The sequence below is a fragment of the Protomyctophum parallelum genome (genome assembly GCF_964188405.1).
Source record: "Protomyctophum parallelum genome assembly, chromosome: 7".
In the NCBI taxonomy this organism is placed as follows: domain Eukaryota; kingdom Metazoa; phylum Chordata; class Actinopteri; order Myctophiformes; family Myctophidae; genus Protomyctophum; species Protomyctophum parallelum.
In genome coordinates, this window is record NC_139705.1 from 3,356,193 (window position 1) to 3,428,281 (window position 72,089).

At 43.6% G+C, this 72,089-nt stretch overlaps 2 protein-coding genes and 1 long non-coding RNA gene across 3 annotated transcripts; all 3 read left to right on the top strand.

Moving 5' to 3' along the window:
* Nucleotides 1-5,525: 5,525 nt before the first annotated feature.
* Nucleotides 5,526-35,044, top strand: LOC310861381 (protein NLRC3-like). The gene is made up of 9 exons (XM_083768801.1): nucleotides 5,526-5,577; nucleotides 5,863-7,705; nucleotides 9,542-9,718; nucleotides 11,839-11,926; nucleotides 12,557-12,637; nucleotides 18,145-18,284; nucleotides 26,423-26,551; nucleotides 27,512-27,561; nucleotides 32,589-35,044. The coding sequence occupies exons 2-9, from the start codon at nucleotides 5,925-5,927 to the stop codon at nucleotides 33,146-33,148; spliced, it is 3,006 nt and encodes a 1,001-aa protein (XP_083624927.1). The 5' UTR covers nucleotides 5,526-5,577; nucleotides 5,863-5,924; the 3' UTR covers nucleotides 33,149-35,044.
* A 228-nt stretch (nucleotides 35,045-35,272) lies between these two features.
* Nucleotides 35,273-36,195, top strand: LOC310862223. Its single transcript, XR_014569542.1, has 2 exons — nucleotides 35,273-35,415; nucleotides 35,496-36,195. It is a non-coding gene; the product is annotated as an uncharacterized lncRNA (long non-coding RNA).
* A 12,811-nt stretch (nucleotides 36,196-49,006) lies between these two features.
* On the top strand, nucleotides 49,007-56,981 carry LOC310862220 (solute carrier family 52, riboflavin transporter, member 3-A-like). The gene is made up of 6 exons (XM_083769995.1): nucleotides 49,007-49,238; nucleotides 50,830-51,139; nucleotides 51,889-52,080; nucleotides 52,985-53,253; nucleotides 56,044-56,167; nucleotides 56,747-56,981. Exons 1-6 carry the CDS (start codon nucleotides 49,009-49,011, stop codon nucleotides 56,957-56,959), a joined length of 1,338 nt encoding a protein of 445 aa, XP_083626121.1. The 5' UTR covers nucleotides 49,007-49,008; the 3' UTR covers nucleotides 56,960-56,981.
* Nucleotides 56,982-72,089: the final 15,108 nt, after the last annotated feature.

Below are 72,089 nucleotides of genomic sequence, written 5' to 3' on the forward strand. Positions count from 1 at the left end.
GGTACCCTCACATGTTCTCCCCGTGTCCCCTGGGGTAGGTACCCTCACATGTTCTCCCCATGTCCCCTAGGGTACGTACCCTCACATGTTCTCCCCGGTTCCATCATTCCATTGCACCGTTTGTACTACATGGAATACAAGCTACTGTTATGCTAATTACTGTCTGTTATTTACTTAGTATTATTTCTTGTAGCATTATTCGCTGTCTCTGTTGTTTATGTATTGTTATTTATGTTTGTATGATTCCAGAAGTGTCCACCACAGAGCAGAGTCTCCAACTCCCAGCCTTCTGTCTGTGAAGAGTGACAGGTCTAGAGGAAATCCTCCTGACTTCAGTAACGAACCTGGACCTCCTGATTCACAGTATGTCAACCCTCCTATAAATATAATATATACAACACTATAACACTGTAACACTATACAATATACACTATAACATAAAGGGAGTCTACCAACGCGCCTCAAGCCTGAAACGGCTGATCCGGTGCTTCACAGGTGCAAGGACATCATGAGTTGCATAAGGAGAAGAGACTGGAGCAGCACGGACATTTAGAGCCTTTTATTTAGGTGCTGAGTATACAAACGACTAACGTTTCGACCTTGCGGTCTTCATCAGAGTCATGACTCTGATGAAGACCGCAACATTAGTCGTTTGTATACTCAGCACCTAAATGAAAGGCTCTAAATGTCCGTGCTACTCCAGTCTCTTCTCCTTATGCAATACACTATAACATATTTTATACTGACGGTGAGATGGCGGGCAGCTGTGTTCTGCACTAGCTGTAAATGCCTGGTCGATGCCAATATACAAAGAGTTGCAATAATCTATTCTTGATGAAATCAAAGCATGGGTAACCATCTCCAGCTGTTTTTAGGGGGAGGTAGGATTTGACCGTGGCGATGATTGGAATTTGGAAGAAGAGAGTTTTAACGACGGAGCTGATTTGTTTATTAAGTTTAAAATCTTTATCAAAAATAAAACCAAGAGGGAGGACAGTGGCACAGTCGGTAGTGTTGTCGCCTCACAGCTAGAAGATCCTAGGTTCGATTCCCGCTGTGGGCGCTGAGGGCGTGTTCTCTCCTCTGCGTCATCAATGCCCATACCCGAGGCGGGGTTGGCGAAGGGGCCTTTCTGTGTGGAGTTTGTATGTTCTCCCCGTTTCCCCTAGGGTATAGTACTCTCACATGTTCTCCCCGTGTCCCCTGGGGTTGGTACTTTCACATGTTCTCCCCGTGTCCCTTAGGGTATAGTACCCTCACATGTTCTCCCCGTTTCCCCTATAGTACCCTCATATGTTCTCCCCGTGTCCCCTAGGGTATAGTACCCTTACATGTTCTCCCGGTATCCCCTAGGGTAGGTACCCTCACATGTTATCCCTGTGTCCCCTAGGGTAGGTACCCTCACATGTTCTCCCCGTGTCCCCTAGGGTAGGTACCCTCACATGTTCTCCCCGTGTCCCCTAGGGTAGGTACCCTCAGATGTTCTCCCTGTGTCCCCTAGGGTAGGTACCCTCACATGTTCTCCCCATGTCCCCTAGGGTACGTACCCTCACATGTTCTCCCCGTGTCCCCTAGGGTAGGTACCCTCACGTGTTCTCCCCGTGTCCCCTAGGGTAGGTACCCTCATGTGTTCTCCCCGTGTCCCCTAGGGCAGGTACCCTCACAAAAACATGCAGTAATCCTGGTCGGAATGTGTTAAGGAGATAACTGTTACAATTGTTTAATTCAACATACCCATTCAGGATTCTAAAAACGCCTTCTCAATCCTGACCTAAATTTTAAGTGTTTAGAGAGGCACTTGTCTTTATCTCCTTGGGCGAATCATTCCATTGCACCGTTTGTACTACATGGAATACAAGCTACTGTTATGCTAATTACTGTCTGTTATTTACTTAGTATTATTTCTAGTAGCATTATTCACTGTCTCTGTTGTTTATGTATTGTTATTTCTGTATGATTCCAGAAGTGTCCACCACAGAGCAGAGTCTCCAACTCCCAGCCTTCTGTCTGTGAAGAGTGACAGGTCTAGAGGAAATCCTCCTGACTTCAGTAACGAACCTGGACCTCCTGATTCACAGTATGTCAACCCTCCTATAAATATATACAACACTATAACACTGTAACACTATACGATATACACTATAACATAAAGGGAGTCTACCAACTCGCCTCAAGCCTGAAACGGCTGATCCGGTGCTTCACAGGTGCAAGGACATCATGAGTTGCATAAGGAGAAGAGACTGGAGCAAACGACTAACGTTGCGGTCTTCATCAGAGTCATGACTCTGATGAAGACCGCAACGTTAGTCGTTTGTATACTCAGCACCTAAATAAAAGGATCTAAATGTCCGTGCTGCTCCAGTCTCTTCTCCTTATGCAATACACTATAACATATTTTATACTGACGGTGAGATGGCGGGCAGCTGTGTTCTGCACTAGCTGTAAACGCCTGAGTGATGCCTGGTCGATGCCAATATACAAAGAGTTGCAATAATCTATTCTTGATGAAATCAAAGCATGGATAACCATCTCCAGCTGTTTTTAGGGGGAGGTAGGATTTGACCGTGGCGATGATTGGAATTTGGAAGAAGAGAGTTTTAACGACGGAGCTGATTTGTTTATTAAGTTTAAAATCTTTATCAAAAATAAAACCAAGAGGGGGGACAGTGGCACAGTCGGTAGTGTTGTCGCCTCACAGCTAGAAGATCCTGGGTTCGATTCCCGCTGTGGGCGCTGGGGGCGTGTTCTCTCCTCTGTGTCATCAATGCCCATACCCGAGTCGGGGTTGGCGAAGGGGCCTTTCTGTGTGGAGTTTGTATGTTCTCCCCGTTTCCCCTAGGGTATAGTACCCTCACATGTTCTCCCCGTGTCCCCTAGGGTATAATACCCTCACATGTTCTCCCCGTTTCCCCTATAGTACCCTCACATGTTCTCCACGTGTCCCCTAGGGTTGGTACCCTCACATGTTCTCTCCGTTTCCCCTATAGTACCCTCACATGTTCTCCCAGTGTCCCCTAAGGTATAGTACCCTTACATGTTCTCCCGAAGTCCCCTAGGGTAGGTACCCTCACATGTTCTCCCCGTGTCCTCTAGGGTAGGTACCCTCACATGTTATCCCAGTGTCCCTAGGGTAGGTACCCTCACATGTTCTCCCCGTGTCCCCTAGGGTAGGTACCCTCACATGTTCTCCCCGTGTCCCCTAGGGTAGGTACCCTCACATGTTCTCCCCGTGTCCCCTAGGGTAGGTACCCTCACATGTTCTCCCCGTGTCCCCTAGGGTAGGTACCCTCACATGTTCTCCCTGTGTCCCCTAGGGTAGGTACCCTCACATGGTCTCCCGTGTCCCCTAGGGTAGGTACCCTCACAAAAACATGCAGTAATCCTGGTCGGAATGTGCTAAAGGTCCAATGACACGCCCCGAAATTAATATGGGTGGTACAGTACATCACGTGGTCTGACTGAAAACAGTTTGAAAGCGTTCGCGATGGGCTACGGCGCTAGCAACAAGTGGCTACTACGTCAGGCTAGCGTTTTTGACGGTACATTTAGCGTCATATTGGCTATAAATGTAATTGAAAAAAACTGTTAGTTAGAATGCAATTGAGGTTGGCGTGGGTTTTTTTAGGGGAACTGCAGCACAAGCGCAAATTTCGGACTCGAGTCCCACGTTCCCCCGGCCACCAACAACCCTGTCTGCCCGCTCTGAGTAGAGCCCTGAGCCCCGCAGCGCGACTACTGTTCTCTTCCCTTTCTTTCTTCCCCTCTCAGCCGCAGGCTGACTGTACACCCACTGTAATACCGTAGTTAGTTACCACAACATTGTTCAAGTGAACTATAGTGTGTTTGTTTGTATTCATTGTAATAATCAATATATCGCTATGATGAATTATCGGCCTGGTTGTCCGAGCCGAGTGGGGAGGGGGGCTCTCTCTCTCTCTCTCTCTCTCTCTCTCTCTCTCTCTCTCTCTCTCACACACACAGCCCAGTTCACTGCGTGCTGTGTGTGTGCTGTGAACAGCCTGCACTGCAGCCTGCATGACCAGAAGACTAGGCTCAGTGCCCCGGCGGTGAGAGGGGGCATCTGAGATGGGCTAGACTACATGCGCGGCGAAAAATCATCATAGCGATATTGATTATTACAATGAATAAGCATAAACACACGTACTTGAACAATGTTGTGGTACATAGGATATTTGAAGACTGATATGCATTTTAGCCCGGTGCAGTGCCGCTACTCAACCTGTGAGCAGGGCTCCGCAGCAGGCTGAACTTAGCCGTGGTTGATGGCATGTCAGCGGGCGAGAGAGATTTTCGAGCAAAAAAAAAAGAGAGACTTTCACCCAGTATGAAGCTAAATGTGACACCAAAATAGTAGCATAAGTTGCTATGCTACTACTGCCACCAAGCCCGGCGAGCCCGCATAGAAGTCGATGGGGAAAGTTAATCGGCACTATGACGTCATCATCATGATAGCATTGTTTGATAGCCGTTCTTATCTCCCGAGGGGCGTGACATTGGGCCTTTAAGGAGATAACTGTTACAATCAGGGCTCCAGACTAACTTTTTCACAGGTAGCACTGGTGCCACCTACGTTTTCAGTTGGTAGCGCCACCACAAATTAGGTAGCACCAACTTTTTCTTTGTATGACCTTATCACCAAGGCTAGCAAAGGTTTTCTTTGCTGAAGCATAAATGCCTTAAATTAAGCACATAACATGGAATATTTCTCACTCACACACATTCTATAGGAAATTATTATAATTAATTAACCTATAGTGCATTTTTCCATATCGTCATTATCATTTGGCTATATGAAACAGAAATGATGAGACACACCCCTTACCTTCTGCATGGGCATGTTCAACCTAATGGCCAAAAAGGATATTTAACACGGAGGTGCCCCTGTGCCCACTCTTCTGCATGGGCAATGGGCATGTTCAACCTAATGGCCAATAAGGATATTTAACACTGAGGTGCCCCTGTGCCCACTCTTCTGCATGGGCAATGGGCATGTTCAACCTAATGGCCAATAAGGATATTTAACACTGAGGTGCCCACGTGCCCACTCTTCTGCATGGGCAATGGGCATGTTCAACCTAATGGCCAATAAGGATATTTAACACTGAGGTACCCACGTGCCCACTTTTCCTGCACCCTTTTGCAATGTGAAATGCCACCGAATTCATAATCCTTGCCCACTTTGCTCGTCTTTTCTTTATATGGAATGAACATGTGAAAGCTGATGTGCTTTTATTGTGAAGGGGAAAGTTTCTAAACGGCATATTTCCATGTGCTGAAACTAGCTGCTCACAACGTGTGGTGGACGTGACACGTTGTGAGCTTGTAAATATGCTATTTTCAGCATGCAACACCACGTAGTACGACGAAGAATATACCAGGTCTCACGTGGAATATGTTGACATATGTGTGTGTGTGTGTGTGTGTGCGTGTGTGCGTGTGTGCGTGCGTGCGTGCGTGCGTGTCTCTGACACTGCAGTCAAACCACACCTGGACTCACCACACCCAGTCAAACAACACCTGGACTGAAGACACCCAGTCAAAACACAGGTGGACAAAGTAAGAATGTGCACTCATTGAAAATTCATGCTAATAAATTTAAATCATAGACTAAATGTTCAAATAATTATTGTCTGTATCAATTATATCCAAGTGCATATAATGAAGCTAAACAACTATCAACTCAACAGCTGGACAAAAACAACCGATCTTGTGTTACTTTTGCCTGTTTTTCTGAACAAATTGCATAGTTTCTGGAGGTATTTCATATTAATGTGTGCTGTATACATGTAAAGTTATAAATTAACCTCAATGTTTAAAACATAAATGTTCTTCTCATTTCAGATGTCAGTATTTTGAACGATTATAAGGACAGTCTGAACAGTTTTGATGAAGCGAAAGACGACATGACGGAAGAGTCTGGAACCTCCGTCACCGGCACCTACTCAGAGCTCTACATCTCAGTGGGAGAGAGTGAAGGGGTTAATCACCAACATGAGGTGATACAGCTTGAAACAGCTTCCAACATGAAGACCTTCCATGAACCAATCAACTGCTGTAAAATCTTTAAGATCCTCCTCCCTGGCAGAAAGACACCCAGCACAAGTGTTCTGACCGAAGGCATCGCTGGCATTGGAAAAACATTCTCTGTGCGCAAGTTTCTTCTGGACTGGGCAAGAGGTTTGGAGAATCAAGATATAGATCTCGTGGTTCCCTTTTCATTCCGGGAGCTGAACTTGGTCAGAGATAAGCAGTACAGCCTTCTCAACCTGATCCATGATTTCCACCCAACATTAAAGAAGGTCACAGCAGAGCAGCTCGCTGCCTGGAAAGTTTGCTTCATCTTCGATGGCCTCGATGAAAGCAGGTCTCCGTTGCACTTCGACAAAAATGAAATCATCTCTGATGTCACAGTGACATCATCGGTGGATGCTCTGGTGACAAACCTCATCAAGAGGAATCTGCTCCCCTCGGCCCTCCTCTGGATAACCTCCAGACCTGCAGCAGCCAATCAGATCCCTCCTGCATATGTTGACATGGTGACAGAAGTGCGAGGGTTCACAGACCCCCAGAAGGAGAAGTACTTCAGGAAGAGATTCAGTGAAGAGAAGCTGGCCGACAGAGTTCTCTCACACTTGAAGACATCGAGGAGCCTCTACATCATGTGTTACATCCCACTCTTCTGTTGGATCATTGCTACCGTTCTGCTGGACATGTTGAGGACACACACCACCATTGGACAGCTGCCCAAGACCCTGACTGAGATGTGCTGCCACTTCCTGTTGGTTCTGACAAACAGGAAGAAGCAGAAGTATGATGAGACTCATGATGTCAAAAAGAAAGCAAAAAAAAAGGGGACTCAACAGCAGCTCACTAAGACTGACAGGAAAGTTCTTCTGGACCTGGGCATGCTGGCGTTTCAACACCTGGATAAAAGTAGCATCATGTTCTACCAAGAAGACCTGGAAGAGTGTGGTCTTGATGTGAAAGACGCCTCGCTGTACTCAGGAGTGTGCACGCAGATCTTCAAGAGAGAGGATGTGCTGTTTCAGAAAACGGTCTACAGCTTTGTTCATCTGAGCATCCAGGAGTTTATGGCTGCAGTCTACCTGTACCACTGTTTCACACAGAAGAACATGAAGGTACTGAAGACATTCCTGGAAGATGAAAAATACAGAAGTAAGAGCTCCCTCTCCGACTTCCTGAAAGCTGCTATGGAAAAATCCCTGAAGAGTAAAAATGGCCACCTGGACCTACTTGTTCGGTTCCTTCATGGCCTCTCACTGGAGTCCAACCAAAGTCTGTTTGGAGGCCTGCTGGGTCAGACAAAGAAAAGTCTGTTAGGAGGTCTGCTGGGAAAAAAGGAGGAGATCCAGAAGGAGATCCAGAAAGCCATCCAGAACCTGAAGGAGATGTTAACTCGTGATGATGTCTCTCCTGACAGATGTATCAACATCTTTCACTGTCTGATGGAGATGAACGACCAATCATTACATCAGGAGATCCAACAGTTCCTGAAGTCAGAGAACAGAACAGAGAAACTTTCTGAGACCCAGTGTTCAGCTCTGGCCGTCATGCTGCAGATGTCAGAGGAGGTTCTGGAAGAGTTGGACCTGGACAAATACAACACATCAGAGGAGGGGCGAAGGAGACTGATCCCAGCTGTGAGGAACTGCAGAAAGGCTCGGTTAGTAGTCGAGTGAATAGAAACATCCTAGAGTCAATCTGCCATTACAGTTAACACTATAATTATAAATGAAGGTTGGCATAAAAGGTGTCTGCATTTCAAATAGTGATTAGTGGTATTGTCTGTATTGTCTGCATTGTTCTGCATTGTTCCACGCCCCTTTTAACACCATAAAAGACAGCCAAAATACCCAACGTTAAATCCGCTTCACTGTGGTGAAAGCACTCAGTAGAACAAGTTGAAAGGTGTCACTCACAGATCTATAAGCGTACATTGCTTTGCATCGCAACACATTGACAGCTTGTAGGTCTGATTAATTATCAAAGCGAGTCCCTCGATGCGATGTAATATAAAAAGCAAAAAAGCAGCCAAAGCTTTTGAAAGTGGTACAAAGTTGACCTAGAGGGAAAGGCCATGGAGTCACTTAATCCTCCATTCTCCAGGGACCGTGTGTGTGATATGATCTGTAGGGTCCATCCTCCAGGGACCATGTGTGTGATATGATCTGTAGGGTCCATCCTCCAGGGACCATGTGTGTGATATGATCTGTAGGGTCCATCCTCCAGGGACCATGTGTGTGATATGATCTGTAGGGTCCATCCTCCAGGGTCCATGTGTGTGATATGATCTGTAGGGTCCATCCTCCAGGGACCATGTGTGTGATATGATCTGTAGGGTCTATCCTCCAGGGACCATGTGTGTGATATGATCTGTAGGGTCCATCCTCCAGGGACCATGTGTGTGATATGATCTGTAGGGTCCATCCTCCAGGGACCATGTGTGTATCATCATCTCTCTAGCATGAAGGTGCACAACACACGTCCTGGCAATAATTTAAAGATAATGTTGTCCTAAGTGTAGTAGCTGGCGAATGCAATTATCAATGCTGTATAATGGCTGAATATCCATGGACAACTTAAGTTATAAGCAACATAGTTTGTCTAAGCTCCAGATTCAATAATGATATTTGAACTGCCACGGTTCTTTTAATTACTCCGTTAAAGGAGCATAAGTTAACAGTTGTTGCTTGTGAAAAGGATCAATATTAATAATATAAAACACTTCTTATATCTGTGCATATGTTTGATGCAACGTTTGGAGCTGCTCATTTCCTTTTCTTGGGTTAGCAAAAAAGCAAAGAAAAATGTACCACATTGGATAATTCTTTCATAATAATAACAAGCTCACAATGCTGCGACCTGTTGTGAGCTTGTAGATCGACTATTTTCAGCCAAAATCAGTCATTATGATGACATCAAGGCCCGCCACAATACATTTTAGTCGACTAAATCAACTGTAGATTTAGTCGACTAAAACTTATGACTAAAACTAGACTAAACACTAGAACATTCCAGGTGACTAAAATGTGACTAAAACTAAATGAAAGCTATTCAAGAGACTATGACTAAAACTAAAATCAAAATGTGCTGCCAAAAACAACACTGGACTTATAACATTGTGTATGTTATGAAATGTTATAATATTGTAGGTTATGAAATGTTATAATATTGTAGGTTATGACATGTTATAATATTGTAGGTTATGCAATATTATAATATTGGGGTAAATTCAAACTAACAGTAAAGCCTACAGCTGTGGCCCAGCTTGAGGAGACAGGGAACAGAAATAGAGACTAAATGCTGGTCTCCAGCAGCTTGTTTGTAAAGCTTTTACACCGTTTAGGAGATAAATATGCAATGTTGTTGTTCAGTCTTCATTTCACTCACTTCAACTATATCTCTGGATAACTAGATAGGAGATGTTTTAGTTAACCTCAATGACAGTGAACTAGGTATCATTTGTTTTTATAATCTCTTATTTAATCTGCATTCACAGACTTGTTGGCTGTGAACTCAGAAAGACAGACGTTGAAGTTGTGTCTTCAGCTCTCAGCTCTAATCCTTCCCATTTGAGAGAATTGGACCTCAGTGAAAACGACCTGCAGGATTCAGGACTAGTGGAGCTGCTCTGTGCTTCACTGAAGAGCCCACACTGTAGACTGGAAGTTCTAAAGTAAGATACATTTACCACATTAATTTTAATCACTTCTGCTTATTATGCACTGTATTATGTGAATATAATATGATTGCTGTGGTGAGAATATGAATAAGCTTGATATCATGCAGGTAACCCAAGCTTATGGGCCACTTTCAAAATATGTTTGAAAGTGTAGTCCTTTAAGGCAAATGTACAGTATAAGCTTCTGAGCTACTTCGTCATACAACTGGATTACACACCATAAACAGCTGATGTACAAACTCACAAGTTGAACGCGTCGAGGACGCAGCGCTTGTGAGCTTGTAGTTTGTCTATTTTATACGTGCGACCCGTTGTAGCTACGCCACAGTTATCAAGTTTTCCCGAGGTACGCAACAGATCCACACATAATCAATATCCTGCATCTACCTACTGTACCAATCAAATATCATTATATTAGTCTAGGCCTGTGGTTCCCAAACTGAGGGTCTGGACCCCCATGGGGGTCCCCAGATGATTAGCTTAATGTCCAACTAGTGTGGTTTCTCACTCAACAGTAAACACACCAACATACAGTTTAAGTGTATACAGACTAGTATCTGCACATTTCTAAAGGTACAATTTAATGACTTTTAAAACATTTTTAAAACCAATTTGGTAAATTGGCGAATATTACGGAAGACGCAAACACAACATGTATCTGTGCAGCCGAGTCAAACTAAATGAAATGCCTACAATTCTTGCTTGTCAGGGTATTGGGTCTTCAGTTCAAATAATTGTTATTGTTAAAGATTATTAAGATAATCTCTTATTTAATCTGCATTCACAGACTTGCTGGCTGTAAACTCAGAAAGACAGACGTTGAAGCTGTGTCTTCAGCTCTCAGCTCTAATCCTTCCCATTTGAGAGAATTGGACCTCAGTGAAAACGACCTGCAAGACTCAGGACTCTGTGCTTCACTGAAGAGCCCACACTGTAGACTGGAAGTTCTAAAGTAAGATACATTTACCACATTGATTTTAATCACTTCTGTTTATTATGCACTGTATTATGTGAATATAATATGATTGCTGTGGTGAGAATATTAATAAGCTTGATATCATGCAGGTATGTCTTCTACATCCTGACAGTTTTCTGAAAAAGCTATGTTTCAGTCAGTCGTTCTTCGATTTTTCTAAAGCATAGCATAATTCTAACACCAAAATGGGTCCCCGCCCAAAATGGGTTAATAAGCTTGATATTGAACACGTAATATCCCTTTAAGGCAAATGTATAGGCTACTTCGACATACAACGTGGTTGCGCACCGAAAATAGCTGATCTACAAGCTCACTGTCTCCAAATGTTTTAATTCTCAGGGTGGGATCTATGTTGGTTCTCTGCTCTACATGTAAAGTGTCTTGAGACAACTTGTTCTGAGTCGACACTTTAATAAAATTGAACTGAATTGAATCACAGTGCGCCGTCGAGGACACAACACGTGTGAGCTTGCAGATTGGCTATTTTCGACGTTCAACCCCTTGTAGCTATGCCACAGTTATCGAGCTTTACCGTGGTACGCATTAATACATAATCAATAGTCTGCATCTACCTACTGTACTAATCAATTATCATTCTATTAGTCTAGGTCTGTGGTTCCCAAACTGAGGGTCTGGACCCCAAGGGGGTCCCCAGAGGATTATCTTAATGTGCAGCATTGTTTTCTCACTGAACAGTAGACAACCCACAGTATAAGTGTACAGTATACAGAGTATCTGTACATTTCTAAAGCCCAAACCACACCAAAGGGTTGGGTCGGGACAAATTGTTTTTTTAAGATAAACCACACCAATGAAACTCATTGAGTTTTTGTCCCGACCTGACCCTTTGGTGTGGTTTAGGATTTAAGGTACAATTAAATTACTTTTAAAACATTTTTAAAACCAAATTGTCAAATATTACGGAAGAAAATCGCAAACATTGTGAAAATAGCTGATCTACAAGCTCACTGTGAGGCATTGTGAGCTTGTAGTTTGGCTATTTTCATAATATGTATCAGTGAAACTGAAAGTAATGCCTATAATTCCAAGTACTTGTCAGGTAGGGGTCTCCCAAGTTCAGATATGATTATTTAGGTATAATTTGTTTTGATTTCTCTTATTTAATCTGCATTCACAGACTTGCTGGTTGTAAACTCAGAAAGACAGACGTTGAAGATGTGTCTTCAGCTCTCAGCTCTAATCCTTCCCATTTGAGAGAATTGGACCTCAGTGAAAACGACCTGCAGGACTCAGGACTCTGTGCTTCACTGAAGAGCCCACACTGTAGACTGGAAGTTCTAAAGTAAGATACATTTACCACATTTATTTTGATCACTTCTGTTTTATTATGTACTGTATTATGTGAATATAATATGAATGTTGTGGTGAGAATGTAAGCTTGAAATTGATCGTGTAATATCCCTTTGAGGCAAATGTATAGGCTACTTCGACATACAACGTGGTTGCGCACCGAAAATAGCTGATCTACAAGCTCACTGTCTCCAAATGTCTTAATGCTCAGGGTGGGATCTATGTTGGTTCTCTGCTCTACATGTAAAATGACAACTTGTTGTGAGTCGACACTTTAATACATTTTTACTGAATTGAATCACAGCGCGGCGAGGACACAATACTTGTGACCTTGCAGATCGGCTATAATAATAATCAATAGTCTGCATCTACCTACTGTACTAATCTATTATCACTCTATTAGTCTAGGTCTGTGGTTCCCAAACTGTCTGATGGAGATGAACGACCACTCACTACATAAGAAGATCCAACAGTTCCTGAAGTCAGAGAACAGAACAGAGAAACTGTCTGAGACCCAGTGTTCAGCTCTGGCCGTCATGCTGCAGATGTCAGAGGAGGTTCTGGAAGAGTTGGACCTGGACAAATACAACACATCAGAGGAGGGGCGAAGGAGACTGATCCCAGCTGTGAGGAACTGCAGAAAGGCTCGGTTAGTAGTTGAGTGAATAGAAACATCCTAGAGTCAATCTGCCATTACAGTTAACACTATAATTATAAATGAAGGTTGGCATAAAAGGTGTCTGCATTTCAAATAGTGATTAGTGGTATTGTCTGTATTGTCTGCATTGTTCTGCATTGTTCCACGCCCCTTTTAACACCATAAAAGACAGCCAAAATACCCAATGTTAAATCCGCTTCACTGTGGTGAAAGCACTCAGTAGAACAAGTTGAAAGGTGTCACTCACAGATCTATAAGCGTACATTGCTTTGCATCGCAACACATTGACAGCTTGTAGGTCTGATTAATTATCAAAGCGAGTCCCTCGATGGGATGTAATATAAAAAAACAGCCAAAGCTTTTGAAAGTGGTACAAAGTTGACCTAGAGGGAAAGGCCATCGAGTCACTTAATCTGTAGGGTCCATCCTCCAGGGACCATGTGTGTGATATGATCTGTAGGGTCCATCCTCCAGGGACAATGTGTGTGATATGATCTGTAGGGTCCATCCTCCAGGGACCATGTGTGTGATATGATCTGTAGGGTCCATCCTCCAGGGACCATGTGTGTGATATGATCTGTAGGGTCCATCCTCCAGGGACCATGTGTGTGTCATCATCTGTCTAGCATGAAGGTGCACAACACACATCCTGGCAATAATTTAAAGATAATGTTGTCCTAAGTGTAGTAGCTGGCGAATGCAATTATCAATGCTGTATGATGGCTGAATATCCATGGACAACTTAAGTTATAATCAACATAGTTTGTCTAAGCTCCAGATTCAATAATGATATTTGAACTGCCACGGTTCTTTTAATTACTCCGTTAAAGGAGCATAAGTTAACAGTTGTTGCTTGTGAAAAGGATCAATATTAATAATATAAGCCACTTCTTATATCTGTGCATATGTTTGATGCAACGTTTGGAGCTGCTCATTTACTTTTCTTGGTTTAACAAAAAAGAAAAGAAAAATGTACCACATTGGATAATTCTTTCATAATTCTTATACAAGCTCACAATGCTGCGGCCTGTTGTGAGCTTGTAGATCGACTATTTTCAGCCAAAATCAGTCATTATGATGACATCAAGGCCCGCCACAATACATTTTAGTCGACTAAATCAACTGTAGATTTAGTCGACTAAAACTTATGACATTTAGTCGACTAAAACTAGACTAAACACTAAAACATTCCAGGTTACTAAAATGTGACTAAAACTAAATGAAAGCTATTCAAGAGACTATGACTAAAACTAAAATCAAAATGTGGTGCCAAAAACAACACTGGACTTATAACATTGTGTAGGTTATGAAATGTTATAATATTGTAGTTTATTAAATGTTATAAAATTGTAGGTTATGAAATGTTATAATATTGTAGGTTATGAAATGTTATAATATTGTAGGTTTTGAAATGTTATAATAGTATAGGTTATGATGCATGTTATAATATTGTAGGTTATGAAATGTTATAATATTGTAGGTTATGCAATAATATTGGGGTCAATTCAAACTAACAGTAAAGCCTACAGCTGTGGCCCAGCCTGAGGAGACAGGGAACAGAAATAGAGACTGAATGCTGGTCTCCAGCAGCTTGTTTGTAAAGCTTTTACAACATTTAGGCAGTAAATATCCAATGTTGTTGTTCAGTCTTCATTTCACTCCTTCAACTGCTGGTTGAAGTCTTTGATATCAAAATGTGTTGTCAAGTGGTGTCTATATCTCTGGATAACTAGATAGGAGATGTTTTAGTTAACTTCAATGACAGTGAACTAGCTATCATTTGTTTTTATAATCTCTTATTTAATCTGCATTTACAGACTTGGCTGTAAACTCAGAAAGACAGACGTTGAAGTTGTGGCTGCAGCTCTCAGCTCTAATCCTTCCCATTTGAGAGAATTGGACCTCAGTGAAAACGACCTGCAGGACTCAGGACTCTGTGCTTCACTGAAGAGCCCACACTGTAGACTGGAAGTTCTAAAGTAAGATACATTTACCACATTTATTTTGATCACTTCTGTTTAATTATGTGAATATAATATGAACGCTGTGGTGAGAATGTATTAACCCATTCTGACCTGAGATCAGATTCTAAAAATTTCTTCTACATCCTGACAGTTTTCTGAAAAAGCTATGTTTCAGTCAGTCGTTCTTCGATTTTTCAAAAATAGAAGACCTACAAGCTCATAGCGCGCCACTCGGTGGCGCGCTATGAGCTTGTAGATCTGCTATTTTTCAATAGCTAAAGCATAGCATAATTCTAACACCAAAAGGGGTCCCCGCCCAAAATGGGTTAATAAGCTTGATATTGAACGTGTAATATCCCTTTAAGGCAAATGTATAGGCTATTTCGACATACAACGTGGTTGTTCACCGAAAATAGCTGATCTACAAGCTCACTGTCTCCAAATGTCTTAATGCTCAGGGTGGGATCTATGTTGGTTCTCTGCTCTACATGTAAAATGTCTTGAGACAACTTGTTGTGAGTCGACACTTTAATAAAATTGAACTGAATTGAATCACAGCGCGTCGAGGACACAACACTTGTGAGCTTGCAGATCGGCTATTTTCGACGTTCAACCCCTTGTAGCTATGCCACAGTTATCGAGCTTTACCGTGGTACGCATTAATACATAATCAATAGTCTGCATCTACCTACTGTACTAATCAATTATCATTCTATTAGTCTAGGTCTGTGGTTCCCAAACTGAGCGTCTGGACCCCCAAGGGGGTCCCCAGAGGATTAGCTTAATGTGCAGCATTGTTTTCTCACTGAACAGTAGACAAACCAACAGTATAATATAGTATAGTGTACAATATACAGAGTATCTGTACATTTCTAAAGCCCAAACCACACCAAAGGGTTGGGTCGGGACAAAGTGTTTTTTTTAAGATAAACCACACCAATGAAACTCATTGAGTTGCATTGGTGTGGTTGATGTAAAAACAAAAAGAAAGAAAAGGTTTTGTCCCGACCCGACCCTTTGGTGTGGTTTAGGATTTAAGGTACAATTAAATTACTTTTAAAACATTTTTAAAACCAAATTGTCAAATATTACGGAAGAAAGTCGCAAACATTGTGAAAATAGCTGATCTACAAGCTCACTGTGAGGCATTGTGAGCTTGTAGTTTGGCTATTTTCACAATATGTATCAGTGAAACTGAAAGTAATGCCTATAATTCCAAGTGCTTGTCAGGTAGGGGTCTCCCAAGTTCAGATATGATTATTTAGGTATAATTTGTTTTTATAATCTCTTATTTAATCTGCATTCACAGACTTGCTGGCTGTGAACTCAGAAAGACAGACGTTGAAGATGTGTCTTCAGCTCTCAGCTCTAATCCTTCCCATTTGAGAGAATTGGACCTCAGTGAAAACGACCTGCAGGACTCAGGACTCTGTGCTTCACTGAAGAGCCCACACCTTAGACTGGAAGTTCTAAAGTAAGATACATTTACCACATTTATTTTGATCACTTCTGTTTTACTATGTACTGTATTATGTGAATATAATATGAATGCTGTGGTGAGAATGTATTAATAAGCTTGATATTGAACACGTAAATATCCCTTTAAGGCAAATGTATAGGCTACTTCGACATACAACGTGGTTGCGCACCGAAAATAGCTGATCTACAAGCTCACTGTCTCCAAATGTCTTATTGCTCAGGGTGGGATCTATGTTGGTTCTCTGCTCTACATGTAAAGTGTCTTGAGACAACTTGTTGTGAGTCGACACTTTAATAAAATTGAACTGAATTGAATCACAGCGCGTCGAGGACACAACACTTGTGAGCTTGCAGATCTGCTATTTTCGACGTTCAACCCCTTGTAGCTACGCCACAGTTATCGAGCTTTACCGTGGTACGCATTAATACATAATCAATAGTCTGCATCTACCTACTGTACTAATCAATTATCATTCTATTAGTCTAAGTCTGTGGTTCCCAAACTGAGGGTCTGGACCACCAAGGGGGTCCCCAGAGGATTAGCTTAATGTGCAGCATTGTTTTCTCACTGAACAGTAGACAAACCAACAGTATAAGTGTACAGTATACAGAGTATCTGTACATTTTTAAAGCCCAAACCACACCAAAGGGTTGGGTCGGGACAAAGTGTTTTTTTTAAGATAAACCACACCAATGAAACTCATTGAGTTGCATTGGTGTGGTTGATGTAAAATCAAAAAGAAATAAAAGGTTTTGTCCCGACCCGACCCTTTGGTGTGGTTTAGGATTTAAGGTACAATTAAATTACTTTTAAAACATTTTTAAAACCAAATTGTCAAATATTACAGAAGAAAGTCGCAAACATTGTGGAAATAGCTGATCTACAAGCTCACTGTGAGGCATTGTGAGCTTGTAGTTTGGCTATTTTCACAATATGTATCAGTGAAACTGAAAGTAATGCCTATAATTCCAAGTACTTGTCAGGTAGGGGTCTCCCAAGATCAGATATGATTATTTAGGTATAATTTGTTTTTATAATCTCTTATTTAATCTGCATTCACAGACTTGCTGGCTGTAAACTCAGAAAGACAGACGTTGAAGTTGTGTCTTCAGCTCTCAGCTCTAATCCTTCCCATTTGAGAGAATTGGACCTCAGTGAAAACGACCTGCAGGACTCAGGACTCTGTGCTTCACTGAAGAGCCCACACTGTAGAGTGGAAGTTCTAAAGTAAGATACATTTACCACATTAATTTTAATAACTTCTGTTTATTATGCACTGTATTATGTGAATATAATATGATTGCTGTGGTGAGAATATTAATGAGCTTGATATCATGCAGGTAACCCAAGCTTATGGGCCTGAGTAGATGTTAAAATTACCCAAATATGTTTGAAAGTGTATTAATCCTTTAAGGCAAATGTATAAGCTTCTGAGCTACTTCGTCATACAACTGGATTACACACCATAAACAGCTGATGTACAAACTCACAACGCGGCGTCGAGGACGCAACGCTTGTGAGCTTGTAGATTGTCTATTTTATACGTGCGACCCGTTGTAGCTACGCCACAGTTATCAAGCTTTACCGAGGTACGCAACAGATCAACACATAATCGATATCCTGCATCTACCTACTGTACCGATCAAATATCATTCTATTAGTCTAGGCCTGTGGTTCCCAAAATGAGGGTCTGGACCCCCAAGGGGGTCCCCAGATGATTAGCTTAATGTGCAACTAGTGTGGTTTCTCACTCAACAGTAAACACACCAACAAAAGTGTATACAGACTAGTATCTGCACATTTCAATGTAATGACTTTTAAAACATTTTTAAAACCAATTTGGTAAATTGGCGAATATTACGGTATCTGTGCAGCCGAGTCAAACTAAATGAAATGCCTACAATTCTTGCTTGTCAGGGTATTGGGTCCTCAGTTCAAATAATTGTTTAGGTATCATTTGTTTTTATAATCTCTTATTTAATCTGCATTCACAGACTTGCTGGCTGTAAACTCAGAAAGACAGACGTTGAAGATGTGTCTTCAGCTCTCAGCTCTAATCCTTCCCATTTGAGAGAATTGGACCTCAGTGAAAACGACATGCAGGACTCAGGACTAGTGGAGCTGCTCTGTGCTTCACTGAAGAGCCCACACTGTAGACTGGAAGTTCTAAAGTAAGATACATTTACCATATTTTGATCACTTCTGTTTTATTATGTACTCTATTATGTGAATATAATATGAATGCTGTGGTGAGAATGTATTAATAAGCTTGATATCAAAGTCAAATTAAAATTACCCCAAACATGTTTAAAAGTGTAATATCCCTTTAAGGTGAATATCGGCTACTTCATCATATAACAGAGTTTCTCACAACGCGTAGAGGAGTTGTAGATCGGCTATTTTTGACTTGCGACCCGTTGTAGCTACGCCACAGTTATCGACCTTCTAAATTATATTATAATAATACTAATATTACGGAAGAAAGAGCCAAACATCGTGAAAATAGCCGACCTGCAAGCTCACTGTGAGGTGTTGTGAGCTTGTAGTTTGGTAATATTTTCACATTAAAGGTGTAGTGAAACACTTTTAGAGCATATCCGTGGTCATCATATTGGCATACCTAACAATGGATGCATGCCGAAATTCTCATTTGTGTGTGTTTTTATATCAAAAGTCCATACAAATAAAAATTTAATTACTTCCTTAAAACTAAAAGGTGCTGCGTGATGACTGATGACGTGTAGAGATACACATCAATGAAAGCCAATAAAAATGAAGCTCACCCGTTTGAGTCCCATCCCTGCGCGTCCGTGCAAACACAGCTGCTACTGATTACAGAAATCATCCGTTTTTAATCTCATTCAAGATGACATCCAGACTCGTTTTAAACTTAATCATCACGCTAACATATGTATATGGTCATGTGTACAGGTTAGAGATAAACCCCTAGATTTGCTGCAGGGTTAATCTATGGTTACAATTGCAAGTGCTTCTAAGGATGGGTAACCTGACGCTGCCAGATGAGGGCGGTATTGGGTAACCATGTTCCCCAACACAGCACTCGATCTGGGATTTCCCAGGCCGTTGAGCTGACAAAAATCCGTTCCGTACCGGACCAATCAGTGTGAGCTAAGGGCGGGACATGGGCGAAACCGGATGTGAAGCTATATAGACACGTCAATATGATTGGTTGTGTTTGCACGCCCACACGGTGATAGACAGACGGTCCCATCCAATCATCTACCAAGTATCTTGAAAAAAAGGAACGTGTGGTTACGTGGTAACCTATGTTCTCTGAGTGAAGAGACTATCTCTCCACCCAACATATTTCATATGTATGGGGAATGTCCCCACCTCACTTGTGACGTGGATACCTCTTTAAGACACACCAGTGCACTGGCACGCACGGGTATATAAGGCCCAGGTGGTGCGTGATTACACTGGTTTACTTGATCGACACCGCTTCTGAGCGACATCGAGGTGGAGAGATAGTCTCTTCACTCAGAGAACATAGGTTACCACGTAACCACACGTTCTCTATCGTATCAGAGACTATCTCTCCACCCAACATATTTCATATGTATGGGGAACTCTGTAAGACACCTCGTGAGGAAGCGAAGCAGTCCCAGAACCCCAAAGACAACACCAGTGGGCTTCGACCCAGCACATACTGAATTTGGAATGATTCATCATGTATGTTCAATGTAATGTATTTACAACCCCTGGAACGGCCGGACAGCCAGACGCCATCCGCCGCCAAATGCTCAGGCGCTAGGCGCCACCCAGAGCCCGGCCCTGCAAGACGCTAAGGCCAGAGACCACAGGGGTGAAGGGCCGCCCAAGCCAGCCCACTAGACGCAAGGCTGGCTTGACTGGTGAAGGTGACAATGACACCCACCGCTGAGTAGCATGCGAGACCAACTCCCCGAAGGGAGCGAATGCTGCATGTTCAGCCGGTATAACCGGGTGAATGTACATTAGACGGAGTAGACTATGTCGCCGCTGTGCAGGTCTGTCAGAGACGCACCTTTCCACAGCGTCCCCAGGTGGAGTGTGCCTGCCCTCCAGGCGGCACTGGTACTCCTACCTGTTTGTGTGCTGGATAACCTCTGTGATCCATGCACTCTCACTTGAAGCACTCAAAGAGCTGGTTCGTTACTCTGTGGGCCTTGTGTGGCCCTGGCATACGAATCTAATGCTCCAATAGGGCAGAGTGAGGACCGACTCCGTCTCTGTATGTCTACTGTCTGTATGACGATGGTAGGACAGAGCTCAATCACCTGATTGAGACGTGCCCTTTTGAAAACATTGGGGAGAAAGGCCGGTTTGGGGCAAGACTATACCATCATCCGGCATAGGCCTGCAGAGCTCATTATGGATTGACAGAGCTCGCAACTCCCCCATTTCTCCTTGCAGATGTGACACCGACAAGACTGCTGTCTTGAGCATGTCACGCTCACTGACTAAAGGTCGTAGAGCCTCCGGAGCTAACCCCAGATGGGCCTGATTGGGTCCCTAACCTGAGCTCCTCTGGGCCTCAGGGCACCCTTCAGGAAATGCTCTTCCTTTCTTTGTAACGAGGTTACTGCAGTCTGCAGGGCCTGCGCTCCCGCTCAAGTCAGCCTGCCGAACACTCGGTCAGCTGACTGTTGAAGCCCTGTTCTCTGAACCGGAATGATCCTTATGTCACATCACGGTTTTACAAGTAAAAAGTGGATGGCCTTCGTTTTTGTGCATAGTTCCCATCGCGTTTATGCTGCGGAGCTAAGCACACACCCAGTGAGAAGGGTGCTGGATGCCACACTGATACCACATAATGGTAGAACCTGATAAATGCTGACAGCATCGATCAAGAGGCTGTCCCACAAAACTCAGATTGGAGGGCATCTCGCCGTAAACCCATGCGGCAGCGAGGCCTTGTGTGGAATGTGCACATGTTCCCGTTGGGGCTGGCCTGCCTGCCCACCTATATGCCTGCTGGATTGTTTCACAAGCCAATGAGTGAAGTCCAGTCTTGGAGACTATCTGCCTAAGACAGTTAGGCCCATTTACCCTGCTCCACCACCCTGCTTATAGGAGGGTGGGAAGGGTGAAAATCAATAGACTGACTGGCTCACACTCTGATCAGGCCGTAGGCAAAATGCAGGGATTGATGGCGACAACACCTAAGCATTGCCATGTAGGAAGCGGCAGCACCCCTCACTGACAGAGACATTCTTGTGGCTGACACTGCAGTGCTAACAGCAAGAATGCTGTCCTGTGAGAAGCCATTGCAGCCCAAGTCTCCACGGGCTTAATTGGCTCATGCCGTAAGGCAGACAATACCACTCCCCGAGGAGGGACTGCTGGCCTATTGTGTGAGGGATGAACGGTATGAGGACCAACTGGGTGACTATTGTGTCGCCCTTGTGTGGGACAGCGGCCCGCCATGTTGCCAGATCCCTGGCCTAGCCACACGATTACCTCTGGATGAGGAGGGAGCTCAACCGGTCTCCAACACACAGAATTACACCCAGGTGTTTAAACGGCCATGCCGTAATACAACCTTATGGTGGTTCTGCTCACCCCTGACAGTCTCGTCACATTCTGCTGTGTGAACAGCAGTGTGAATTCGCTGGAACAACGTGGAACGTGTAAACTGACGCTGTCAACGATACGCCCACGTAGTGCATGACTGTGAATGACAGATAATGCACTGGCTGCATGTTCAGAAGAGCCGGAGGCACAAAGTGCACCATGATTGCCCTCAGCCCTAAGGGGCGGAGGCACAACCTGAGGGTGGCCCGACTCACTAGAGCAAGGGACAGAGTCCCTGCTTTGCCCTCTAACACATGCCGAGGAGCGCTGCGGACTGTGAGAGTTGACGCCTGCAAGGCCTCTTGTTGAGGTGCCGGCCTAGGTGCCCAAAGTGCTGCAGGTGCCTGGCCACGTTGTTGTGGCACTGCACCTCTGAGCGAGCACACACCATTCAGTTATCCAATTTAGGATGCAAAGGCCCTCCCGCCAAGGACTATGTCCAATCGGGGGGCTAGACATATGCCGAATGGGAGGACACGGGACTCGAAGGTTCTGTCATCTAAGACAAGCCGGTCAGTGCGTCAGACCCGGGATCTGAGAATAAGCATCCCCGGTCGAGCATGGCAAGCCAGTCGCCTTGGAGGATGGCCTGTAAGACCCTCAGCCCTTCCTTGCCGGGAGTGCTGTAAGCAGCACCCCACCCTCCCGAAGACATAGTGGAACCCACCCAGGGGTCCACCTGAATTGTCTTCCAGGACAACCGCTGTCCCGAGAGACAGCGGGTGGGGTCTGGGGCCTTAACTGTCAGGACTGAGGTATGGGCTTAGCCCGCCGAGCACATTTTAGCCATACCCTGCCGGTTGGCCTGTAACCGGACCCGTAGGTCCCTGGAACTGCCAAACCTGACTGGGGTTGCACAGCCTGAGGGGTGACCGAGGCAGGCTACTCATGGCCTTGCCGGAGCATTCCTGCACCTCCTGTGCACCTCCACAGCCTCCTTAGGATGCTGTAGCAAAGCACTGGCCTTTTGGCCAAACATGGCCGGTGGCTCAATAGGCAGCGTGGGGGAGCTTGTCCTCCTATCGCAGCTTGGCCTGGGGCTGCCACAGACGGCACCTCACCAAAGGGCATCAATAGCATGCCTGCTGCCACTGCCTGGGGAGCCTGAAAGCCAGTCGCTGCAGCTCCTCAATAAGGTCCGGGCCCTAATGGTCACATAAGTGCCACATATAAGCCGGTGCTGAAGCAGTGACAGAATAACCCTGTGTTGACTAGCTGTGCCTAGATAGCCATAGTGCATTCTCGGGATGAGAAGGAGCTTACTTTGTGGTTTCGAACCGGTAACCGGATTATACCATGCAAGTTTACACCTATAGGTGCGTGAACGGCCTTGCCGTGATACACCGTACAGAGTATTCCGCCCGACAGCCGCGGCACACTCGAGTTGCCAACATTGGCGAAACTACATCACGGACGCGTGAGCTGACACGGTCAGCAATACGCCGTATATACAGTAGTGTGCAAATGGCTGTGATTTCAGGGCTTGCTCCTGGCAGACTCAGCACGTCCTATACACTGTATAGTGCGCTACTACACCTGAACGCGGAAAGCTGACTGCCACGGCAGCCATACGCTCATCCTGTCTATGACAGAACCCACGGTTCGGAGGATGAGCTTGCTCCGTGGCGTCCCCCGTCGCACGGGTTCTACCACGCAGTCTACACCGGAGTGCGTGAACGGCTTTAGCCGCAATACACTCAAGTGAGCTCTCTCTCACGAGGCGAGGCAAAAACACGGCACTACAGATGCGGAAGTCGCCCCAGCGACAATACGCCTGTATAGTGCGTTTTAATGCTATAGCCTGGCCGGGCTGTTGTTTTGATTGATTGATTTACTGATTTACTAACAGCTTGCAGAATTACAGTACATTTCGAGTACAACTCAATACAAATACTGTTAACAGAGAGTGGGCGATACCATAAAGCATTACACTTGTTTACAATAGGGCCCACCATCTTCAATTCATCAAAACATTTAGAGACGTACGAATATACACAACTATATTCACTGCGCACTCGCAGGTCCCCTCCAGCCCACAGAATATGCAGCATGGATGCGTGAATTGACGCCATGCCAATAATACACCCATATAGTGCGTTGTATTCCACTGCCTTTAAGGATTACCGGGCCACTGGTCCTGTCTGTGTCACTGCACTCAGATCGACAGACAGGCTACACCACAGGAGCGTAAACTGGCGCCCCGCCAGCAATACCCCTGTATAGTGTGTTATATGGCCGTCGGATTCCTTCATTCCTCCTAGCCTCAACTGGCAAGAGGAAGAAAAACATACAGGAGTCAGGATCTTCATGAGCTGCTATCAGCATGACCAGGGAACCCACAGGTCACCCACTGGTCATGGCCATCCTCTGTGGGCATATGTGCCCCACGCAGCCCCAGAGAAACCCCTGCTGTTTCCATTTAATTCAATACCTATATACACTATTATTTTAATATGTTATATTAAATATATACAAATTTAATTGCTTAAACATGCTCAAAAAACGGGGAGTATAGTAATGTGCTTGAGAAGTGAGGGCACAATTTACCCTATGTGCAATTTACACTGCTGTCTCTCAGTCACATATTGATATTCATGTGTTGTTTTTTTTTTTTTTTTCTCGGTAACATGTTTCATGTGGACCCCAAAGACTAGCTGACTGCCATGGCATCAGCTAATGGGGATCTTTCCAAATAGAAAAATAACTAAACAACAGCCAGCTGAGTTCTATAGTCTCTCTCTCTCTCTCTCTCTGGAGGAGGTTGCACCTGAATTTCCTAGCTGCACTGAGACACAGAGTGTTTGAGTTGGAGACAAACACTCTGCTCCAAACGTTTTGCATTATATAGTGTATATACGTATACCAATTTCCACTGTTTGGTCCACTAGAACAGGGATTTATGAGAGTCTCCCTCGACTTTCCAGGCAACAATTTACCCTACGATATATCACCGTGCACTGGAGACCAAACTTTGTTTGTTGTGGAATTAGCTCGTCCTGTCTATGACTGACAGGACCCACGGTTCGGAGGATAAGCTTGCTCCGTGGCTTCCCCCGTCCGTACGGGTTCTACCACGCAGTCTACACCAGGGTGTGTGAACGGCTTTAGCCGCAATACACCCCAGGGAGCTCTGTCTCTCACGAGGCGAAGCAAAAGAACACAGCACCAAAGACGCGGAAGCCGCCCCAGCGACAATACGCCTGTATACTATACACTAGTGTATAGTGTGCTGTGTTAAATGATAAGCCTATAGCGGGGCTGATGTTTCGCTGCGCCAAACGCAGGTCCACTCCAGCCCACGGAATATGCATCACGGATGCGTTAACTGACACCAAGCCAGTGATACAAACGTATAGTGCGATTATTCCACTGCTTTACAGGATTACAGAGCCAATGATCCTATAGCGGGGCTGATGTTTCGCTGCGCCAACCGCAGGTCCACTCCAGCCCACGGAATATGCATCACGGATGCGTTAACTGACACCAAGCCAGTGATACAAACGTATAGTGCGATTATTCCGCTGCTTTACAGGATTACAGAGCCAATGGTCCTGTCTGTGTCCCTGCCCACAGGTCGACAGACAGGCTACACCACAGGACGCGTAAACTAACACTATGTCAGCAATACGCCTGTAACGGTGTTTTGGCTGGTGTTACCCTGTTTTTGTTTGCTATACCTACAAACGAGCTGTGTGACAGCAATCCAGAGAGGAGCGATCCACGCCAGCTCTCTAACCTGCCTCCAGCAGTGGATTAATCCGGCTGCCAGAACTCGTGAGTAGTTGCTTTTCAAAAAGTCTAAAAAATGCAGTTATTGTTGATAACTTGCTCTGCACTTCCGTTGAGGAGACCACGTCTTGGACTGCTCGGTGGAGATCAAAAAAGCAGTGTAATCACGCACCACCTGGGCCTTATATACCCGTGCGTGCCAGTGCACTGGTGTGTCTTAAAGAGGTATCCACGTCACAAGTGAGGTGGGGACATTCCCCATACATATGAAATATGTTGGGTGGAGAGATAGTCTCTGATACGATAGAGAACAGCCCTGTCATCGAATTGGCTCCCGAGATCCCAGATCCAAAAATGCTGTGAAACAAATTTGTGTAGCAAGCTTTTTGGATCTGGCAGCGTCAGGTTAAAGGATGGGGGGGTCCCAGTTCAATATATAAGTCTTTTGGGGGTCCCAGTTCAATATATAAGTCTTTTGGGGGCTCCCAGTTTAATATATAAGTATTTTGGGGGCTCCCAGTTCAATATATAAGTCTTTTGGGGGGTCCCAATTCAATATATACGTCTTTTGGGGGGTCCCAGTTCAATATATAAGTCTTTTGGGGGTCCCAGTTCAATATATAAGTATTTTGGGGGCTCCCAGTTCAATATATAAGTCTTTTGGGGGGTCCCGATTCAATATATACGTTTTTTGGGGGGTCCCAGTTCAATATATAAGTCTTTTGGGGGGTCCCAGTTCAATATATAAGTCTTTTGGGGGTCCCAGTTCAAATATGATTATGTTGGGGGTTCAGGGTTTGTTTTAATGGAACTAAAACATCCAGGTGTGAAGGCACCCTGAGTGGGACAAGAGAGTCCTTGAAGCAGGTTTTAAATCCAGGAATAATGCATATTATAAATGTGTCAATCATTCATTCATTCATTCATTCATTCATTCATTCAGTAATTCATTCATTCATTCATTCATTCATTCATTCATGTATGATTCCATCTGGTGTTTCAGACTGGCTCACTGCGGCTTGTCAGAGAGATGCTGTGAAGCTCTGGCCTCAGCTGTAAGCTCTAATCCCTCCCTAAGAGAGTTGGACCTGAGCCTCAACGTGGTGAATGATTCAGTCCTGGAGAACTGCAAGTGAGTAGACTTGGGCTGTGTCCATGTTGGACAGTGCAGTGTTTCCCTTTACAGTGTATTCACTCTGACACAACGCCATGCATGCAGAGAGAACAATGCAGTGCCTCAAAGAAACTATAGGATAGCAGGTCAATAATGAACATCTGTCACAATAGGCATTAAAATACTTTTTAATGTCAAGGACCCCCAAATTGACACTCATTAGCCCCACGGACCCCTATTTGAAAAGATATTCCAGGGAACCCCATAAGAGAAGATTCTTACGGCTCTAGCAGTGATTCTCAACCCGTTTAATTTCAAGGACCCCCAGTTTGACATACATTAGTCTACGGACCCCCATTTAATGGGATTTCTATCTCTGAGACCCCAATTCATATTGCAAAATCAATGAAACACTGTAGTGTCAACTAGTGGAGACGTTGTGTTAGACAGTCAGACATTGATGCATTGTTGTTCTACTTCCTACAGAGTGAAACACTGTAGTGTCAGCTAGTGGAGACGTTGTGTTAGACAGTCAGACATTGATGCATTGTTGTTCTACTTCCTACAGAGTGAAACACTGTAGTGTCAACTAGTGGAGACGTTGTGTTAGACAGTCAGACATTGATGCATTGTTGTTCTACTTCCTACAGAGTGAAACACTGTAGTGTCAGCTAGTGGAGACGTTGTGTTAGACAGTCAGACATTGATGCATTGTTGTTCTACTTCCTACAGAGTGAAACACTGTAGTGTCAACTAGTGGAGACGTTGTGTTAGACAGTCAGACATTGATGCATTGTTGTTCTACTTCCTACAGAGTGAAACACTGTAGTGTCAGCTAGTGGAGATGTTGTGTTAGACAGTCAGACATTGATGCATTGTTGTTCTACTTCCTACAGAGTGAAACACTGTAGTGTCAGCTAGTGGAGACGTTGTGTTAGACAGTCAGACATTGATGCATTGTTGTTCTACTTCCTACAGAGTGAAACATGGAGGAGAAGATGGGTTTAATTCTACACTCATTTCAAAACGTGAGTATCTGTCTGTCTGTGTCAACATCACACGTTAACATTTTATACACTGTTGTATACTTGGTTGATGTTGTCCTGAAAACTCTTGTGCTCTCTACTCTGTGCTCTTGGCCTGGTCCTTAACACCATCAAGATGAGGTCATGTGGTTTGACAGAAACAATGGGCCTCATTCACTAACCTGGTCGTAAATAACATGTATTTCGTCTATATTTGGCATGAGTTCAATTCTGACGTGCGAGCGGTGCAACTAAACATTTATTTGTATAGTTACTGCTCTGTACTGTATTGTAGTGGGCTGTGCTCTATGCTGTACTTTGAAAATGACAGAGTTACCGTGTGGGGGTCCCCGGAACATCCAGACCCCCAGGAACGTACCCAGGGGGCCGGGACGGTTCTGGCAAGCCTTTGCGCGTCCGAAATGGTTGAGAAATGACAGTTACCGCGTTGCAGCTTTCCGTGCTCGGACAGAGAGACAGACACGTTCACATAGAAGACAGACACGTACACATAGAGACAGACACGTTCACATCGAAGACAGACACGTACACATAGAGACAGACACGTTCACATAGAGACAGACACGTACACATAGAGACAGACACGTACACATAGAGACAGACACGTACACATAGAGACAGACACGTACACATAGAGACAGACACGTACACAGAGAGACAGACACGTACACATAGAGACAGACACGTACACAGAGAGACAGACACGTACACAGAGAGACAGACACGTACACGTAGAGACAGACACGTACACAGAGAGACAGACACGTACACAGAGAGACAGACACGTACACGTAGAGACAGACACATACACATAGAGACAGACACATACACAGAGAGACAGACACGTACACAGAGAGACAGACACGTACACAGAGAGACAGACACGTACACAGAGAGACAGACACGTACACAGAGAGACAGACACGTACACGTAGAGACAGACACGTACACAGAGAGACAGACACGTACACAGAGAGACAGACACGTACACATAGAGACAGACACGTACACATAATAATAACTAGAAAAAGTGCCCTTCCGGGCACAGGTCTCCACCAGGTTATCCACAGATCCGTGCAGTTAGAGGTAAAAACACTTTTTGGCCAGTTATAGCGCCACCTTGAGGCTGAGTTGAAATTGTTCATGTGGCATTTCGTCCTCGGCCTAGTGGGAATGTGGGTGCACAATTTCACGGAAATCACGCGATGTGTTCATGATTTGCAGCATTTTGTTTGAAACTGAGCACTCCTGTGAACTTTGGAAGCCAATCTTAACCAATCAGGATGGAGTCTGATAAATCTGAAAGACCCGTTTCGTTGAACGGCTCTAGAGAGACTGTGTACCAATTTGCGTGATGTTTGGACAAAATCTGTAGGTGTACTGTGCAAAAACTTGTTTTGCACAAAGCGGCCTCCTGGTGGCGCTATAACAGGCCGTTGTGGAAAGTTTGGGGCAGAGGTTCATCGTTGGCATCCAGGGAGTGTGTGTGCAAAATGTGGCATCGAGCGGGTTAACGGTGGCCGAGATTAGCTTAGCGGCCTCTTGGTGGCGCTATAACAGGCCGTTCTGGAAAGTTTGGGGCAGAGGTTCATCGTTGGCATCCAGGGAGTGTGTGTGCAAAATTTGGCATCGACCGGGTTAACGGTGGCCGAGATTAGCTGGTCACGGACACACGGACGGACACACGGACGGACACACGGACGGACACACAAACGGACGGACGGAGTGCAAAACATACTCTCCCCACATGCCTTCGGCCTGGTGGAGACAATAATAATAATAATAATAATACAGTGTTGTTTTTGGCAGCAAATTTCTATTTTAGTTTAGTCATAGTCTTTGGACTGAAACTTCATTTAGTTTTAGTCACATTTTAGTCACCTGGAATGTATTAGTGTTAGTCTAGTTTTAGTCGACTAAATGTCATAAGATTTTAGTCGACTAAATCTACAGGTGATTTAGTCGACTAAAATGTATTTTGGCGGGTCTTGATGCCGTCGTAATGAGTGTTTTTACACTTGCTGAAAATAGCTGATCTACAAGCTCACAACGCGTCGCGTTTTGACGCGTTGTGAGCTTGTAGATCAGCTATTTTCAGCATGCAACCAAGTGTAAAATGACTTATACTGGATTTCTTGTCTACTAGTCCCTTCCTAACATTTTAGTCTAGTTTTTATTTGTCGACGAAATTGTCAATATATTTAGTCTCAGTTTTAGTCATCATAGCTTAGTTTTCATTTAGTTTCCATTTGTTTTTGTCAGTGAAAAAAGGTAGTCGACGAACATTTTTCGTCTCAGTTTTAGTCGACGAAAACAACACTGACAGACACGTACACAGAGAGACAGACACGTACACAGAGAGACAGACACGTGCACATAGAGACAGACACGTTCACAGAGAGACAGACACGTACACATAGAGACAGACACGTTCACAGAGAGACAGACACGTACACATAGACAGACAGACACGTACCCATTGAGACAGACACGTACACATAGAGACAGACACGTACACATAGAGACAGACATGTACACATAGAGACAGACACGTACACATAGAGACAGACACGTACACATAGAGACAGACACGTACACATAGAGACAGACACGTACACAGAGAGACAGACACGTACACATAGACAGACACGTACACAGAGAGACAGACACGTACACAGAGAGACAGACACGTACACAGAGAGACAGACACGTACACAGAGAGACAGACACGTACACAGAGAGACAGACACGTACACAGAGAGACAGACACGTACACAGAGAGACAGACACGTACACAGAGAGACAGACACGTCCACAGAGACAGACACGTACACAGAGACAGACACGTACACAGAGACAGACACGTACACAGAGACAGACACGTACACAGAGACAGACACGTACACAGAGAGACAGACACGTACACATAGAGACAGACACGTACACATAGAGACAGACACGTTCACATAGACGGACACGTACACAGAGAGACAGACACGTGCACATAGAGACAGACACGTACACAGAGAGACAGACATGTACACAGAGAGACAGACACGTACACAGAGAGACAGACACGTACACATAGAGACAGACACGTACACGTAGAGACAGACACGTACACGTAGAGACAGACACGTACACAGAGAGACAGACACGTACACATAGAGACAGACACGTACACATAGAGACAGACACGTACACATAGAGACAGACACGTACACATAGAGACAGACACGTACACATAGAGACAGACACGTACACATAGAGACAGACACGTACACAGAGAGACAGACACGTACACATAGAGACAGACACGTACACATAGAGACAGACACGTACACATAGAGACAGACACGTACACATAGAGACAGACACGTACACATAGAGACAGACACGTACACATAGAGACATACACGTACACATAGAGACAGACACGTACACATAGAGACAGACACGTACACATAGAGACAGACACGTACACATAGAGACAGACACGTACACAGAGAGACAGACACGTACACATAGAGACAGACACGTACACGTAGAGACAGACACGTACAATTAGAGACAGACACGTACACAGAGAGACAGACACGTACACAGAGAGACAGACACGTACACATATAGACAGACACGTAAACAGAGAGACAGACACGTACACAGAGAGACAGACACGTACACATAGAGACAGACACGTACACATAGGGACAGACACGTACACATAGAGACAGATACGTACACAGAGAGACAGACACGTACACATCAGGGGGGCAGTCAGACAGATATTTTGTGAAGCCTGAAACTCCTGAAAGTTCATATAATGGCCTGTTGTGGCGCTGTCATTGGACCCAGAAAAACCCATATCCCCATAGAAGTCCATGTATTTGGGCCCAACTTCACCTAGACTGTATTACCTTAATAAACATGGTCATGAATACTTTCTGCTTCCAGTCACTAGTTTAAAGTCTCATTTCTAATGTCATAATATTCTTTTTGGAAAATGATGGTCCCATTTATCAAATAAATGACCATAAAGTCGCGTATGTTCTGAGGGGCGTGGCTACCGTTACAGTCTATGATCGGGAGTCCCCACCAACTCGAGTCAAAATAAAAACCAACGGAGAAGAAGGGGGGAAGTCCCGCCTCGTTGTCTGGGCAGCCAATGGCCAGCTGGGCCCAAACGGAGCCAGCCAATGGCCAGCTGGGCCCAAACGGATCTAGAAAGATGGCGACTTACAGTGCAGGAATAACAGGCTTCATTTTACGTCCATGTTAGACCCGGGGAACGCTTTGTCCATATTTTTTACAGTCTATGGTACACATAGAGACAGACACGTACACAGAGAGACAGACACGTACACATAGAGACAGACACGTACACAGACACGTCCGCGCATGTGTGTGTGTGTGTGTGACCGTGCGTGTGTGGGTGTGTGACCGCGCATGTGTGTGTGACCGCGACTGTGTGCACGTGTGTGACCGCCCATGTGTGTGACTGTGAGTGTGTGTGTGACTGTGAGTGTGTGTGTGACCGCGCATGTGTGTGTGACTGCGACTGTGTGTGTGACCGTGAGTGTGTGTGTGACCGTGCGTGTGTGTGTGTGACCGCGCATGTGTGTGTGTGACTGTGAGTGTGTGTGTGACTGCGACTGTGTGTGTGTGTGTGACTGTGCACGTGTGTGTGTGACTGTGCGTGTGTGCAACCCTGCATGTGTGTGTGTGTGTGTGTGTGTGTGCAACCGTGCATGTGTGTGTGTGTGTGTGTGTTTGTGTGTGTGTGTGTGTGTGTGTGTGTGTGTGTGTGTGTGTGTGTGTGTGTGTGTGTGTGTGTGTGTGTGTGTGACCGTGCATGCGTGTGTGTGTGTGTGTGTGTGTGTGTGTGTGTGTGTGTGTGTGTGTGTGTGTGTGTGTGCGCGCGCAAGGGTCCGACCGTGCATGTGCATTTGTGCGTGTGTGTCAGTCAGTGAATGATGTATTTAATGTCTCCTGTGTTGTTTTCTCATCAGATTTCCAGCGTCTCACACTGGACACAAACACAGCAAACAGAAACCTCTCTCTGTCTGAGGACAACAGGAAGGTCACATGGAGGTCAGGGGGTTCAGGGGGTCAGGATCCTCCTGATCACCCCGACAGGTTTTATTACTATGGTCAGGTTCTGAGTACACAGAGTGTGACTGGACGCTGTTCCTGGGAGGTAGAGTGCAGTGGATGGGTTTATATAGGAGTAGCCGACGGAACAATCAGCAGGAAAGGAAGTGGTGATGACTGTAGGCTTGGATGGAATGACAAGTCCTGGAGTCTGGACTGTGAAGGTGGTTATGGTTACAGGTACTCTGTCAGACACAACGGACAGCAGACTGTCCTCCCTGTCTCTGCCTCTAGAGGCTCCAACAGAGTATCAGTGTATGTGGACCGTCCCGCTGGGACTCTGTCCTTCTACACAGTGTGCTCTGACTCACTGAGACACCTGTACACCTTCCAGACCACGCCCACTCAACGTCTCTATGCTGGGTTCTGGTTAGGCTCCTCCTCCTCCTCCTCAGTGCGTCTGTGTGAGCAGAGATAGAGGCTCTATGTGAAGGTGACATCATCAGGTGGCCATGGTTACTCAACATGCTTGAGTGAGTGCAGGTTGTCATGGTTACCACCGTCACCACGGGGTACTTTGACACTATAGCCGAGTCTGACATCATGGACTCCATATTTGGGCATGAGCAACTCATGACATCACGGTGACATCATCGTGGTGATGTATATAAGCATCACAGTGACATCACACATTACAGCTCCTGGACGTTGTCATGTCAACACCCCCCCCCCCCCCCCCCATGTATTTGACCTTTGACCCAATGCATTGTGAGCTTGTAGATCTGATATTTTCAAATACTGTAGTAAAGTAATATATGGCTAATATTTGATCATTTAGCTTCTAGGACCCCCTGGAACCCCCTCAAGGACCCCCGGGGGACCCTGGACCACACTTTGAGAACCAGTTAGTGTTGATTTTGTCGACTAAAACTATGACGGAAAATGTTCGCCGACCACCTTTTTTCACTAAGGAAGACTAACATTATAAGACAATACTGACAATTTCCTCATCAAATGAAAACTAGACTAAAATCTTAGGGTGGAGAAGAGATCCAGTAGAACTAAAAGACAAGTCATTTTATGCTTGGTTACATGCTGAAAATAGCAGATCTACAAGCTCACAACGCGCCGCACTGCAAGCTTGTAGATCGGCTATTTTCAGCATGCACCGAGTGTAAAATCACCCATTACGACGCCACCAAGGCCCACCCAAATACATTTTAGTCGACTAAATTACCTGTATAGATTTAGTCGACTAACATCTTATATTTAGTCGACTAAAACTAGACTAACACTAAACCATTTCAGATGACTAAAATATGACTAAAACTAAATGAAGCTTCATTCAAAAGACTGACTGAAATAAAATCTAAATTTGATGTCAAAATAAAACAAAAGAAACAGTGGTCTCAAAATCAGTTCAAAAATGTTAACCCTATATGTACACACTGGCTATTTGAAAACAGCAGATCTCACAATGTTTCGCGATGCATATTTAAAATAAGAAAGTATTTTTGTAAATATATATAGGCTATTTGAAAATTGTAACACAAATCTTGTGTTGGGGTCCCTGGTACAAATATGTTCAAATGGGGGTCTCTGGTAGAAATATGTTCACATGGGGGTCCCTGGTACAAATATGTTCACATGGGGGTCCCTGGTACAAATATGTTCACATGGGGGTCCCTGGTACAAATATGTTCACATGGGGGTCCGTGGGCAGATCCATATTAATGTCAAACTCTATGGTATAAATGAGTCATCACCACAGGGAGCTTTAGATCTTACATTAGACTAGATGTCTGCATGTGTTGGTAGACGGGAGAGTCTTTGACCTTTGACCTGGTAGATGGGGAGTCTTTGACCTTTGACCTGGTAGATGGGGAGATTCTTTGACCTTTGACCTGGTAGATGGGGAGAGTCTTTGACCTTTGACCTGGTAGACAGGGAGAGTTTTTTGACCTTTTGAAGCATCCTTTGAGTAACTGCTGGTGCTCAGTGTGGAGCCTGCAGCAGAGCTCAGTGTGGAGGCTGCAGCAGAGCTCAGTGTGGAGGCTGCAGCAGAGCTCAGTGTGGAGGCTGCAGCAGAGCTCAGTGTGGAGGCTGCAGCAGAGCTCAGTGTGGAGGCTGCAGCAGAGCAGGTTGTTTCTGGACTTCACCTTCACTGCCGTTCCCTTTTAGGTGTTCTTTGAAGGACAGGATTCTGTCGAGGGTCACACCGAGGTGGGTTGGATTAGAGGCAGCTTTATCTTGAGTCCACTCAGATGGATGTTCAGTTCTCTGACAGCTTTATCTTGAGTCCACTCAGATGGATGTTCAGTTCTCTGACAGCTTTATCTTGAGTCCACTCAGATGGATGTTCAGTTCTCTGACAGCTTTATCTTGAGTCCACTCAGATGGATGTTCAGTTCTCTGGCAGCTTTATCTTGAGTCCACTCAGATGGATGTTCAGTTCTCTGGCAGCTTTATCTTGAGTCCACTCAGATGGATGTTCAGTTCTCTGGCAGCTTTATCTTGAGTCCACTCAGATGGATGTTCAGTTCTCTGGCAGCTTTATCTTGAGTCCACTCAGATGGATGTTCAGTTCTCTGGCAGCTTTATCTTGAGTCCACTCAGATGGATGTTCAGTTCTCTGGCAGCTTTATCTTGAGTCCACTCAGATGGATGTTCAGTTCTCTGGCAGCTTTAGCATTGTGGAGATGGAATACACTGGAAGCTGGGCTTTTTGCAGAACTGGTCCAGTTTGTAAAGGTCTTCAGTGAGCACCTGTTCCAGTGGGTCAAGTTCTGGTGGTTTGGAATGCCAAACAGATGTTGTCTGTACAGATGAATAGGTCGTTTTGCGTAGAGGTTGAATAGGGTTGGACCCTGCGGGACTCCATTTGTCTGTGTTCTCTGTGTGCCTGTGTTCTGTCCGAGGTGAACTCTGAACCTCCGGTTGGTCAGCAGATTTGTGAGTTTCACTGTGAGGTCTTTGTGAGTTTCACTGTGAGCTGTTTGTGCCAGACGGTATCAAAGGCAGCTGTGAGGTGGAGGAACACAGTCCCTGTCTTCAGTCATCTACCATGCAGACATCTACACCCCCCACTGCTCCACTTCCATCTAGACCAACCCTCCACCAGCTGACTTCACCGTCCAATCAGCTTGGACAAAGGAATGGGAGTCCAAGGAGGTCCCAAACAAACAGTCATCGTTTTCCTCTAATGACTGTAACCGGCAGTAATGCCCGATGTCCTCAGCCACTTTCATTAGTGTTCAATCTTTGTATAATATTTGTATATTTGATATTTCTATATATTGGGCAAATGTATTGACATTGTTAATAGATACTGATATCTTGTATCTATCCCGTCTGTAATCACACCTTGGGTGTGACTGTGAGGTGATGATTAGTGATGGTGTGCACCTGCACAACGTCACCACTCCTTCAAAAGAGACTTGACTCCCACAACTCCTCACACTGAAGAAGGCTGTTAGCCCAAACGTTTGTCCCCATGAAATAGAGAAATAAACCAGCTTGAATTTGTTTCTTGGTGTGTGCGACCTCTCTACTTTTTATGATGTCGATTTAAGCCAGTAACGCACCATAAGTCAAAGTGCGGTGTTCACAAGAAAGTTTTCTAAAACAAATGCTTGCAATGATTTCAATGTGTTTGTAAATGTGTCTAGTAACAAACTAACGTGTAAAACACATTCTTGCAATGATTTCAGAATCATGAGAAATGGTTGACTAGACTTAACGTCTGCTCTCCTACTGCTGTGAACATGTTGTTGACTAGACTTCATGTCAATCACTCTGGATTCACACATCTACTAAATGTGTTGTTAATTAACTCAAATCAATCAGTGTATTCATTGATTCATTATTAGATCATAATTTCCTCACTCGTTCCATTATTGTGTTTCATTGAATATTCATTTGATATCATTCTCATTCTTCACATGTTATTGTATGATCATGTGTAGAAGTCATAATTGTTTAATAAATTGATTGTTGATAGGGATGCACGATTAATCGGTAGCATGAATAGGAATAGGCCACTAGTCTAGAACAAAAGCCACATGAAATATGATGTAAAATCTTAAGTAAAAATAAACTTTACATTTTTCTACATTTAATTTGTGTACTCATCTCATTCAGTCATTCAGTTGTGAAAACAGACACTTGGAAAAGAGTATAGGCTATTTATTGATTGCTTTAATACTTTATTAACAGGCTTTGGGCCAAGCACCCATAGGGCCTAGGCTTGTTTCCATTGTGGTCCTCTGTATGATATCGGAATCGGTCACAATCGGTGTCGGCAGATATGACCCTGCAAATAATGGGATATCGGTCATGATTTCATAATCGTGGCGCCGCTATTTGTTGACAGTCTGTCGTTGTTCCTGTGTATTAATATTCATAGTGTGACAACATGTCCACAATAAGAACTACGTTGGATCCAATCGGAACACACGTTATTATTTCATGTATAAACAAACAATGTCATTTACAGCTAAACATTTCTCTCAAGAATGTTTCTGAATACATTTGAAGCGAGAAACAGACACTGAACGCACTGACCGGATATTGATTCTATTTCTCCAACACTTCCCGTTGATTTCTGAGGCGCGTTGCACTGGACTCACCTGGCATAAACTAATGGAATTCTTTCATTCCAGTAAGCAATGAAATCCACCTTTGTTTTGTTTTTACTCATGGGTCAGTTCCCATTAATTACCCTAACATCTAACATCAGTTATTATGGTGGTACTTGGAGAGCCAAACATTTTCTGAGGTGGTACTTCAGTATAAAAAGGTTGGGAACCAATGGCCTAATGGACTACTTTCAATACCGTAAGCAATGAAATCCTTTGTTTCATTTGTACTTTTGGGTCAATTGGGTAATTTATTGTATATGTAAATAGCCATATATTGGGTCGCCAACTGACTAAGGAATAAGGAACGGTCCCTTGTTTGGAAACAACAATAAGACACACTTTGTTATCTGTAAACTAAAAGACATGTCCGTTATTGAACTGATAGGAGACACACTTTGTTCCTTATTCGTAAAGTAAAAGACATGTCCGTTATTGAACTGATAGGAGACACACTTTGTTCCTTATTCGTAAAGTAAAATACATGTCCATTATTGAACCAATTGATGGAATCAATCAATGACACATCCTTCAAAATCAGTTCAAACAGCTCATATATAAACATAGAATACAGGTTGTTAAAATACATTCATATACAAATAAACATATAGTAGAATACAGGTTGTTAAAATACATTCATATATAAATATATAGTAGATAGTATACAGGTTGTTAAAATTAATTCATATACACACTATAATACAGCTTGTTATTTAAACTCTTAAACCCTCTAGACTTACTAAACTGGACCTGAGTTGTCTCTGTACTAGTTGTCTCTGTACTTGGACCGCTTCTTTTCTGTCTACACCAAATGTAGCCAAACATAGTCATCCTACAGCTTGTAGATCTGCTATTTTTGGCTGAAGGTTCCCCACAGAATAGAGGGTAATGCGTATGACATCATCATCATACCCAGAAGTTATGCGGGAACGCCTACTGAGTGGCTTGTAGATCTGCTATTTTCATCTCCTTCTTTCTTATCAAACGTTCTCTTGCGTTCGTTTCAGCCTAAGCTTCTTAAACTTCTTACATTTATGTATTGTAATGCATGAAATTATGTTTTTGGAATGTGGAACTTGGAATACATGTAGGCTAATTATTTTCTTGCTTTAATTTTTTTTTTAAACCTTAATATAATATAACCTTACAGGTCTGTAACTCTGAGTGTAACAATGCACATGGAACCAAATGGACCCTTACACAAAACTGTAACTGAACTATGACCTTCAGGAATTAAACCATTACAAATAATCAATAGAATTCTATTGGTCCTTAAAGTCCTCAAAGTTATTTCAACAGCTTCACTGAGCTTCATCTGAATCCATGTGGAACTGTTTGAAGAGCGGATGACATTTTGTGTTTAGAACATTTAAATACACACAATTCATTAATTGCCAATCACACCGATAACAGTAATCACTGCCTTAAATAAAATAAAAGCCATCTAATTATATTTATTCACCAGCAAATCACAGACTGTGCACACAGAATGCAAGCAGAGGTGTAAAGAAATATTTGGCATGAGGTCAGAGGTAAAAAATAACTTCCATTTCCAGACTAAAGTGGACGCTGGAAAAAAATCCCTTCTATGTATCGACTAGTACTGTGTGACATATGCACATGTCCGGGGAGACCTCCTCTACAACACCACACCCTCCGCTAAGCAGCAGAGGTGTAAAAAAATATTTGGCACGAGGTCAGAGGTCAAAGAACTTCACATGTCCAGACTAAAGTGGACGTTGGACAAAAATCCCTGCTATGTATCGACTAGTGTGACATACGCACATGTCCGGGGAGACCTCCTCTACAACACCACACCCTCCGCTACCCAGCTGGCTATTTAGAGGGGGGGGCTAATGAATCTTGGTTTACATAGAAGTCAGTCAATTTGGCTTGTTTAGAGGGGGGGGCGTAGGGGGGGCTAAGCCTCCACCTGAGGGGCTCTCTACAAAAAACAATGCCCACGCTGTTTTCCGTCCATCAATACGAAGTAACTACGGTAGGCCTAGATAAGAAAGTGTATAAATGGAACCAAATGGGTCCATTTCTAGCATGCACATACCCTCTAATGGAAGGACATTCTAAATTGCTAATCCAATGTGTGTTTTGGTTACTTATTTCATTTAGTTTTTACTTGTTTAAATATCCCTTATTCCCTTCATGACTTATGGTTTTGTTTCACACAGCAACCCTCACCCGCTGTGTGATAGCTGTGATCTGGCTGTGATAATACATGCAGAGACATCTATACATCTTTTTGAAAGCTAATAGACCTGTACCTGTACTGCAGATGGTGTGGTTGAATCAGAGCCATCTAATAGAAGAGTTACGATATTGTCTAAGGCTATATATATATATATATATATATATATATATATATATATATATGAATATGTCTATATCTATATCTAAGGCACTGGGTTGAAGAGTCCAGAGAAGTTTGACGTGCCACACACACACACACACACACACACACACACACACACACACACACACACACACACACACACACACACACACACACACACACACACACACACACACACACACACACACACACACACACACACACACACACAGTGTCATCTGTCTGTTGTACACCACTAGATGGTGGAAGTATACTTCTGTATGATTAGATTTTGACCCACTCAGGCATCCAGTAAAACAACACATGAAACTCATTCATTGTTTTATATTACTATACCTTACGGTTTTTAACCTAATTGTTTTCACAAGAAGCCCCTCTAGGGAATTATTATTATTATTATTATTATTATTATTATTATTATTATTATTATTATTATTATTATTATTATTATGTATCAAATAAAACATTAAAGGTAGGGTGCTATATATTTTTCTTTTTGCAAGTTTAGGCTTCACTCACACCTTTCGATCTAGCATACAACATTGATGCATGCTAGATGTATGAAAGGGTTTGTTTACATCTTGCCCCAGTGCATTTCCAATGGAAGTCACATGGTTTGACACAACATTTTTGTTGTATGGCTTTCGGCTGTGTGAGCCAGGCCTCACACCTTCACAACAGATTGATGTATAGCTGATGCATGAGACTTAATGACTGATGCAAGCTCCCAATGCATTTCCAATGGAAGTCACATGGTTTGACACAACATTTTTGTTGTATAAATGGTAAATGGTGCATTTATATAGCGCCTTTATCCAAGGCGCTTTACATAGATTGTGCATTACATTCACCCATTCACACACACATTCACACACCGATTGCGGCGGAAGCCATGCAAGGCACCAACCAGCACATCGGGAGCAATTTGGGGTTCAGTGTCTTGCCCAAGGACACTTCGACATGTAGACAGGCTCTACCTCTTGAGCCACAGTCGCCCTGTGTATGAGGGGGAGGGGGGGGGGGGGGGGGGGGGGTGGGCGGTCGAAACACAGCCGAAAGCCGTACAACAAAAATGTGTCAAACCATGTGACTTCCATTGGAAATGCATTGGGAAGCTTGCGTCAGGCCTTAGAGTGTTCAGTAACAGCTAGTCTCCATGTCTCTTAAGCTCTTTAACATGACAGTCTGTCTCTTCTTCTCCAGGACCGTTCAGAAATGGCTCCAACAATCTGGAGGGATAAAAAATAATAACAAAATAAGTTGTTTACTTGGGAAAAAGAACCCCCCGCCTCCACCACCACCACCCCCCCTACCTTGGGGCAGTGGGGGCTGCCCTTAAGGTTCGACCTCCCGTTAGTTCGACCAGATTAAGTTTGGTGAGGGATGCGTTGCTCCCATGCTTGCGGTTATGTTTAGGTTAGAGTTAGAGATAGGGTTAGTAATGGTCGATCTAACGGGAGGTCGAACCAATGACATGTACCGGGGTAGTAGGCTACTTGGAGGAAATTACACTTCAAAACATGACACATGACACACACGCACACATGCACACACACACCAGAGGTAGTCGGCTATAGTGTTTAGGTTTCAGTTTTCAGGTATATATAGGATATAAATAGCCTAGCTTTTGTTTTAACTTTAGGAGCTGACTAGTTTTAGTTACCATTGAGCTAATAGAGCCTGTTCGCTCAGTTTCACGATATTTATCTCTGAAAATGAATGCAATCTCTCAAGGACAGATTCCCAGCTGCGCAACTGAATCTGTCATTCAGACCATGTGTACATTGGGGATTAGTGGAATGAAAACAAACTGTAAGCGCCCCGGAAGAGGAAGGCTGAGGGCGGACCAAGTGGGTCAACAGCCTGTTATCCACGTTCTATTGGACGGCTCCTCCAGAGGCAAATTCAAGGAAACAAACAGCAGAGGGCGCTGTTTTCTTCCTTTGAGCTATAGGGGTCCTTGGCCTGAAAAGGCTGAAGACACCTGATGCAAACAGATGAAACTAGAAAAAGTGCCCCTCGGGGCACAGTTCTGGTTGTGGCCTCCTGGTGGCGCTATAATAGGACAATGTGAAAATTGCCTTGGATGGCAATTGGATGATTTGAGGCATTTGGTTCCAAAAAAGTGTTTTGCAAAAATCCACCTGTTGGTGGCGCTGTAACAGGCCAATGTGGAAAGGGTGGGATATATTCCTCAGCCTTTGAAAGCCAATGTTAGCCAATTAGGATGGGATATAAAATATCGGACAGATCAGTCTTGAACACATGACCATAGAGATAGTGTATAACGATTTGCGGGATTTTTGGACAGAATCTGGAGGAGTCTCCAAAAGTCGGCCTCCTGGTGGCGCTATAACAGGCCGTTCTGGAAAATGTGGGGCAGAGGTTCATCGTTGGCATCCACGGAGTGTGTGTGCAAAATGTGGCATCGACCGGGTTTACGGTGCCGGGGATTAGCTGTACACAGACGGACACAGTGACACAAACACACACGGACGGAGTGCAAAACATACTTTCTCCCCATGCCTTCGGCCTGGTGGAGACAAAGATAAATGGTTTACCGCCAGGGCGGCGACGGATGAGATGACCTTGGTGAGCGGTAGAGCTATGCAACCCACGACCCACCACACGACAGGAACCCCCTCGTCTTCATCGCCCTTCATCAGTGGCTCGTCTTGTCTGGAGGCTGCGGGGTGCACTGTGGTGACGTTGACCATGACGCCTGTCACCTCCGTGACCACTGTTGTCACGGGGGCCGGGGTCACACACACTGCAACGCATTCACAAGGCAGAAAAAACTACTAAGTGCATGAAGTAAATGAGCTGAAAGTATTACTATATAGCCCATAAACATACGTAAACTCGACGAAATACTCAGGCAAAGATACGGAGAATAGGACGGACGACCGACAGGCAAATGAAAGTTTCCAAGTGTCCATTTTATTGTAGATTAGGGTCCATAGCTATTTACCATAGAGTACCAGCTGTGATCTATTTGACATACAGGGACCCCTGTCTCTGTCCAGACCTGTTTGTTCCTCTCATTTGAGCAGAGATACAAAGATCCACTTTAGTTTATTTAAACATATTTAGTCTGTCTAGTTTAATTGTGATTTCAATATACTTCATAGCCTCCCTTTGAGGCAACCTTGCCTCATAAAACGAATATTGAACACAATTTACCCTAGCTCCTCCCTTTTGCACTGACTGGCTTGAACATCAGAAAACATGACACACAAAGAATCAAATCAACATTACAGTATGTATACAAAATCGGTCATTCGTACATGTATGAAATCGACATAACTGATAAACCATATTACAAAAATCTGACACTGAATCACAGTACACGTCGCTAAATCCGACCCCTTTTGCTTATCAAAGCAACCCAATATTCGAATCAAAGTGTGTTACAGTTTTCAAACTTGACATCTGAAGCTCTTAGCTTCAGCTATGTCAAGGATAAAGTTGACTATAGCCATCCATAAAATGATTCGTAACTTTCGTTATTTTTAGTTAACTCCTCTTTTAGCACATGCAGAAAGCACTCATAATTCATATCTAACACTCTAGAATACCAAGGCTTACAAAAAACCAATCTACTGCAACGTCCCCCTAACCTTACCCTCTTCCCTGTTAAAAGAGCGGTACGTTTCCAGAACTCGGCATGCTAAAGGTTATACACTTACGTTAAAATCACAGAGTGTCCTATATAACTTTAGAGTCTCCCCACATGTCATAGCATAAATACCTTGTTGACTTTACCCATTCACAAATTTATTCGAACATAAAATAAGAACTTTATGCACAATTAGGACGGTTGACACTTATGCGTACGGCAGGGGCACTGCCTTTCGCCTGACAAAGAAACATCTACTAACTTTACTCCGGTAAATATCTCTGTTCAGTTTCAAATCCCCCTTAGGCATATTCATCCCCATTAAGTCAACTTCTCTAATTAAAATACCCGACACATAAAATCAACATACATGCCCAGTATATGTTGAACTATAGACAAACGTAGACATATACATTTGAAATCAAATGGAACGATATCCATCTGATATAATAGAACCATTCCCTATAATGTTGCTCTTCTTTCTTTGCCTCACCTTTCGAATGTCCATTCATCAGCGCACACAGGCCAAACAAAGTTGTGTTGCAGTACAGATACGCACCACATGGCATAGGCCGCTCTGTTATGAAGAGCTGCCCATTGTCCGAAAACGTTCATTCTGAATTCTGATCTGAATTCACTTTCCACCTCCTCCCTTTTCAGTCACGACATGACTGAACAAACAGAAAGTGAAATCAGCGCGTTGCGCGCCGCGTCGCGAGCTTGTAGATCAGCCGCTTTGCCGTCGCCGACGCCGAGGCGCGCAGAGGCGCACGCCGAGAAGAGTGAATGAAGAGCGTCACCGCCTCCCTTGGATCGCTGACCGCCGAAGAACGCCCACGGGCCGGCCGGGGCACATGCCACGCTGCGCACCCTTACCCCGCCGCCCAGTCGCCGTGCATCCACCGGTCCCCGATCGACGAGAGCCGCCGCCGTTCATCGCCGCTCCTCCCCGCCGCGCCGGGCCGCGCCGTCGCCGGGCCGCGCCAACACGTTGAAACACCGCTGGGTCGACTGCAGGACGCAGCACGCAGCACCGCGCCGTCATCCTCCATCCAAAAATCGCCGACCGAAATACTATATCAGACTGTCCCCGCTGGTTCTCTCGCCTGACGCAAAAAAGCATCAAAAAGCGACAGGGATCGGCACCACTTTGAAGTAAATGAGCTGAAAGTATTACTATATAGCCCATAAACATACGTAAACTCGACGAAATACTCAGGCAAAGATACGGAGAATAGGACGGACGACCGACAGGCAAATGAAAGTTTCTAAGTGTCCATTTTATTGTAGATTGTAGAGTACAGCAAAGACAGCAGATCACAGCCATGCAGGGGCATGGAGCCCCATGCACCCAGGCACCCAGGCAGCCTCACGGCTCTCTGGGCACTAACACACACAGTTACATTTTGGTAGGCTTTAAATACAAGTCAAGACAACAAAGAAAAGGTGGTCTCAAAAACCCCCACTCCCACTGAAGTCTAAAGTGGTCACCAGGAAGAACAACCTGCTATCAATAGGTCAAATCTTTTTAGGGTCCATAGCTATTTACCATAGAGTACCAGCTGTGATCTATTTGACATACAGGGACCCCTGTCTCTGTCCAGACCTGTTTGTTCCTCTCATTTGAGCAGAGATACAAAGATCCACTTTAGTTTATTTAAACATATTTAGTCTGTCTAGTTTAATTGTGATTTCAATATACTTCATGCACATTTGAAGGAATTTCCAAATGAAATGGCCAGTGGTATAAAGTATAACTGAGTGTATTTCCTTAGGTACTTGGAGGTATTTGTACTTGAGTATTTCCAATACCAAATACTTTTACTAGTACTTCACTACATCTCAGAGGCAAATATTGTAGGCCTACTTTTACTCAACTACATTTATTTGAAAATGTTACTACTTTGTATAGATTTTGGTTTCACACATTAACCCTTCAGCTATATAGGCTATTTAGACCATTTGAAAATAGCCGATCTACAAGCTCACAATGCGTCACGACAAAAATTATGAAGGTACATACAGATCGGTCGGTATGTTATATTTATGGAAAACAAGGGCAACTGCCAAGAAGAGTACGTTAATTTAGAAGCATGAGCACGGCGTTAGAAGGTGTATGAAAATTGATTCCTTAAATACGTTGAGGGAAGATAAAGCACTTTGAGCACTTGGAAAAGTGCTATGAAAATGCAATTAAATATTATTATTATGATTTTTTTTCCACTTTTTCTTTCAAAGTGGTTTGGGGTCAATTTAATGCATTCATGGAAATTATTTGATTATATTTTGTATTTATGAAATACTTTTGAGAAATGCTGTAATTGTTTTTAATTCGCGAAAGGTTGGGATTTATTTTCATGTTTTTAAATAGTATAGGCCTAGAGTGAACGGGGGGAAAAAAGGGACCCATAAAAATGGGTCCATGACCCAAACATGGGGCGTCCCGAGTCTCCCTGTTTGGGAAACGATGCCACCGCCGCAGTGGGACCTTTTGGGGTATATCCTTTTAGACCCAGTGTATTGGAGAGAGAGAGAGAGAGATGCAGTAGGGACCCCCACTACATATTGTATACAAAGATATATACTTTATAACAACTACCATCAGTGTTAATTAAATTGTTAAATTGTTTACACAATATTTTCAATTAATATGCTGGATTCATCTTAATGTGTATTTTCAGACATTTAATCACTCAACCCTCAATACTTGACCTTTGGCTCTGTACTCTTTCTTGTGGAAAACAGCCGATATACAAGCTTGGTGCCTTTTTTCCCAGCTATTTTCTGAATTGGCTTAAGTGGTTAATGTTTGATTGATTGATTTATTTATTAACAGTTAACCTGACTGGACACAACGTTCTGATCTCACACATTCCATCACATCCAAAGCCTTCAGTTTGTTCCCTGTAACACAGCCTGGAAGCAAAGGGATTTTAAATCTATTATTAAATGTCTTCATTTGATATTTAAGAGTAATATTGCATGTTGCAAATATTGCTGCAGATTAAACTTTTTTAATTTATTTCAAAGCTATAGACTTTATAGCAACTACCATCAGTGTTGTGTAAATTAATGATTTTAGTTTGTTTGTTTGTTTACACAATATTTTCAATGAAACCGTTTAGACCTGACGTCAAAATAATAAAAAAAAGTATTCTGAAAGAATATATATTCTAAGATTTGTGCCGCATTATCACGATTTTTCTAAAAATAGCAGACCTACAAGCTCGTAGTATGAGCTTGTAGGTGCTGTGGTACCAGGAGATCTGCTATTTTTCAATAGCTAAAGTATAACATAATGCTTAGTTAAAACACCAAAAGGGGTTCCCGCCACATTTGGCGTGGGGGATTCAGATTTTACGGGGGCCAGTTTCTAATTGCAGCCGTCCGTAGGTGCCCTTTGAGGGCGGTTTTGAAGGAGTCAAGGGATTCACATGTCTTAATGACTGTTGATAGGGCGTTCTACATTTTGGTGGCATAGGAGCGAAATTAATTCAGTCCCTTGTTTGTACCGAATCTGGGTTGCACATGGTTTGTTGAACTCCCTCTGGTGTTGTGGGTGTGGACTTCGTTGACATTAAGGAAGTATTTAGACAGGTACATGGGTATCTTGGTGGTGTATAGAATATTGTGGACCAGACCCATTGAAGATGCTGTGTCGTCAACCCTAAGCCATTCCAGCCTGTCAAAGTGGGCAGGGGTGAGGTGGGTTCGGGGAGTGAGGCCAAGTAGTAGCCTGACCAGTTTGTTTTGGGAAGTCTGGAGCCTAGTTTTAAGGGCTTTAGAGGTGCTGTGGTACCAGGAGGTGCATGCATAGTCGAAGAAACATTGTACCTGTAAGGGTCTTCAAGGTGTTTTTGTTGACCAGTGAGGAGATCCTGTAAAGGAATCTTGTTCTTTGGTTGACTTTTTTGATTAGGTTTGTGGCCATCTTATCACCGGACATATCTGCCTTGTGCAATTTGTGGTTATGGAGCCTGAAAGGCAAACAGAAATACAAACTGTAAGGGCCGATTCATACTCCTATTTTACCGCTGTTTCGGCGCTGTAGTGCCGAAATGATTTCGGCTCGTCAGAGATTTTCAGTAGCATCGAAGAGCCAACTTTAGGACCTGCCCCCCGAACCTCAAATGACGTCACATTGTAGGCTACAGAGCCGAACCGACTTTTATTCGGCTATAAAATAGGAGTATGAATCGGCCCTAACATTCCAATGTTGGACACCATGAACACTGAGATAAACTGCATGCTTGTGGCACACAGATCTCTGTGAAGTTAAAGCTAGTTAAACCCTGGTCGATTGCATGATTGGCAAATGTTCATTCATATTTTAAACACCAAAATACAAGGATTGAAAACCCTATGTCCATGTTTCGTAAATGAATGCCCCACTTGATCACACTACACTGACTACAGCATCACACAAAAGTATCACAAGTAAGAAATATAGCAGAGGCCATGTCAGCATCCAATCGCATATTGTTTTGATTTGAACCATAATTCCAGTCCTGCTATAAGATCAGTGTGATTATTGTCTCCACCAGGCCGAAGGCATGTGGAGAGAGTATGTTTTGCACTCCGTCCGTCCATCCTATAATGTGTACTGTAGTAGTCTCAGTGTACAGAGTATTGTTTTTTTCTCTTGGTAGGCCTGTTTATACTGAAGTTAGGTTCTTGATTTACATATGATCCTAGATCACTATCTCTATGCATTTGATGTAACACCGTGTTTTCCTTGCTTACTGTAATTCGTTATGTATTACGAGTGTCTGCTAAATGCCTACATTTGTACATTTAGTATAAAACCCCTGTAGTCAGAGCCCATTTTAAGAATAAATCAACAAAAAGGAGGATGTGTTGCTTTTGGCCGATGGGTGTTTGAACTGTAACCCGTTTAGAAACTTTCTTCTCTAGGTCATCCAGCCACAGTTGGAGTATCGATATAGTCTTGCGTGTAGCCAGACAACTATTCCACAATCTCCGACTGCTATGCTTAAACTAATTTGATTTGTGGGAAGAATTTACACGACTGCACGGACGAAATTAGGTGGGGAGGGGGGGCGACAACTGTCTGATCGTTTTCAGCGCTTCCTTTTGCAAGGAGGAATTTGTGTGAGTCAACAGTCTTGCTCGAGAGACTAGAGCTAGCGGATCATCAAACGATATTAGGCTCCCACAGTAGGCTCCCTGTATAGGTCGATAAGATCGTCTTGATAAGTAACCTACTGGTGATTATCGGTTGATGACATTCTAAGCGGGTGCTAGAGCAGGTGTCTTCAATGTTTTTCAGGCCAAGGACCCCTATTAGATGAGAGAGAGAGAGAGAGAGAGAGAGAGATGAAGTAGGGACCCCACACTACACATTCTATAAAATTGTGCTGCAGATTAAACCTTTTCATAGATTAAACTTGACCTTGACAAATCTCTTGGCCGAAAACACCAGATCTACAAGCACACAACGCCTCGTGGGTTGCTATAGGGTTCAGGTGGTGAGTGTGGGAAAAAAAGAAAAAAAGCTTGTAGATCTGCTATTTTCAAAAGATTGTTTTACATTTGAAAAAAAAGTTTTGATGCAAATTAATACTTACTTTTACTCAAGTACATTTTGAATTCCGGATTTTTTACACGTAAAGACTAAAGAGCGTTTCTTTATTGCAGTGTTGCAATACTTTCACTTAAATAAACAACACTGGCGTCTTCCCCCAGACCTCGGCATGGCTCTGCTGGTCCATCTCCTGGCCTGTGCGTTCGGCCTGGGCTCCTGGGTGGCGGTCAACGGCCTGTGGGTGGAGCTGCCACTCATCGTCAACGTCCTCCCGGAGGGCTGGGAGCTGCCGTCCTACCTGACGGTCATCATCCAACTGGCCAACCTGGGCCCCCTGCTGGTCACCGTCATGCACAAAGTGCGACCGGGCCTGCTGAGAGAGAACGCCGTCATCTACAGGTATAATGTGTGTATGAGTATAGCGGGATTGGCATGACATTTCAGGTCACGGTTAAACACACAAAAAAGGGATAATTCTGATTTTTGGACTTATAAAGCTGTAGGAAATACTTGCAATTAATATAGTGGTTGCAAAGGGATCAATCGATTGCCTGAGTCCCGTGGTGGGAGTTCTCGTCTGGTTTTGGTGAATATTAAGTATAGTTACAGTCATTTGGTCATTTGGCCGTGGAACAACTGACCAGATATGGCCAGGTTTCTGGTAGACCGACATGTGTTTTGTGGATTTGGAGAAGGCATATGACTGGGTCCCCCGGGAGGAGGTTCTGTGGGAGATGCTGCAGGAGTATGGGTCGAGGGGGACCTTGTTGAGGGCCATCCAATCTCTGTACACCCCAAACGAGAGCTGTTGTCCGTGTGCTCGGGACTAAATCGGATTCGTTTCCGGCGGGGGTTGGCCTCCGCCAGGGCTGCGCATTGTCACCCTATCCTGTTTGTGATTTTCATGGACAGGATCTCGATTGCTTCACGGCTTTTTGCAGAGGATGTGGTCCTGATGGCACCATCTGTCCAGGGAAGCTGGAAGTACCCTCACTAAGAACGCCGGGACAACGCTCCACACGTCCCAAACTCTTCTCCCTTCTGGCTCCAAATCTGTGGAATGCACTTCCCATTGCAGTCAGAACTGCAGCCTCACTCCCAATCTTCCGCCGTAGTCTGAAAACCCACCTTTTCAGACTCCATCATGGCCCATAGCACTTACCCTACCCCCTTAGATAGCATTTCTGTAGACTTAGATAGCACTTGATACAGACTTATAGCATGTTATGTAGACAGCACTATAATTGCATTGTATGTAGTCATAGCACGTCATAGTACATACTGTATGTATAGCATAGTATAGTATATGTATAGTTTATATGTATAGTTTCATTATATAGATATTCCACTGTTACTTTCTTAGCTTACGCATGTTTCATGATAAATGCTTTTTATGTGATGTATTCCCATGCTTTTTTGTTCTTGCCTAATGTAAGTCGCTCTGGATTAAGAGCGTCTGCTAAATGCCTACATTGTAAATTGTAAATTGTCCAAGACCTTCAGCTCTCACTGGACCCGGTTCACAGACACAGAGTGTACGGCAGCTGGGGTGAGAATCAGCATCTGAGGCCATGGTTCTCAGCAGGAAACCGATGGAATGGTGCAGTCCAAGTAGGGAATGAGACATTGCCCCAGGTGAAGGAGTCGAAGTATCTCGGGGTCTTGTTCACGAGTGAGGGGAAGACGGAGAAGGACGGAGAAGGAGGTCAGCCGGAGAATCGGAGCAGCAGGGGCGGTATTGCAGTCGCTGTACCGCACACTGTTGTGACGAAAAGAGAGCTGAGGCAGAAGGGAAAGCTCTCTGTCTACCGAGCAAACTTCGTTACTACTCTCACCTATGGTCATGATGACCGAAAGAGGTCGCACAGTTGATGTAACAGTATTACCTGCATGTTTTGTTCTTGTTTACTGTAAATCGCTCTGGATTAAGAGCGTCTGCTAAATGCCTAAATTGTAAATTGTATTGATACTTTTTGGTACTTTTTCCCAGCATCCTGTCCATCGGCGTGGTGTCCTGCTTCCTGCTGGCCTTCTTCTGGGACCGGACCACGGTGGTGGGCGGAGCTAAACGCAGCACTGCCTTCTTTGTCATCACCTTCTTCCTGGCGCTGGTGGACTGCACCTCGTCCGTCACCTTCCTGCCGTTCATGGCGCGGCTCCCCGCGCACTACGTCACCACCTTCTTCATCGGCGAGGGGCTCAGCGGCCTGCTGCCCGGCCTGGTGGCGCTGGCGCAGGGCGTCGGCATCGCCACGTGCGCCAACGTCACCAATGCCACCGCGGACTCCAGCTCGTTGCAGGTATATCGTGTGCTACTTTTTGAGTGGTGCAACCACTCCTACAACCAGCAATGTCCGTGACTATGTGACTATGTATCCGCTTATGTGACGTTAATGAGCACGAGTGTGTGACTTATTAGTACCAGTAGGGGGCGCCAGAAACAGAGAGAGGCATAGTGATGCTAATGAGAGAGAGAGAGAGAGAGAGAGAGAGAGAGAGAGAGAGAGAGGTGGGGGGGATTGTACCACTCAGTTCACACGGGTGTGATTTTTTCTTTATGTCTAACTCCAACACCTCAATACATTCCTGCTGCAGCCTTATGACTAACTAAATATTCAAAGATTTGTGACACATTTTCAAGATTTTTCAAAAATAGCAGACTTACAAGCTCGTAAGCGCGCCACTCGGTGGCGCACTTATATGAGCTTGTAGATCTGCTATTTTTCAATAGCTAAAGTATAACATATAGTTAGTTAGTTAGTTAGTTAAAACACCAAAAGGGGTTCCCGCCCAGAATGGGTTAAGTAAAAGTATAAATACTGCAATGTAGAAATAGTCTGTTACACAAACTGTGAAAGTCCGGAAATTCAAAATGTACATAAAGTACCAAAAGTAAAAGTACTCATTATGCAGAATGCTCCATCTTTATACAAGTTTTCAAATGTATAAAAAGATCTTTTGAAAATTGTCTAAAACGTCTACTCAAAAATACACCTGTAAAAACCTGCATGGTGACAAAATGACAACACAACTGAATCCGATTCTGCAGACGCAGTATCTCCCTCCGCACTTCTCCACGGAGATCTTCTTCTTCTTCTTGGCGGCCATGATGTGCGTGAGCCTGGCGGCTTTCTGCGCGCTGGACAGACTCCCTGGCACCGTCTACGACCTGTCCACCGCCAACCTGGTGTCTGCAGGCGCCGTGGCGTCCGTCCCCTCGGGCCTGGACAACCCAGCGTGTGTAGTGGGGGAAAGTAACTGAGTATATTTACTACTTAGCCCAGTACTGTATTTAACCACTTAAACCCTGTAGTCTTAGAGAAACAGACACTTTAGTGTCCCATTTCTCATTTCGTTCCATTTGTACACTCTCAGAATTATAGCTTTTCCTCGAAATTAAAAAGCCACTGCTTTAAGAAAAAAAAACATCAATTATACACCCTGCATGAAGCCTTGAATTCACGGAGATTTGTTTTTGTTTTCGTCGCATTCCTGAGCCAATACTTTGATGAGCGGGTCATCAGGTCAGTAGGAGACTCATTAGGACACCTGAGACTCTGCCGGTCATCAGGTCAGTAGGAGACTCGTTAGGACACCTGAGACTCCGCCGGTCATCAGGTCAGTAGGAGACTCGTTAGGACACCTGAGACTCCGCCGGTCATCAGGTCAGTAGGAGACTCGTTAGGACACCTGAGACTCCGCCGGTCATCAAACTATTGGCTCAGGAATGCCATAAAAACAAATCTCCCATATCTTCTAACTTTTTTTTCTTCTGAAAAACCCATGTTTCTATGTCAGCGGTGCTCAACCTTTTTCATGTCAAGGACCCCCAGAATTATCTCTATTGGGCCACGGACCCACCATCTCAAAATATGTAGTTCCAGGCACCCCCCCAGAAGCCAATATTTTAGTTAAAAATGTTCGCTCTGAAATATATATTCAAAGACTTGCGCCACATTTTCTCGACTTTTCAAAAATAGCAGACCTACAAGCTCGTAGCGCGCCACTCGGTGGCGCGCTACGAGCTTGTAGGTCTGCTATTTTTCAATAGCTAAAGTAGAACAGAATGCTATGAACACCAAAATGGGTTAAGTAAAAAGCTATACTTCTATTCCTCCACATGTCCAGCAGGATGTCCAGCCCAGGATGTGAAGGCCCAGCAGCAGCAGCAGCAGCAGAGTGAGGACAGCGGTCAGTCCAGGCCTCTGCTGGCCAAGCCCAAACACTCGGTCTACCAGCTGGCTTTCATCTACTGCCTGGTGGTGTGGGTCAACGCGGCCAGCAACGGGCTGCTGCCGTCGGTGCAGACCTACTCCTGCATGCCCTACGGCAACCTGGCCTACCACCTCTCTGCTGCCCTGGCATCTGTGGCCAACCCGCTGGCCTGCGTCGTTGCCATGTTCTTTCCAAACAGGTAATAATAATAATAATAATAATAATAATAATAATGAATTGCATTTTCATAGCGCTTTTCCAAGTGCTCAAAGCGCTTTACAACGGTTCATTGTCTCCACCAGCCGAAGGCATGGGGAGAGTATGTTTTGCACTCCGTCCGTCCGTCCGTGTGTCCGTCCGTGAACAGCTAATCTCAGCCACCGTTAACCCGGTCGATGCCAAATTTTGCACACACACTCCCTGGATGCCAACCATGAACCTCTGCCCCAAACTTTCCAGAACGGCCTGTTATAGCGCCACCAGGAGGCCGCTTTGTGCAAAACAAGTTTTTCGATGCCATATTTTGCACACACACTCCCTGGATGCCAACCATGAACCTCTGCCCCAAACTTTCCAGAACGGCCTGTTATAGCGCCACCAGGAGGCCGCTTTGTGCAAAACAAGTTTTTGCACAGTACACCTACAGATTTTGTCCAAACATCACGCAAATTGGTACACAGTCTCTCTAGAGCCATTCAACGGAACGGGTCTTTCAGATTTATCAGACTCCATCCTGATTGGTTAAGATTGGCTTCCAAAGTTCACAGGAGTGCTCAGTTTCAAACAAAATGCTGCAAATCATGAACACATCGCGTGATTTCCGTGAAATTGTGCACCCACATTCCCACTAGGCCGAGGACGAAATGCCACATGAACAATTTCAACTCAGCCTCAAGGTGGCGCTATAACTGGCCGAAAAGTGTTTTTACCTCTAACTGCACGGATCTGTGGATAACCTGGTGGAGACCTGTGCCCGGAAGGGCACTTTTTCTAGTTCAGTCATACATTGGGAGGTGAAGCGGCGAACAGTCGACGCCAGCGTCCTCACTTCCCACATTCACACACCAACGGTGGCACAGCTCACACCGACCGACTCATTGGAGGCAATGTAGGGTTCAGTCAGTGTCTTGCCCAAGGACACTTCGACATGTGGACAGGAGGAGCCAGGATTCGAACCGCCGACCCACGGATCATTGGACGACCTGCTCTACCTCCTGAGCCACAGCCGCCCACAATAATTATTATATTATTAATGATTAATTATAATAATAGGCCTACTGTCCTGCAGTGTTGCACATGGTTTTGAATGTTTCATTTAGTTTCAGTCCTATAGGGCTCCATTTTCGTCACCGCTGCTAAACCCCTTATCCCTAAACTTCTTTGAATAGTTCAACTATAGCAATCTACATTGACACGTTGTGAGCTTGTAGACTGGCCATGTCAACTATTCAAAAATGTTTTTCATAGTAGTAAAAAAGGCAAAGAAGTTTAGGGATAAGGGGTTTAGCGGTGACGAAAATGGAGCCCATAGTGTTTTGAATAAAATTAAGTTTTTGTCATATTTCAGTCATCTGCAATGTTTTAGTGTTATAGTCTAGTTTTAGTAAAATAAATATCATAAGATTTTGGTCAACTAAATGTACAGTTGATTTAGTAAAACAATAATTTGGCGGACCTTGCTGGCATCGTAATTCCTGATTTTACACTTGGTTGCATGCCAATGTACAAGCTATTTTCAGAGTAGGCTACAACACCCATGCGCAACCAAACATTCTGCTGGATCTCTTCTCCACTAGTCCCTCCCTAACATTTTAGTATAGTTTATATTTGCTGATGAAATTGTCAATATATTTAGTCTTAGTTTTAGTCATCATAGCTTAGTTTTTTTCAATGAAACAATTAAGTAGTCGACGATCATTTTTCGTCACAGTTTTAGTCGACAAAATCAACATTGATGTACTTCAACTTGGATGTGTTGTTTCCAATTTCCAAACAGGCTAATACTGTACTGGTCACCAGTGTTGCTATGTCTGCTCTGCTCATTATAAGCATCTTTGGGTTTGTTTTTCATTTAAGTTGCTTGTTGAAATATTGATAGTTGGTAGCTCAAACATATTTCCATCCTGGAGGCTAATCTTTCCGGTGATAAAATGGCCACCAACGTAATCAAAAAAGTCAACCAAAGAACAAGATTCCTTTACAGGATCTCCTCACTGGTCAACAAAAACACCTTGAAGACCCTAACAGGAGCCCTCGTACAAGGTTTCTTCGACTATGCATGCACCTCTTGGTACCACAGGCCCTTAAAACAAGGCTCCAGACTTCCCAAAACAAACTTGTCAGGCTCCTACTTGGCCTCACCCCCCGAACCCACCTCACCCCTGCCCACTTTGACAGGCTGGAATGGCTTAGGGTCGAAGACAGAGTACAGCATCTTGCAATGGGTCTAGTCCACAAGATTCGATACACCACCAAGATACCCATGTACCTGTCTAAATACTTCCTTAATGTCAACAAAGTCCACACCCACAACACCAGAGGGAGTTCAACAAACCATGTGCAAGTGCAACCCAGATTCGGCACAAACAAGGGACTAAATTATTTTCGCTCCTATGCCACCAAAATGTGGAACGCCCTACCAACAGTCATTAAGACATGCAAATCCCTTGACTCCCCCCCCCCCCCCCCCCCCCTGTTTCTTTTCCCTTTTTACCTCCTTTTTGATGAATTCCCGTTCTGCTCTTTGGCTTTATAGAAGTGTATATTTGTACGTCTCTAAATGTTTTGATGAATTGCACAAGGTGGACCCTCTTGTAAACAAGTGTAATGCTTAGTTTATTGGGTCGTCCACTCACAGTTAACAGTCTTTGTATTGAGTTGTGCTTGAATTGTAGCCTACTGTAATTCTGCAAACTGTGAATAAATATTTCAATCAATCAAAAAGCACTGCTAAGGAGTAAACGTGTCGTGTCCTTTGCATTGTTTGCAGGTCTCTGGTCTTCTTAGGTGTACTCTGTGTGTTGGGCTCTGGGTTCGGAGGCTACAACATGGCCATGGCGGCCATGAGTCCTTGTCCCCTGCTTCACAACTCTACCATAGGAGAGGCTCTCATTGTAAGTGGGGATGATATAGAACATAGAACCATGTACCTACCACCCCCCAGCATCTTCCTGTCTGTCTGGAGGACCATGTGACTGATTTGATTCATTGAATACTTCATAGTACGACAGTTTGCAGGGGGGGAAAAAGCACTGGGAAGTATAGGCTACAGTTCAATCAAGGTCTGTTCAGAGGATTTAACCAATTTTGACCTTTTTTGATCAAAACACGTCTTCTAAATCATGACACTTTTCTGAAAAAGCTATGTTTCTATGTCAGTCGTTCTTCGATTTTTCAAAAATAGCAGACCTACAAGCTCGTAGCGCGCCACTCGGTGGCACGCTATGAGCTTGTAGATCTGCTATTTTTCAATAGCTAAATCATAACATAACACCACAAGGGGTTAAAGGCCTGTGAGGTCAGATGTAGAGAAAGCGGGAGGGGAGCGCCGCACGACACGTTGGCCTCGTTCCTCCGCCTCCCTCATCGACGTCGGGGACATTAACGCACGCAAAATGTTTGAGCGGCTCCCTTTGCGAGTAGACTGACTGACTGACTGACTGACACGGTAACTCTGGTGTGTTCACCTCCAGGTGGTGTCGTGGGTTTCCTTCACCGGAAGTCTGTCCTTCGTGAAGGTGATGGTGGGAGTCATCTTGAGAGACAGGAGCCACAGCGCCCTCGTGTGGTGCGGCGCCGCGGCACAGATCGGCTCGCTGGTCGGCTCGGTCACTATGTTCCCACTGGTCAATGTGTTTCACCTGTTCAAGTCCGGAGACCTCTGCAACACTGCATGTCCTCTATGACAGTATAGTTCTATTGGTTCAACTTGTTCAAAAATGTGGCTTTAACTAAAGTTACTATCAGAGAACATATTACTCCGGTTTGGCTTCACTACATTGGCTTCCAGTAGTTTTCAGGATTTACTTTAAACGTATATTTTACTTGTTTATATAGCTCTCAATGGTCTGGCTCCTTCCTACCTCTATGACTGCCTGCCTAGATATGTCCCAAACCGGCCCAAACCGCCTCAGGTCTTCTACTGCTGACCTGCTCCAAGTGCCTATAGCGCAGTGAAGCAGCCTTCTGCTTCTATGGGCCAACGGCTTAGACAGGCAGCCTCTGTAGATAGCTTTAACCTTTTTTATTTTCTCTTTTTCTCTGTGTTTATTCATGCCCTCAATGTTTTAGGCTTTTTTTTGCTATTATTTTAATGTTGTTTTATGTTTTTACTATTATTTTAATGTTATTTTATGCTTTTATTTTTATGTGATATGTGATCAGAAATCGGGGGCCGATTACATAATTTCCAAATTATCGGATATAACATGGGGCTATGATGTTAATCAATTTGTTGAGAAATAAAAATGTGATGAATCGCAAAGTAATGTAGAGTAATGGCTTAGAAAGTCATGGATATAGTTGCAGTCCTATATACATCCACCACAGCTTCCACCTTCCATCACTGCACTTTGATGCTGCACAGGCTGATCACGTCTCATAGAAATGCACGATACAACATACAGACAGTATACCACCATATGCCATGTTACAGGATGCAACATATGTGACCAAATTTGACTGCCATTGGATTTTTTTGAATTTTTGTTTTTTCATTTCATATCAAAGCAGGGAGTCATAGCTTCAAATTGACATATTGGTTGTTCAGTTTGACTTGGCTTATAGAGTGATGTCTTGCAGAAAACAGCGAGTTGAGATAACATGCTCAACAACTTCTGTGGTCTCTAACATTACACCTAGCTACATGTTTAAGCATTATTTTCATATTTACATGTCAATTTCAGCTTTGACACTTATTTCAGACATGCTCTAGTATGTGAAGAGTCTGCCTGTGCTATTAACTCATTTAAAAAAAGAAAAAAAGTTTTTCTCCTCTGGTGAAAAGCTGGAATGTGCGCGATGGCAATCTCTCAGTCAAATCTGGTCACATATTATGTATATACATGTATCCCTGAACTGCCACACTTCAACCCAAAAGCCCACGGTGTCCTGCAGTCCATTCCACTTACAAAGGTGGATTGTACCGCATTGCTGCATGATCTTATCAATATCACTGGGAGAGTACCCAAGGAGCTTGGCAATGTTTAGGATTTCTCCAAAGCTCTTCGTGGGCTGTAGAGCCCCAGCAACACAAGACAGACATGCCCTGAAGTGCTTTTATGTTGTCAGGCAATCTCTGCCTCAGCTCTTTGGTCAGGGTGATGATGAATGCTACACATCTACTTCTGGCAAGCGGGCCTCATCTGCCTTTGTTTCAAAAAGGTACCCAAGATAGGGTTTGGGGCTGATGAACCCATCTATGGGCTCATTGAGGACATCAACCTTTGTAGGCCGTATTGTGAGGTCCCTTTTCGTTCAGGTCCGTTCCCACGGAAGGGGGACTACACAATTTTTTCTCCATAAAAGAGATTTATAGGTAGAAAGTACTAATAAAAAAGTTCTACTCGGCCGACGCTGCAGTTATTTTATAATCCGCGATCTAAAACGACTATTTCTTACAAGGCGTAATAATATGTGCAAGGGGAGTGGTGTTGTTTTGGTCACGTGGACCAATCGCGTAGCAGCTTTATTCCCTTCCCATAATAATATTAGAGCAATGGCGGCCACCAGTTCAACCAGCCAAGAGGGGAAAAATAAACCAAAACAGCGGGGAAAAGTGCGTAAAAGGGAATCAAAGGACTCTAACGAGGACGCTGTGTTTCACGCCACGTGTTACTGTCGCTTTATTTGTAAAAGACGATTGTGTTTGGCCGAGAAACGCTGCACACAGACGGTGCAGGGGAAAGAAGGAGAACGCTGCCTCGGACAGTCACGTCCCTTCTGCTGGCCATGTCCTTCCAGCCATCTGCATCATTTGTGGACAAATATATTACTGTTGGTGGAAAATGGAAGAAGCTTTCACAAGCAGAAACAGTGTCTGTCAGGTAAGCGACCCCCCTCCCTCTCTCACACACACACACACACACACACACACACACACACACACACACGTTAACATTGGACTGGAAAATGCATGCCAGTTTTGGACTGTGAAATATTGATTATGACGATAACTGTGCTACCGGTATTTACATACAGACCTATCATTTTCCCATTAGATCAGAGGTCTTTGATGTGCTGTGTTTGAGGCCAAGGCTTTGTGGGATCACTCTGTTGAATATGTTGAATATCATGTCTTTTTGGGTAAGGAAGTTTGCAGATAGAAAGGCGGTGGTCTTGTGATGTAGTGCATTTATATATTATTATATTATATTATACTTATCATTGATAAAAGTGTTTATCTACAGAACAGAGACTGAAACACTGCTGATTGAATTACTACATTATTAGGAATGCATGGAGGTCAAGGGGGCAGGTCACTGTTATTTACAGCCCCCCACCCAACACACACACACACACACACACACACACACACACACACACACACACACACACACACACACACACACACACACACACACACACACACACACGTACAGAGAGAGAGGGAGCATTTTCTTTTATTGCCTTGATCTCCTTGCCCCCCCCCCCCTTCACCTATTTCTTTCTTGTAATAACCATATAATGGATAGAAGATACAAAAACAAATTTCACCTACATTTTGAATTGTAAATGTGTGATACTATATATATACTCTGTATTTTGGCTGTCTTTAGATACAATGTTGACAGCAGACACCTTTGCACATGTTAAGTATTTTTTTGTCTGTGTGTGTGTGTGTGTGTTTTCAGAAATTAACAACCCTTTGCTGCCAGCTACAACATATTCTGCGAACGAGTCATCCTGAAAATGAACCAACTAAGGAAGAAGTTCATAGACATTGTTAAGAAGAATGAGGATATTGATGCTTCAGACTACAGGTAACTGTGTCCTTGACAGTTCAGTAAACAAAAAAGAACCTCTTTCATACTGAAAAGTTTCAATTTTATTGATTTATTCACTCACAAGAAAGGCTATGACACTATGTTTAAATTAATTTGTTTCTCATTGTGAAAAAATCCCTTTATTTATACATTTGTGCCCGTCTTTTTCTATATTTAAGTTGTCTGTGTTGCATGTTCACTAGATTAATAAGTGAATGCTTTGGGAAAACCTGTCTCTAGACAGATGGTTTGGGCCAATAGTCAGAGGCCTGAGTGTGAGTTCATGTAGTCACTCCATGGTGAGACATGGGGAGAGAGGGGGCACAATGCGGGAAGCTCTGCCCTAGGACAGTGTAGGGACTGGTAATGTGTGACACTTTGCGGAACTTGTAAATAAATAAATGTTTCATACCATATGTTGTAATAATTCTGACCTCTAGTACTTTAATTTTTAGTCTTGTCCTTTGCATTATTCCAATTTGGGGGCGTGGTAACATTTTGATAGATTTTCTGCCATGTTGGTCCAAGGTGCCCTGATTTTCTTTTCTACCTTTCATTACACATTAGGTTGAGACATTTTCTATGTATGAAACATAAGCTCTTGGCACAATTTACTGTGTAGGTTTCATTGTACTGTGTGGCAAACACTTAAGTTGAAGCATATTCTTTAACAAATATGCTACATTTCATGATATAAATTCACATATGAGTAAACTAAAGGCACCAATACTTATGTCAGATGTTATGTATATGCATTTGACATTTGAGAAAAAAATTGTGTTGCCAAAAACACATTTTACAAGCAAAAACAGCAGCACACGATTTTCGTTTTTTGGTTATACACTGTTTATACATTTATGGCTTTAAAAAAAAAACAGCAGGTTTTTATGAGTAGAACTTTTAACCCAAAGTCTAGAAGGGTATTATCTATGAAAAAATGCATTGAATGCGTAGTTCGCTTGACATGGGAACGAAACTCATTTTCTAAGCACTTTTTCATGGGTCCCAACACGGCCTATTGCCAGGGGATTTAGCACCCTGCTGCTGACTGACTTGATCAAGCTAATCAAGCAATCAAGCAGTCAATCATCCTTACAATCCGATTTCAACCTTGTTCAGAACTGTCTCCACAATAATAAATTACTGTTGAATAAGAGAAAGTCCTGCAGCATGGTGTTTGGCACACGACACAGTCAAGCAAGCACACTTGGAATAGGCATTAATTTTTCAAATGGCTCTCAACTTGAGAAAGTTGACTCCTTTAAATATCTTGGAGTGTGGCTCGACCCAGAGCTTACCTTCAAACCACACATAGACTACATTACTAAAAAAACCTATGGTTGCCTAAGCTCACTTTACCGTTCTATTAATTGCTTCTCCTTTGATGTTAGGAAAATAATTATTGCTCAAGTGATTCTTCCCATTATTGACTACGCAGATGTTGTGTACCTGAACACAACTGACTCTCATCTTAAACCTCTAAATGTTTTATACAACTCCCTGTGCATGTTTGTATTGAGATGCCCATATGATACCCACCACTGCCTCATGTACAAATCACTCAATTGGCTGCAGCCTAAATCAAGACGGCAACTACACTGGTATCTCTTCACTTATAAATGCATTTATTTTAGGTGCCCTGCTTTACTTAAAACAGTACCTGACTCAGTCTACCTCATCCTATCCACTAAGACATCTACAATACCCTTACTTTAAAATCCCCAAAATCTCCAATGTGGTTGGGCGTATAGGTCTTTCTCCTACAAAGCCCCATTCGATTGGAACAACCTCCCTCTATATCTTAGATCCATCTCGTCATATAGTTGCTTCAGGACCTCCTTACATTCACATCTAGACTCAACTTGTCTATGCTTCTAACCTGACTGTAACCTTTATGACCCTGAAATATTTGCGCTGTGACCTTATCTACACTGTGTATTATGTGGTGGTTGGTGGTGTAGGTGGAAGATGGTGAGCAAGCTATTTGTGTATATATGAATGTATTTGTATATCTGTTTGTATACTGCATATTTTGTGTATTTGTGTACAGTATGCTTTTCTGTATTTTGTTTTTTATGGGTCCCTCTTGAAAATGAGATGCTGCATCTCAAGGGGCTGTCCCTTCAATAAAAATCTGAAATCTGAAGCAGCTGGGTCTGCCTTTTCCCCCTCAAAAGCCTTAATGGCCTGCTGTACCTCACCCAACACTGACTTCAGAAAGGTCAGGTATAGGACGTTCTGAGGGTCATTGTACATATTGTACAACACCTCAGCCATGTAGCAATGCTCAGTTGCTTTGGTGATGCTAAAATGCAACTTAAGCTCCTCCCACTGGTCCAAAATACGCGTGACAGCCGGTTCAACTGAAAGCCAGCGTGTGGCACACACCTTGGTGATCATGAGTGGTTTATTACCAAGGTTGATGGTTTCATATATGGCCTTGTAAGCCTCTCTTCGTTTGGGAGACACTGAAAACCAGTTGTACGTCTCCCGCACAAGGTATTCAATGCTGCGTGGAACAGTGTCCTTGCTGGCATGACTTACAGCCAGCTGCAGGGAGTGACACACACAACGGATGAGGACAAGCTACTTCAACCCACACTCCTCCTTCAGCACCTTGTGGACCCCATTGTTGACCCCTGTCATTACAGAGGCATTGTCTGTTCCTAAGCCTAGGAGTTTCTCTTTCTTCAGTCCACATTTCTGCATGAAGGCCAAAACAGCTCTGGCTATAGAGCGTCGCAGTCCCTCCCCCTTTCAGAACAACGAGTGGCCCAGGAAATGAATCAATGCATTTTCCTCATACACTTTTCAGAAAATATTTATTTAAAGACCTTTTAAGCGTCGTACGAAGCCAACTCTTGTCGTGACAAATCATGACAACACACACAATATTTTGGACCGAACAAAGAATTAGAAAGTAGGAAAGAAAACGGCAGGTTTTAACTTTTTTTTCTTTCTTTTTTCTTCTTTGTAATTATTTGTTTGGTCCAAAATATTGTGTGTGTTGTCATGATTTGTCACGACAAGAGTTGGCTTCGTACGACGCTTAAAAGGTCTTTAAATAAATACTTTCTGAAAAGTCTATGAGGAAAATGCATTGAGATTCATTTCCTGGGCCAATCGTTGCTCTGAAAGGGGGAGGGACTGCGACGCTCTATAGCCCTGGCATCCCCAGACTCCAACTCGACAAGCCCTAGAAATGCTGACACTATGTTGTTTTTACTCTCACGGAAGTAACGTATGACCACACCAAGTTACTTTGACACGCTGATGTCAGTGGACTCATCAAGTAGGAGGCTGAAGCGTTGGTCACCCACATCCGCAACCAAGCGCCTGAGACAATATGGAGCCAGAACGCCATTTATCATTTCTGTGCACTTGGTCCTATGCATTCGGAAATTGGTGGCAGCAGTGGAATCCTTAATGCCACTTTGCATGCTTCCCCAATGTGGTCACATGCCAGCATGGAGCAGTGCTCTGCCATAGCCATGGCAATAAATTAATAATTCCTCTGCCTTTTTTGCCTCATCTATTTTCTTGTTGGTGGCAAAGTGCTTTGTGTAGCTCTATTGTAAGGCTTTGCCTTTTGTATGCGCTTCTGGGAAGCCACATGCTTTTTAATATCGCTAAGTTTAGCATAAAAGTCAGTTTTACAATACATGCAATATGCACGTCTGTCATTGCCCACGTATGGCTTTAACCATCCCTTGAATTCAAGAATAGTTTCCCACTCCCTCCTGTGCTTTTGAGTGTAATGTTTAGACATGCTTCTTAGGTTTGCTTCTGTTGAAGACTGTGCGACTGCCGTGCTAATGTTATAGAGTAGAGTGAGTGTGTACGACGACGTCGCATGGGTAAACTAAAGTTTTTAGAAAAAAAACACTGAAACTTTTCTTTGTCAAAATATATATATTATTATTAACTGATTCGTGGATCCGTTGCTGGGGCAGTGGGGCGTGGTTATGTATAGGGGTTTTCGACACTGAGGCAGCAGAGGCACTCTGTGCTGTGGTCTGAACTCGGACAATTTGCTGCTCGTTTAAACGCATTGTAACATTGTAACAAACTATCCTTACACCTGGGAAAAACTGAATCCATTCTATTCGGATCAAATAGTAATCTCAGCAAGGCTGATGGCTTCTTGGTTAAGTGGGTGACAATATTATCACACGAAAAGATGAAATTACCTACCTAGGTTCCATCCTGGAGGCCAATCTTTCCGGTGATAAAATGGCCACCAACGTAATCAAAAAAGTCAATCAAAGAACAAGATTCCTTTACAGGATCTCCTCACTGGTCAACAAAATCACCTTGAAGACCTTAACAGGAGCCCTCGTACAAGGTTTCTTTGACTATGCATGCACCTCTTGGTACCACAGCGCCTCAAAGGCCCTTAAAACAAGGCTCCAGACCTCCCAAAACAAACTGGTCAGGCTCCTACTTGGCCTCACCCCCCGAACCCACCTCACCCCTGCCCACTTTGACAGGCTGGGATGGCTTAGGGTCGACGACATGAGTACAGCATCTTGCAATGGGTCTGGGCCACAAGATTCGATACACCACCAAGATACCCATGTACCTGTCTAAATACTTCCTTAATGTAAACGAAGTCCACACATGAGGGAGTGCAACAAACCATGTACAACCCAGATTCGGCACAAACAAGGGACTAAATTATTTTCGCTCCTATGCCACCAGAATGTGAAACGCCCTACCAACAGTCATTAAGACATGTGAATCCCTTGACTCCTTCAAAACCGCTCTCAAAGGGCACCTACGGACGGCTGCAATTCGAAACTGGCTCCCGTAAAATCTGAATCCCCCCCCACCCCCTTTTTCCCCCTCACTGCATTCTTTTCCCTTTTTGCTTCCTTTATGATGAATTCCTGTTCTGTTCTTTAACTATATAGAAGTGTCTATTTGTACGTCTCTAAATGTTTTGATTAATTGAACATGGTGGACCCTGTTGTAAACAAGTGTAATGCTTAATTGGGTCGTCCACTCACAGTGAACAGTCTTTGTATTGAGTTTGTGCTTGAAATGTACTGTAATTCTGCAAACTGTTAATAAATATCAATTTAATATCAATATCAATATCAATAAATCAATCAATAATATAAAAAAAACATATACCTCAATTCAACTAACGTTTAGAATGCTATTTTGTTCCGATCCATACAGGTTGAAGGTTAATACTTTATGCATCTGAGTGTGTATTTTATTTTTACTAGCAGACTAAAGTGAGGTGCCAGTGCTTCCTCCTTTCTTGCTGCAAGAAAGGAGGAAGCACTGGCAGTCTGTGCACATAACCGAGCCGAGGAAGCCACTGAGTCAGACGCGCCGACCACTTTTAGTTTCGCCAACTTAGCGGATTTGAGGCTGAGAAGGAAAATTAAGAAAAATTAGGGTCTTATCTCTGGCGCCTGTCAACACTATTTGTTCCCAATTCACCAGAAAAAGGAGCTAGATTTCTCGCCAGAAGCTTTTCACTAATTCAGTCACTATAGGGGGGTCTGGAAAGAAGCTAAATATGGCGACAAATCCACTAAGTTGGCAACACTGAGCTGCACAGGTTGGGAAACACTGCCCTAAACCACATCATCATCACTCAAGGGCTGCCATGTCTCACCCTTTGAGTGTGACAGTCACGCAATTTAACCCTTTACCACGCACCACGCCACACATGCCATTTCACACGCATTATAAATAACAATTTTCTCCGCGGCTCCGCCGCGTAATAACGCGCGCTCATGTGTGCGTCCTCACAAACGGTAAAATAGCCGATCTGCATGCAGCGCTGATATATGCAGTAGGAGGGTAAACAGTGGACCAAATCGTCAGCAGGGTCCCTGACTGTGTGACGCATGGAAATGAGCCATGCGGAGTTTAACATCGCTTCGAAATATTTTTCATGGAAGACAATATAGCCCCCACAACTACAAGTTACAACAAGTGAGTAAGTGTCAAAGTGACCTGTGACTATCTCTCTTCTACTGTATACTGGTGTGTGGCGTCTCTTGCGTGATATGAGGAAGTGGAACGGTGCCAGTAGCCCGTGCACGTTATAGGGACAAAGTCGTCTGTGTGTGTGTGTGTGTGTGTGTGTGTGTGTGTGTGTGTGCGTGCGTGCGTGTGTGTGTGTGTGTGAAGTGAAGGGGGAGGGGCCGCATCGCGACTTGTTTCTGTTCAGAGAGAGCCCACAGATGTTTGAACTAAGAAAATGTAAAAATAATGCATTTTCCCACATTCCAGTCTTCTGACTTTTTATTTCACAACATATTCCCCAATTTACACTGAGATTATGGGGTGAATGAATGTGGCCAGACCCATCTTCTCTTTCTGTCATAGTGACGTATTGTCCTGCATCAGATCATGTCCAAATCAGGTTCTCCAATCTCCAGTAGCCTCTTCAGTTTTTTGAAGATTTTTTGAGTGGTGCAACCACTGACCGCTCCCTTACGGAGCTATGTGTGTGGCTGGCTGGCTGGCTGGGTCTGAGCACTATGTGTGTGGCTTGCTGGGTCTGAGCACTATGTGTGTGCCTTGCTGGCTGGCTGGGTCTGAGCACTATGTGTGTGGCTGGCTGGCTGGCTGGGTCTGAGCACTATGTGTGTGGCTTGCTGGCTGGGTCTGAGCATGCATAGATAGATAGATAGATAGATAGGTCGAACACATTAAGACAATAGATTCTCACTCTTGACATTTTCTGAAATATGGCACTGTGGCAGCCCAGTTATCGTTCTTTACTTTGTGCACACACACAAAACCAGTTTGGTGACTTTGGTTTCTAGACACTCCCTTCTTTGTGTGTTAAAACAGTCGACCATTTTGACACAACCTCACAACCCGGCCACAACACAGAGAACTGAACACCATGCACTCCATTTTGCCACATTGGATTCAAGCCTAAAGATTAATATCGGGTAGGTGTTTTTAATCACTTTACTGGAACTAATGTCTAGTCTGTTTTAGGGGGCATTCCAACAGGTAGCTAAATATGTATTTTTTCCACAAACCCCACAAAGGATCTACTGAATGTGAAGAGGGGATACTAGGGGAATGCCATATGTGTGTCATAAGCTCAATATGTCAGTTTGTCACCAAACCTTGTCCCCTTCACATTCAGTAGATCCCGTGATCGTTTGTGGCCAGATGTAATTTCCTGGTAATTTCTAGTAGGACTAAATGTAATTAAATCACAACTTGAATCTTGATGCAAACAGCACAGGGAGTGTAATAAATGATACAATACAGCATATATGTCAAACTCAAGGCCCGGGGGCCAAATCAGGCCCGTGAATGAATTATCTTTGGCCCGCGGGGTGATATTTAATTAGTATTAGAACTGGCCCTCTGGTATACTGCACGGACCACCATAATACTACAAGTCCCACAATGCACTGCGAGAGCATTGTCACGTATCGAGGGCCCGCAAGCGCAAGCATGCGTCTTCTCTCCACTATTGATCAGCAGTGAAAGTATATCACTTGTGGTCAACTTTCAGCTACCCCTCTCCTCCAAAAATGGCCCGTGTGTTGAAACACAGTCCGGCCCTCGACTTGTACCAATTTCTTTATTTTGGCCCACTGTGTATTTGAGTTTGACATCCCTGCAATACAGGGTCTTTCTAAAATATGTAATGACCAAAAAGTCATTTCAATAATTTGCTACTGAATTGAAAAGAGGAAAAGAAAATGAAAAGAGAAAGAAAATACTGGATTTGTGTAAAATAAATAATTTGTCTGGAATATAATGTTTGAAAACTTGTTAAAATGGTACGGTGAACCTAGCATGGTGATTGAATGGTATGGTGAATTGTTTGCCATGGTGAGTTGTTTGCCATGTTAGGACATGCACCTACTGTGAACACAGTAGGTGCATGTCCTAACATGGCAAACAACCCCCAACTATTTGTTTGTGGGTCATAAAGTTAGTGGCCACGGGCTACACTGAGATTCCTAGCCTGCTAAGGACCCTCATGTCATTACATGTTTGCCCAGCTGAGAGACAAAGTAATGTCACACTATATACAGTTATTTAAGCTATATTATTGTGAATTGTGATTTCCATATACCACACTATACTACACTATACTACACTATACTACACTATACTATATACTATACTATACTATACTATACTATACTATACTATACTATACTATACTATACTATACTATACTATACTATACTATACTGTTACGCCAACACCTATGTATGGGCGATTGGGCGTACATACTGTAGGTGGTTCTGGACAACTACCTATCCAATCAACTCGACATCAGACATAAAAATGTCAGCAGCAACGCACATGCCGAGTTTAAAGTTGGTCGGTTGGACGATTTTCGAGATACGTCTATGCACGTACAGAGATTTTGTGCATTCATTATTTAATACTCCTATCTGTATCAATAGGAATGTTTATATTAGAGTGTTCTAGATATATGTAAATCAGAGCATTTTAATGTGTTTAAAATAGACTTTTGTCAAAAAAAATCAAAACTTCACTAATTTTCACGTAGCCATAGGGTTCCAGACACACCCAATCATAATGATTGATAGGTATTTTTCTTTTGTAGATCTGTTATTTTGGTGGATGACGGTTCTCATGGTCCCCTATGGTCTTGCAGAATTATGGATTATGAATTGCCCTGTGACTGACATTTGATGTCATGCTGTCCCACTGACTTTAAAATAGTAACACGTCTCCCCTAGCCAGCATGGGTAGATACGAATTGTTTTGTTTCCGATTGCCATAACACCCAGCCTCATGTTTTTTGCCCTTGAAGTTAGGATTCTCTCTAGCAGACTGGTAGCTCTGCTTGTCTGAAGTTGTCTTCCTTGTGTCTGTCAAATTCATTCTAAGGTATTTTGGTTAACTCTGTTATACTCTGACTTTTACTCATTATAGTCTAAAAAGGTTTTAGAACCACTTCAGTATATTGTTACAGGCCCTGTGCCTCAGTGTTTGGGTGAAGAGTATCTTGTTATAATTAGATTACTTCCAAAAGTATTTATACAGTTCCGGTGTTCCGGAGCTCTAGCTCTCTAGCTATCGATGCTATTATATATTTATTAATTTATACAGTCCTTGGTCTTATACAGTATAATGGTAGAAATATTCCTATCAATGATAAACATTCCAACGTATTTGTAATGGTCAAAAACATGACAGACACAGTCATGTTTGCATGTGTAGCTCATCTGGTTTTACAGCCAAAACTGTTTTAGTTAGCAGCTATTGAGGTCGTGATGGCGACCCCAAAGGTCGCCAGCTGTACATTAAAGTCAGATGCTGTGACACTTTGTGATACTTGAATAAATGTTTCATACCATATGTTGTAATAATTCTGAACTTTATTGCATTTGTCTTTAGTCTTGTCCATTTTTTGAATTATTCAATTTAGGGGGGTGTGGTAACAATTTGATAGATTTGTAGCCTTTGTGGGCCGAGGTGCACTGCTTTTATTTTCTACCTTTCATTACACAGTAGGTTGTGACAATTTTTATGTATTTAGCTTTTGGCTAAATGTACTATGTGTATGCTTCATGTGCTGTGTGCCAATCACTTAAGTTGAAGCGTTTTCTTTAACAAAATGTGCTACATTTCATGATCTAGATTCACATATGAGTAAAGTAAACTAAGGCCACTGACGCACACACACACAACACGCAAAACCTGTTTTGTCTCTAGACACTCCCTAGCCTACTTTATGTGTGTTAAAACACAGTCGACCATTTTGACACAACACCAACACAGAGAACTGAACAATTGAATGTGTTCGTTGTGAACTGAAAGCGTTAAAAATCCCGTTCTAGGGCAGACATTCTTTCCTCGAACACCCCGTACATGGCAGCATTATAGTTGATCTTCATTTTAAAGGACAACTTTAGTTTTTTTCAACCAAGGTTCATGTTTTAGGTTGTTATGAGAGAAAGTAAAAGATGAGTGTTCTTTTTTTTTCCATTTGCTGCTTTCTTTCATTTTAGGGATTTTAGCTGTTTTTGACAGGGGGGCGGGGGCATTCGAGCATGCGGCTAAATATGTATTTCTTTACAAATTATTATAGCGATTTATTTATTTATTATTTACTATAGTCCTACTAGACCCAGGAAATTACATCTGGCCACAGAAGATCACGAGATCTACTGAATGTGAAGGTAGCCTACTGGGGGAAGGCTTGTATAGGCTCAATATGTCAGTTTGACACATTCAGTAGATCCTGTGATCTTTTGTGGCCAAATGTAATGTATTGGGGTCTAGTAGGACTATAGTAAAGAATAAAAAAATAAATCGCTATAACATTTTGTAAAGAAATTCATATTTAGCCCCATGCTCGAATGCCATGTCAAAAACAGCTAAAATCCCTAAAACGAAAGAAAGCAGCAAATGAAAAAAAGATACACTCACCTTTTACTTTCTCTAAAAACAACCTAAAACATGAACCTTGTTTGAAAAAAAAAAAAACACACACACACACACACACACACACACACACACACACACACACACACACACACACACACACACACCCCCACCGGTTTCCATGTGAAATGTTGTCACATGACAACTTTTGTGCATCACCTCACAACTATGGTGATGCATGCCTCAGTGACAGACAGCGCCTGTGCGTGAGTGCGCGTGTGCGTGCGCGCGTGCGTGAGTGAGTACTTTCCCCAGAAGGCAAGACTCAACTCATGTCAAATCAATTAAAATGAGATGTACTGGCATGAGAAAACATACGTTTGTGTCTGTCTCTGATTGGCTTACACTGAAATCTTACCCTAGAACCAAATTCCAATATCCTAAATCTCAGCCACTCCATCACTCCACAGATTGAACTCTGCTAATAAACAAACCGCAACGATTTACATTCAGACACTCAGAGGCGTCAGGTTCCTATAACGGCGGTGGGTGCAGCCCACTGGGGAAGGGACATTTCAGTGGACAGTGGGTGCATATACTGCATATTGATATTGGCTTATTATTTTGCCTGTGGGTGCTTCTGCTCCTGAGCACCCGCGGAGTTGACGCCGCTGCAGACACTGACATTATGTGATTGTCTACAGTGTATTTCCTGAGTCTACACGATTGTCACATATTTCCACAGGTCACCAATTCCACCGTAACACCACCATGTGTCAGGGTATGACAGCAAACATTTCCTCTCTTTTTTTAAGATTAGTTTTTGGCTTTTGTGCCTTTGTTGATAGTTACAGTGAAGACAGACAGGAAAGAGGGAGAGAGAGAAGGGGAGAGATGCAGCAAAGGTCGTCATGAACGGGACTCGAACAAGCGACGAGCTGACGTGACAATAAGAGCCTATTATGTGTCATTATGTGGCATGCGCCTGGACTAGGCCAGCATTGACTGTTTCCTGGTGTATTGTGACTGTAATCTTGACAGGTTTCCTGAAGACCAAAGATGAGTCAGTGTGAGGAGAGAGAGGAGGAGGGAGCTGACAAACATCACATCCACAGAGCAGAGCCTCCATCTGTGTCTATGAAGAGTCATGAACCTCCTGACTTCAGTAATGAACCTGGACCTCCAGATACAACGTATGTGAATCCTCCTATACAATTCAAGGTTCAATGCTATACTTTATTCTTCCATCTTGCAGCAGCATTATATACACAACACTATAATACAACTATATATGATCTCATGCTAAGTTACATGAATGACAAAAACAATACATAACATCTAATAATGTTGTATCAATCCTGTTCAAAGTTAATCTACAGATTGTAAATTACTGTGTGTGCAGTTTGTGAATGAAGTGGTACAAATCAGTGTGGTGTTCAGTAGACAGGCTGGCTGCTTGTGTGCATGTATAGTATGTGAACAGTAATATGTACAGTATGTGTACAGTATGCAACAAGCCATGTTTAAACTATCACCCGTTATTGTATTGTATATTTAGTAAGTATTGTACAGTGACAACTAAAGTCTCTGTAATGTTTATGTTGTACTATTACTATAAAACTAAAATAAAGGGATTTAAGATCAATCTATATGGCTCTGCCTCCTACTGACTGCCTAGTCATAA

Bases quoted from the DNA above. Each gene is read 5' to 3' on its own strand.
- LOC310861381 (XM_083768801.1), top strand. From the start codon at position 5,925: ATGACGGAAGAGTCTGGAACCTCCGTCACCGGCACCTACTCAGAGCTC. The intron at 9,719-11,838 runs GTAAGATACATT...CTGCATTCACAG, and splicing joins TGTAGACTGGAAGTTCTAAA to ACTTGCTGGTTGTAAACTCA. The intron at 12,638-18,144 runs GTGAGGAACTGC...ACAGACGTTGAA, and splicing joins GAAGGAGACTGATCCCAGCT to GATGTGTCTTCAGCTCTCAG.
- LOC310862220 (XM_083769995.1), top strand. From the start codon at position 49,009: ATGGCTCTGCTGGTCCATCTCCTGGCCTGTGCGTTCGGCCTGGGCTCC. The intron at 51,140-51,888 runs GTATATCGTGTG...CCGATTCTGCAG, and splicing joins CGGACTCCAGCTCGTTGCAG to ACGCAGTATCTCCCTCCGCA. The intron at 53,254-56,043 runs GTAATAATAATA...CATTGTTTGCAG, and splicing joins GCCATGTTCTTTCCAAACAG to GTCTCTGGTCTTCTTAGGTG.